Source organism: Gobio gobio (assembly GCF_949357685.1).
Source record: "Gobio gobio genome assembly, chromosome: 2".
Lineage (NCBI taxonomy): Eukaryota > Metazoa > Chordata > Actinopteri > Cypriniformes > Gobionidae > Gobio > Gobio gobio.
Genome location: NC_137098.1, coordinates 68,485,953 through 68,538,423, shown reverse-complemented (window position 1 = coordinate 68,538,423; position 52,471 = coordinate 68,485,953). Strand labels below are relative to the sequence as shown.

At 39.9% G+C, this 52,471-nt stretch overlaps 3 protein-coding genes across 3 annotated transcripts; all 3 read right to left on the bottom strand.

Moving 5' to 3' along the window:
- Nucleotides 1–2,951: 2,951 nt before the first annotated feature.
- On the bottom strand, nucleotides 2,952–11,295 carry LOC307139386 (GTPase IMAP family member 7-like; the record flags this gene model as incomplete). Its single annotated transcript, XM_079838337.1, has 2 exons — nucleotides 2,952–4,138; nucleotides 11,289–11,295. The coding sequence occupies 2 exons, from the start codon at nucleotides 11,293–11,295 to the stop codon at nucleotides 2,952–2,954; spliced, it is 1,194 nt and encodes a 397-aa protein (XP_079694463.1).
- Nucleotides 11,296–23,093: 11,798 nt separating this feature from the next.
- On the bottom strand, nucleotides 23,094–27,411 carry LOC307120269 (GTPase IMAP family member 7-like). Its single transcript, XM_079807212.1, has 2 exons — nucleotides 27,245–27,411; nucleotides 23,094–24,245 (listed from the first exon to the last, which is right to left on the bottom strand). Exons 1-2 carry the CDS (start codon nucleotides 27,249–27,251, stop codon nucleotides 23,215–23,217), a joined length of 1,038 nt encoding a protein of 345 aa, XP_079663338.1. The 5' UTR covers nucleotides 27,252–27,411; the 3' UTR covers nucleotides 23,094–23,214.
- Nucleotides 27,412–29,800: 2,389 nt separating this feature from the next.
- LOC307120236 (C-type mannose receptor 2-like) lies at nucleotides 29,801–35,286 on the bottom strand. Its single transcript, XM_079807133.1, has 5 exons — nucleotides 35,207–35,286; nucleotides 35,094–35,132; nucleotides 34,636–35,001; nucleotides 31,100–31,444; nucleotides 29,801–30,935 (listed from the first exon to the last, which is right to left on the bottom strand). Exons 2-5 carry the CDS (start codon nucleotides 35,128–35,130, stop codon nucleotides 30,571–30,573), a joined length of 1,113 nt encoding a protein of 370 aa, XP_079663259.1. The 5' UTR covers nucleotides 35,131–35,132; nucleotides 35,207–35,286; the 3' UTR covers nucleotides 29,801–30,570.
- Nucleotides 35,287–52,471: the final 17,185 nt, after the last annotated feature.

Sequence of the window (52,471 nt, the reverse complement as noted above, 5' to 3'; positions counted from 1 at the left end):
ATTATAGCTGTTTTCTTTTCAGGAACAGATGCGACACCACGAGAATGGGGAAAACAACTTGTTCAACCAGAAACACTCGGCAGGCCAGATGAAGCATTCATTTATTGACAGACCAGTCAGTCAAGTCACCTTTATTTATATAGAGCTTTTTACAATGCTGATAGTTTCAAAGCAGCTTCACAGTGGTAACAGGAAAATAAAGCAACAGAATTTAATAGAAAGTAATATAGTTCAATATTTAGTGTCCGCAACTGAGCGAGCCAAAAGCAACTAGGGCGACGGTGGCAAGGAACCCAAACTCCATCAGGTGACGTAATGGAGAAATAAACCTTGGGAGAAACAGGCTCAGTCGGGGTGCCAGTTCTCCTCTGGCCAATTAACAAACAGCGTATGATTATTATTCAGGCAACATTACAAATCAGAAGACATATTAGATCCAAACACTGTATTATCAACACAAGGAAGACACAAGTGTAATAAAAGGATTTTATTAACAAAACGACAGACAAGAGTAACTAACAACTACTGAATGGATAAAGTGAGTGAGTTGGATGCTATTATGGCAGTTACAAGTTATCTTATGGAAAGATAAACAGTAATAAGCTAAACCTTCTTATGGATTATTTATACATATGTGTATAAACTCAGTGATAAAAGATGCCAGTATCTTTTGACATGGAAGTGGCTTTACAGCCTGAAGATCCAGATGCTGTTGCAAGTGGGGGAGTGCGGGCCACAACATAACAAGCATGTTTTAACCCTTCCACACATGCCAGAATGACAAAACTTAGAATATTTACTAGTTGCCATATCAACATTATTAGAGAAAAAATAGCGCCAACATTAAAAAATCTCTGGAAGATATTACTGAACATTTATTTAACCATAGCAAAAGTAAATTTCTTACTTAAGTTTATTTTTCATCTCTGTTTATTGTGTTTATTTAAAACAAGACAAATCTGATATTATTTTAATCTTACATCTGATATTTAACAGCTGAGATCGTTTTTTAATGCTGATCTAACCAGCTGAAGATACGAGGAGCGATTTACATCCCAGTTGTGCAGGTGGGGTGCGTTGTAGCACTGCGTTACAATGAGATCCTATTAGAAATATGATATTATATTCTATACTTTTATGAATTATTTTGAAAAACCATGAGAAAAGGGTGAATAATGTCTGAGAGTTAATGTTCAGAAATTATTCATTATTAATATGCTTTAACTATGCTGTATAGCTGTATTTAGCGATGTGTTTGTTGTCAAACTCAAAAATGAGTATATTTTTAATGATTAAAAAATGTAATTATTTTATTTTAAAATGTTAATAATTGTATTTTGTTGAAAAAAATTTTTAGTTCGTCTTTTTTATTATATCAGGTAACATTTTAAGCTGTCATTTGGTCATGTTACAATGTACCCCACCTATGGGGCATGTTGTCACATTTCACTTCCATTCTTTCGGGGTAAATCAAGAAAAAAGTATACACTGTATTAATGAAACAAAACCACATGATTGTACTAGACATGTGTGAAATGAATGTGGGAAACAATAAATACTCTGAACCCCAAGTGGATTTACACAAACTGAGACAGTCAAAAAGCGTTAAGTTGTGCCCCGCTCTCCCCTATTGGTTTTCAGTTTTATTGGCAGGATGTGGGTTGAAAAAGTCACAGCTTTTAATGTAGTACATGTGTATAAAGCACAGAAGAGACAATATAATGCAATACAAAGTCAATGGAGAGCTTTGGATTGTTTTCCTCCCCGGTGTGGGCGTGGCCTAAATGCACCCTGTCTCTATTGGCCAATGCCCGTCTGAGAGAACGTTTGACTGACATCTAACGCAACCAATCACAGTTTGTTTTGTTCCTTTTGTCATGTTTAGGGGTGTGAAACTGTAAAGTCAATGTCCCAACAATAACAGACCAGCGCGCATCTATAAATGATAAATTCAAGAACGAAGTTTACTGCAACAAGCCGCAAACTTCACATACTTTTGAAAATCCAGCGTTTAATAGATCCTGACAAGGATCTGTTACTGTTTTCACTCGATATGTAACGGAAATTCAAGCTCTTTTCGAGCAAGACGGAAAATTTTTAGATGATCAAAGAAAATGTTTCCTTATGTTTGCACAACCAATAATTTCAGGAACGTTGACACGGCTTTATCCATTTCAACGTTTCTGTTACGGCATCTGTTAAAGTAACGGTTTCTATTCAGATTTTCGGTCAAAATTACAGTTCATCATTCCAGATAATTTCCCTCCCTCAAGCATTTTGCTTTGAAGTTCTGTGAGGAATAAGACACGCACTGATGGAGAAGCATTTAGCTAATCACAAAAGTCGGCATTGCGTAGCCAATATCACAGAATATCCCGCTACGTTTTTATTATTATATATTACACTACGTTTATGTGGCTATTATATTGTAGACTATTGAGTGGATAAAATCTAAAAATCCTTGTAAAGGTTCAATGGTGTATAAAGACCTTACATAATGAACCGTTATGTTTTTATTACCTTAGAATGAGACATTTCTTTCTCCACACACCGCAGATCCCCTTCCAGTGAAGCTACCATTTTGCGCCGCCATGTTTCTAGAGTGGCCCTAAACGGACAAACTTCTCTACAGAGCGCTAGTCACTCTCTGCTCTCTCCGACAACAACATTTTTGTCCTGTGCCGGCCCCCGTAGCTTCTCTATGGGGGGTGAGCTTTGGGTGATGCAATTTACAACCTCACCGCTAGATGCCGCTAAAATTACACCCCCCTCCCACACCCCAGTTGTTTTTCAACTGGAACACCACCCTCCGTCATAATTCACTCCCCGGACCTCCCTTTCCACCCGTGAGAATTAAAAAGAATTACCCATGCATTGTCTAGACAAACATGATAAAGCACATACAACAATGATAATATAATCTATGCCATAAATCACTAAAACCTGCTCTGTTAATCGGTACTTGTGTCCAACCCAAGCAGTTTGTGTTGATAGTTCTTTGCCTGTTTCACTGCACCTTTGGCATTCTCATAGTTGAGTTTGGCTGTGTTCTTTATTGCGTCACACACCGAATCGACCTCATCTGTTGCTTTGTATCCAGTAATTCCTCCTCCGATCGCTCCAGCAAGAGCTGCAGCTCCAACAGCAACACCTGCAGCTGCAATGAGACCTGGACCAGCCAATCCAGCACCAGCTCCTGCGGCGACCATTCCTGCCTCCACCGCTGCTGCTCCTGCTGCGATTCCCGCGGCTCCGGTGGCTCCTGCGGCTCCTGCTACAGCTCCTGCTTTCACCACTCCGGGAATGTTAGTGTTTTTCAGTAAAGTCACAACGGATGCCACTGCCACACCGATGCCCAGAAAAGCACCGGTCAGAATCCCTGTGGTCACTCCCGCAAGCCGAATGAGAAGTCTTTTGTGCACAATCTTTTTTGCTACTTCTCGCTTCTCTTCTGGCAGCAAATTGACCTCGTCTACGTTCTTCATCTCCTCTTGAATCTCTTTCTCCACTATCTGAAACAGCTCATTGGTGTAGCAGCCGTTCTTACTGTCCTTCAGCTTCTGCTCGATGGTTTCCAGCAGATTTTTTACCTGAACCGTGTTGCTCCTGTATCCCATTTGCCACTTATCCCAGTATTTACTGTCGATGACGTGACAGCGGCCTCCACATTTATCAACAAGCTCCTGTAGCTTTGGACTCATCTTCACAAATTCCTCGATTGTTTGACCTTCTAGCTCTTCGCCATGAGTGAATAAAACCACTGAATGATTAAAGACGTCTGCTCCACAACACTCCACGATTTTATCCACAATCTCCATTTCTTGTCCCGTGTATCTCCCGACCTTCAGGACGATGGTGAACATGTCTGGACCCGGAGAGCTCTCGATCACGGATCTAGTGATCTCAGATTTGATGGTCTCCTCATCCAATCCGGTGTCAAAGAGTCCAGGCGTGTCAATAATGGTGATCTTTCTGCCATCAATGTTCCGATCTCCACTGACACATTCAGCCGTCACAGACTCCGGTGAAGCTTTACTCTTGAAAACTTGCTGTTTGAGAATCGTGTTCCCGGCGCTGCTCTTGCCATCTCCGGTTTTCCCAATAAGCACGATCCTTTTCTCAGGTTGAGATTCAGAAGCTGTTTGAGAAATATGCTGTTGTTAGTAAAGGTCTACAGATCTATATGATTTATTGACCATAAAACCACAATATGAAAGCCCATTTCCACCGCATAAGGAAGTAAATCCATGCTTTTGATTATACTGATAATTATGAAAATAAAACGCATAGAAATTGAGATAAAAACTAAAAAGTAAATTATAACATACTAGGCTATATTGATGACATGAAAAGGTTAAATTAGGCCATACTAAATCATAATTATGCCATAAAAAGTAAAAAATTATGAAATACTAAGTCATAATGATGAGATAAAGTCAAAATTATGCCTTACTAAGTCATTATTGTAACAAACAGTCATAATTATGCTGTAAAATATCTAAAATATGCTGCTGCTGATGATGATAATAAAAATATTATGCCATAATAAAGATAAAAAGTCAAAATTACAGTGAAAGGGACTGACATGCTAATCATAAATAAATGACATAAAAAGTCATAATTGTGTCATAAAATCCAAATGATGACATCTCATATCTCATAAAAAGTTAAATGTATGACATACTAACCATACTTATGAGGCAATAAGTCCTAATTATGACAAAAAGTCAAAATGATTACAATATTTGACATTCAAAAAAGTTGAAATTATGCCATAAGAAGCCATAGTTATGATGATAATAATAATAATAATAATAATAATAATAATAATAATAAATTTAATTTAATACGTTTAATTTATATAGCACCTTTCCAAGATCAAGGACACTTTACAAGCAGTAACAGAATAGACAGTCGATTCGCATAATCATAAACAGTCATTTCATATGGAATTCCAAACCTGCCATTATTAAAAATAAATAAATACATAAATAAATATACAAATAAATTTAAAAAGAATAAATACATAAATAAATATTTAAATAAATATACATAGAAAAGCAAAAAAACGAAAATAAATAATTATTTATACATTTATTTCCTTATTTATGTATATATTTATTTTTGTCCAAATTTATTTTTTTATTTATTTCCACATGTATTCATTTCTACATTTATTTATTTCTACATTTATTTATTTCTACATTTATGTATTTCTACATTTATTTATTTCTTCCTACATTTCTTCCTGCGTAGGGTAATGAGGAGGGCGTGGTTTACCTCAGACATAGCAATCGAGCTCAGAGTAGGCGAGGGCGAAGGGTTGAGGTCACAGTGACACCCTGTGGTCAACATACAACAAGTATAGCTTACTGATGTTCATACTGTCTATGACTTCGATAGGTCAAAATCTTAAACCTTAAATCTTAAATCTCAATCTCTACTCTTTATTCAGGACATGGCTGTAGAACATCGTCTGGTCTGGATATGTAAAATGTCCTGGGCTAACAAACATGATCAGCAACATCTTCAACAGACAAGGACTCTGAAATGAAAGCGCTTATATTTTCCATAGTGGTCAGAACACTCAGAACGGAAGCTGCACATATATATAGGCTACAGTCGACACAAGCTTATTGATCAATGCATTTGAAGCGAGACCACATAGGCTTCACATTCATATTTCCTATTTGAGAAACACATTAGAGCTTAGATTTGGCTCAAAAAATCAAGCCTGTCCCTACCCGAGCCCGTGTCTGAGCCCGGCCCGACACACAATGAGGCCGAAACCTGAAAGCGGACCGGTGTGACGCTCAGCTCAATAATCCGCTCTATGCCAGCGCTCCTGAAACCTCACCGGTAAAACAGCTCGCTCAAATCCTGCTCAGACATGACATTTATCTGTACTGTTGCCTACTTGTAGCCATTAAACAATGTATTTTTAATTCATATTTATGTTAAAATATTAGGTTATAATTTATACATTTATTTTTTAATTTCATCTGATTATGAAAAGTGAAAGATGCGAGCGGGTCAGAAAGAGTTTTGGTGGTTATTAGGCATATTTTGTTTACCATTTCTAGAAAGCCTTTCTGTAAAGTGAATTTTGTTTTGTATAAATTGTATCTTAATTTTAATCAAGGTTTCGTCAGACAATTGCCTGGATTTAATAAATAAAAAGCAAATGTGACAAAAATCGTGACATGAGGCATGGGAGCGATCACTTTCATTGCACATGAACTGGAGAGAGTCTCAAATAAACCGAAATTCAGCAGGCTACTTGCCTCACAGTCAAAGACATGAGAAATAGCCTATGTAGAAAGCTTGAAATGTCCACTTTCAAATGAAACAATTAGAAACAAAAATAAATAGTAGGCTAGTTAAGCAATGCGCAGTGTTGCCGCGAGCAGCTCATGGCTGGGATCTCAGCGACTCTGCTCCGAATGCTGCGCTTCATCAATGCGTGCAGTGCCGCCGCTCCCGCACCACGCGCTGCGCATAGGGGAGCGGCGCGCAAGTTCTGAGGAGGGCACTGTCAAATTATTTGTGAATAAATACATTAGGCATATTGCTTGATTTATAGGTTAAGACTTTGTGTTCAGTTCCGTCTAGAATGTTTCAGTCGTTAAGCGGCTTAAATAATAAGACCACTCTAAGAAAACCCCATTATATTCAGTGATGCTGTTACTGTCCACACGTGAAGTGACGCGACAACTAAATGTTCTATTGTAACCGACGCCTTGTTCTATTTTGGATCTTTGCAATAGCCTGTTGTAGTTTGTCACGTGTTGTGCATGTACAAATAGGAAATATGAATGTGCAGTGAATGTGGTCTCGTTTCAAATGCATTGATCAATAAGCTTGTGTCGACTGTAGCCTATATATATGTGCAGCTTCCGTTCTGAGTGTTCTGACCACTATGGAAAATATAAGCGCTTCCATTTCAGAGTCCCTGTCTGTTGAAAATGTTGCTGATCATGTTTGTTAGCCCAGGACATTTTACAAATCCAGACCAGACGATGTTCTACGGCCATGTCCGGAATAAAGAGTAACCTATCCATGTCATTCAGTAAGATTTAACCCTCTGGTATTATATGATATCAATAAGAAAAAAAATATTTCTGGTGTTTTTCCTGCTTAAAATAGGACACTATAACAATAGCAATAAAAAAATTCATTATTATTTTATTTTTTAAAAGTTTGTTGCCTCAAGGCAACATTGTACCACAACGGACAAATTGAAACATTTGACATTTTCATGTAGAAAAAAGAAATATACTTATTGAAAACATCAATGTCTTTAACCAGACACCTGAACAAACACATTTATCCAGTTTATAATGTTTTACAAATTTCATATTTAATAAAAAGTAACATTTGAAATTCAGCTGTTGCTCTCAGGCAACATTGTACCATCGTGGAACACAAGTATTACCAAACCATCACATCAAGTTATCATGTCAAGTTATCATATCCATCTTCATCTTCATCCTCATCTCCATCTTCGATCTCTCCCTGCCGGATTGTCACTATGACCTCGTCTTCCTCATCACATGAAACCTCGTCAGTTATGTTTTATACCTTTTTTAAGTGCTATAGAAAATGTGCAGATCACAATATGTGCAGTTAGAGTATGTGAATTACTAATCTTATACGTGCATTACAAAATCATGCAAAACTGCAAATCAATTTCGAGAATTCTAGCTCTTTTCCTTAAAAATATACTATATTTGTATCCACCCTAGAGTGTCTGGCATGGCCTTATACGATTCCATTATGGTACAATGTTGCCTTGAGGCAACACACAGTTTTTTGTAATTTACTCTAAAACATTTGATGATATATAATGTAAAGTTCTTGAAAATACTTCTTTACTTACCTGTGAATGTGACTCATATTTTTTGTGGGTGATTAACTGACCGGAAATTAGTGAAAAATGCACTTTTCATTGGAGAAAACATGGAGCCATGTGACCTGTGCACATGTGCTGAAACAGGACACAAAATGGACCCCTGTGGGTCATGTGACCAATTTTTATGCACTTTTTATTTATTAGTTTTTGAGTTCGTCTTCCCAGAGATAGGTTTGACCAATAAATTGCTGTTTCATTTTATTAAAAATAATCTTGGTAACACTTTATTTTGATGGTCCCTTTTGAACATTATGTTGACTATAAATAAATTTGCAACTACATGTCAACAAACTCTCATTAGATTATCAGTAGACTGTCTGCTTAATGTCTGCTAACTCTTTATTGTGATGGTCCTCCAACAGACATTCTACTGACTATAAGTAACTTTGCAAGTACATGTCAACTTATTCTAACCCTAACCCTACCAGTCTACTAATACTCTACTAACACTCTAATGAGAATTAGTAGACATGTAGGTGCAATGTTATTTATAGTCAACAGAATGTGTTAAAGGGACCATCAAAATAAAGTGAAACCATAAACTTAAATAGACTATGTTGCCTGGAGGCAACACCATACCATAGAGGGTTAAGATTTTAACCATATACCTAACGAAGTCATAGACAGTATGAACGTCAGTAAGCTATACTTGTTGTATGTTGACCACAGGGTGTCACTGTGGCCTCAACCCTTCGCCCTCGCCTACTCTGAGCTCGATTGCTATGTCTGAGGTAAACCACGCCCTCCTCATTGCCCTACACAGGAATAAATGTAGGAAAAAATAAATGTAGAAATAAACAAATGTGGAAATACATAAATGTAGAAATAAATAAATGTAAAAATAAATAAGTGTAGAAACAAATAAATGTAGAAATCAATAAATAAGGAAATAAATAAAATAATAAATAAATAAATATGAAAAAAATAAATATATACATAAATAAGGAAATAAATGTATAAATAATTATTCATTTAATTTTTTTTGCTTTTCTATGTATATTTATTTAAATATATATATATATATATTTTTACATATATTTGTATATTTATTTATGTATTTATTTATTTTTAATAATTGCAGGTTTGCAATTCCATAATTTCATATATGAATCAGTTAAATGGACATTTGCCCAGTCCGTAGATAGAAATGAGATGCAGTTGCAAAAAACAGAGATACTGCACATAGTTATTAAGTAAACTAAAAAATCAAGTAAAAAAAAAAAAAAAAAAACGAGAATAGTTGATTCAATATCTACTAAATAGTGATATAAATAGTGATAAATAATAGTGATATAATAATAATAATAATAAATACTGATGTATTCTATTTACACCATATAAAGTTAGCAGTTGTGTGAATGTGTAAATAGTAATTACACGCAATTTATACTTTATTTTGAAAGATACATATTATTTGCCCCTCAGTATTGTTGTACATTAACAGGATGCAGTAATAACACACAGTGTAAATGATTATATGTATTAAAATTATTAAATGGATGCCGCCTTAATGGGACAATAAAAGCCCTCCCTAAACCGACCCCTAACCGTTATTAAACAGGTAACACGTTACAATAAGGTTGCATTAGTTAACATGAACTAACCATGAACAACACCTCTGTTCAGCATTAGTTAATCTTTGTTAACGTTAGTTAATAAAAATACAGCTGTTCATGGTTTGTTCATGTAGCCTGGTCTACATTTCATTTGTAAAGAGAGTCTGGCCACTCTCCATTGACAAGTGTTTACTTCCTTGAAGGCGGGAAGTTTAAAACTATTGTATCTGCCCAGTGCCTAGATCTGCCATAACCAATCGCTAACGTTTAGTTGTGATGTATGTCATGCGCTATTTGCCTCTGTTTCTCACATAGAAGTCTGTAAAAATAAATGTACAGCCACCTCAGTAATAAAACCTAAAACTCGTGCATTCGGATTGTGATTTATTCACAGTGGAGGGAGAGTTTTGTCATCGGGAACACGCTGTTCATAACATAGTGTAAATAAAATGTCATATGCTTGGTATGATAAGAATAAATGCTGCCATAAATAACGGCCCAATTCAAATGTTTACGTGCTTTTCTTCTTTTTATTTTTTGAGCGGTGAAGAAATATATTGCTCTTTTAAATACTTGCCAGCATTTAAAGAAATACAAGTCTAGAAATGCATCCAAATTACAGTGAAGCGCAACCGTACGGTGCTCTGCAGTGGTCAAAAAGGATATAAACAGTGATTTTGATGTGATATATTCTTGAAAACTCAGAGATGTGGATTCTGCCAGCAATTAAATGACCACACGACCTGGTGTTTGTCTAAAGCAGTAGGTAATTCGGTCTGGGATTTTTACGCGTGTGGTGGGAGACGGACAGCAATAAAATCACTGACTAGCCCCTGTAAATGATGACAATACCTTCCGAACCCACGAGAAACAATTACAGTCCCAATAGGGCTTCAGCAACTCCTTCACCACTAACGGAGCGAGCTGGAAAGGCTTTTACTTCTGAATATTCAGCAGCTGTGTCACAACGGAATGAATAGCTTCGCTTGCATCTTTCTCCGCCGCCATTACTGAACTAAAACTCAACACAACATCAGCACAACATCAACGTCATCGTTCTCAGTCACTCCCTCTGTTCGCTGATTGGACCGGTAAAAAATTGTTTGGAGAAAACCTAAGAATATATCACAGTCCCAGACGGAGAACTGAAGAAAACATTTTTTTGAGCGGAAGTACGTAGGAGGGCGGAGCCAAGCTATTGTTCATGCTAGTTTAATCCTGTTTTTCCCAGTCAGGCATTTCCCAACCAGCACTTGCCAACAAGGGACACTATTTGCACTTGGTGTGCACACTCTGTTAATGGCAATAGGGGTAATATGAGCAGATCGTTTAGTGCGTGTTTATAATCTCGCGGCATAATTTTGAATGTATTGTAAACAGGAGATGCAATGGTAATCCGGCAAAAAATAGCATTAGAGTAAAGCTATTTGAGAAATATACTGTTGTTATTAAAGGGAATTATTATTTAATTAAAATCTACAGATTTATATTATGTCTTCAAAGCATAAACGACATTGAACCCCACTGATTTTCGTTGTAGGGAAAAACATTTTGGAACATTTGTCAAAATATTATCTTTCATGTTCAACAGCAGAACTAAAGTCATGAATAACAGATCTGTAATTTTTGGGTGAACTTTCCTTTTAAGAGAGGGAGTGCGATCTGAATTTCTAAAGGTTATAAACTCTAGTAGCTTTTCTTGTGAAATACAGAAACACTTGCAGTTGTTCAAATTCAAAGTTCAAAATCATGTTTTAGAATAAATAGAGTTGTTTAAGAATGCGATTAAAGGCATATTTTTTAAAGGTGTAAAATCTTACCTCCCATGTTCTTGTCCTGTCTTCAACGAGGTGCTTTAATGTATAAAATTATGTTGTTTTAATGATGTTTTCATCTAAAATGTTATCCACTCGTGTTCCCCGGTGCTGATCAACAAAATACCAGCGAACAGTTTGAAGAGTTTGGCAGCTCAAACCCCTCTTGAATGAGTCGTTTGACACTACAGATGAGCAACAGGAATTACCAGAGGGACAAGTTCTGTGAGTTTTCCCTCATTCTCACAGCAAATTCCTTCAAAATCAGAGCCATGAAACTCTTCTTGTGAGATAAACACATGATAAACATAAAGTTGGTTCAGTTATTAGCAGTAAAAGAATACAACATATTGAAGTATAAATGTATCACTTTACATTTACTGTGTGTTTTCATTCTTTGGAAGCAGGAATCAAATAGAAGATAGAATGATGTAGTTTCACTGGCACCAACACTAAACTTGTGAAGGTTCGTTCTGAATCATTCACACCAAGAATGATAACTATAATGATAAACGATATAGTTCTTAAAATCATTGTAAATGTAAAAGAATAGCAGAATCCACATCACAACTGGTATGTGAGAGATTTGATAGATTTTCCTTTAAATAAAACATTTGCAATGGGTCTGTAAATGGTGTTTTATGGCCCAAGTTTTTGTTGCATTTGCCTGTTCTGACCAGCATGAGGCATTTCGGATGCCTCGAAACAGTGAATCGTTTTGTGAAGCAATTGGTTTAATTGAGTCGAAGCTTTGAAAAGCTTTGTTTCTCCCATCACTATATGCAAGTATAACACTGATTATAGCTGTTTTCTTTTCAGGAACAGATGCGACACCACGAGAATGGGGAAAACAACTTGTTCAACCAGAAACACTCGGCAGGCCAGATGAAGCATTCATTTATTGACAGACCAGTCAGTCAAGTCACCTTTATTTATATAGAGCTTTTTAAAATGCAGATAGTTTCAAAGCAGCTTCACAGTGGTAACAGGAAAATAAAGCATCAGAATTTGATAGAAAGTAATATAGTTCAATCTTTAGTGTCCCCAACTGAGCAAGCCAAAAGCAACTGGGGCGACGGTGGCAAGGAACCCAAACTCCATCAGGTGATGTAATGGAGAAAAAAACCTTGGGAGAAACAGGCTCAGTCGGGGTGCCAGTTCTCCTCTGGCCAATTAACAAACAGCGTATGATTATGATTCAGGCAACATTATAAATCAGAAGACATATTAGATAAAAACATTCAGAGTAGTTGTCCAAGTACATTCAGAGTAATGTGTATACCAGTAAGTATAATATTAAGAGTTATTTTGCGTAGGCCCCGTCCGTAGCTCATGTCTAGAGGGTAACAGACTCTGCATTTCCTGCATGAAGATGAAGGTAGGGGCGCAACCGAGGTAAATGTTGGCGTCAGCTTCTGCGAGTACCAATCTTTTATACTACCGGTATTAGACCTTGATAGTTGAGATCTTAAGGTAATGAGTGACGTAACATTTGAGTCTTCCTGGCAGAACTCACACAAGAGCTTTCATTTCTTTGTTTATTATTTGTGAACAGCATTCAACCTGGAGCGCATTTAACAGGTAAGGTTAAATTAACCCAAAAACTTCACAACAACTACAACAATAACGGCACAGTTGGAATCACTTCCAGAAAGATTTTTCCCCAGCTGATGAACAATATATAGTTATCATTATAGTTATCTTAACAGTTATCGTCCGTGAACTGCACAGCGAAGTCCATAAAAGAGGTGGTATGATCTAAATGGTTAAAGGTTAAAAACGTATATCTTTTCTTGTTAAATACAGCAACATTTGCTGTTGTTCAAAGGTAGGCTACTTCAAAACATACTTCTATAGCCCAGTTTCCACCGAAATTACCCGGAACAATTTGTACCAGGAACTTTTTTTACAGGAACTTTTTGCGGTCTAAAGTACCGTGAAGATTAGGCAAATTAGTGAAGAAGGACTGTGCGCGACTACTCCTCCCAGTCAGCGACGGACAGTAATGATTTTTGTGCGATACTGTCTGCAACAATAACAACTGGAGGAGATTCAAGCAGTGCTGCTTTTGCTAGTTATGTATTGGTTTACTAAATAGGCTATTAACAAAACGGAGGAAAAGAGACGAGCTCTGATACTAAAGCGTATTCTGAAAGCTCGTAAAGCTAGATTTAAAATGACAACGTATGTTATTATCAGCTATTACGGACATTGACCGTGAGATGGCTGAGACGACGCGCGCCATCGGACAGAAAGAGCAAGACTGATATTTACTGAACGCATAATGAACATCGCAAAAGACTGTGAGCTCAACCAATCAGCATGTTCAGCGGCCAAGTCCCACCCCCGAAAGTTCCTGAACTTTGAAAAAGTACTACCTCGGGAGCAGGGCTGTTCGAAGGGGGAAATATTTACCTTCTTATGGATTTTTTATACATATGTGTATAAACTCAGTGATAAAAGATGCCAGTATCTTTTGACATGGAAGTGGCTTTACAGCCTGAAGATCCAGATGCTGTTGCAAGTATTGGTTCTCAGTTTTATTGGCAGGATGTGGATTGAAAAAGTCACAGCTTTTAATGTAGTACATGTGTATAAAGCACAGAAGAGACAATATAATGCAATACAAAGTCAATGGAGAGGGTTGGATTGTTTTCTTCCCCAGTGTGGGCGTGGCCTAAATGCACCCTGTCTCTATTGGCCAAGTCCCGCCTGAGAGAACGTTTGACTGACATCTAACGCAACCAATCACAGTTTGTTTTGTTCCACGTCATGTTCACACAGCTTTATCCATTTCAACGTTTCTGTTATGGCATCTGTTAAAGTAACGGTTTCTATTCAGATTTTCGGTCAAAATCACAGTTCATCATTCCAGATAATTTCCCTCAAGTGTTCTGCTTTGAAGTTCTGTGAGGAATAAGACACGCACCGATGGAGAAGCATTTGGCCAATCACAAAAGTCGGCATTGCACAGCCAATATCACAGAATATCCCGCTATGTTTTTATTATTTGCCATTTTATAAGTCTGCATCATCCTAAACGGACAAACTTCTCTACAGAGCGCTAGTCACTCTATGCTCTCTCTGATGACGCTAAAATTCACACACTGCAATTTTAATTAACCTCTTAACAAGCGCCCCATTTTTGAGAATTCTTTGAAAACGATATACCCAAATGAAAATGTCTGCAGCTCTTAAACCCTATGGTCTATATTCATAAACCTGGTCTTATTTTAAACTAGATACTTGAAATATTGCTACCCAAGAGTCATAATAACTCAAAGTAATATGGGAACAAAGTAATACACATGTAAATATACATGTAAGTGACTCACGTTTTTTGTTTTGTTTTTCACTTGGGGAAAAAAATATTATAATTTAATGTTAAGAGCCTGAAAATAACTTCAATATAAAACTGAATGTCTAATCATGTCATGATTCAAATATGAGGATGATTCTCTCAGTAATGTGGCTTCTGTGAGCTTTTATGTCAAGAAAAGTCTAGGCGTCATTTCAAAAAGGCCATTTATTTCAGAACATTTGCTATTGTAAAGAGTAGTTTTTCATTCAAATAAATCTGCAATAAACTGCAATAAACTACTAATAATAATGGATAAACAGTTACTGAAAAACTAAAGCAACTATTTACAGAGATTACAAAGTGTAAAAAGCTAATTTAGCTGATAATAAGTGTCAGTAAGAGTCTGCGCGCTCCACTGCAGTTGCGCCATGGAGAACGCGCAGCTGTTGCACCCTTAAAACAGACTCCGTCTTCTCTTTTGCAACTTTATTTTGCCAGTTCTGTTGGAATTATTTTTTTTACACAAAGCAACACAAAATCTTCATGCATCAGTGATATTTTAGACGATCACTTCACTCGTTTCTGTTTTCTCTCTCTTCTCCGCGTGCGCTGGCCGATGACCTCATCATAACTGAACTTTCACCTCTCAGTAACATATACCCGAATAATATCCAGAATATTTATCAAATGAAATTACAATGAAATTATAATACTTTCCCTTACAGAATTCTAAACATATACCCATTATGAAATTATACAATTATAAAACAATACTTCTAGGTCGCAACACCCTCCCCCACTAAAAAAAATGTCTCCAAACATTTTCTTTCCTATCTTCACATTATTAATCAACAATGTCTCTATAACAGAACACATAGTGGAAGGTAAGTAAACAGTTAAGTATTTCTGCACGCATCATACATTACAGGCTGGTCAACATATTATCTCTCAGTATTCTTTTTTTTTTTTTTTTCAAGTCTCTCATGGCACCAATACTAGACTAAGTATCCATAGTCCATTAGTATGAAAGGGTGAATAATCCATTGAAGTATTGGTGGGCCCCCCAATCTTCACAAAAGGGACAAGGAAAATACCATGTACACCCAAACTTATGTGTCTACATATTCAAAAGCCATGCATTTAGTAATCTATACTGTAAGTGTACATACAACTACTGTTCCTGTAACTACTGTTCGTATATTACACTACTGTCTTAATTCCAATATACTAGGATAATAACTCACTTCTGTACTTATTACTTAAATAACTATCCAGATTTCCTGTTCTGTATTACGTGTTAGCTATCACCATGAACTGTAACTTGTGATTGATAAACATTAACTATAAACTAACATACGAAGATTATCTGTTTTATATCTTTGCATGATAGAAAGGATACACAAATGATGATCTGGCAGAGGAGTCACAGGCAGTTCCTGCAGATGTCTTCACACCAACATGGTAAGTCTTCAGCTGTTGAAAGGTTGGCTGGCCTAGCTGGTCATAGGTGTAGACACGCCTAGGCTGCCTAGCTCTCCTTGGCCTGTTCCTCCACATCTCAGTATCACTTTGCTCATCCTCTGATTCAACAGCTGGCACATCAATCTCTCTCTCAGAGCTATGTCTCTCCTCAATAGGCTCTTTTTCAGGCTGTAACTCTGGTACAAGCGCCCTCTCCGGCCTGTCTCTGAGTATCTCTGTTCCTGGACAGAACTCTTCTGCTTCAGCATTCAGAGGTGTCTCAGCATGTCTCTCTGCTGTCCAGAGACAATACTCCTCCTCACTGGAACTGTCGGTGTCTGTTCGGTAAGTATCATGTCTGGCTGTATGATCCTTTCTTGTTGTCTGTTTTGCTTTTCTTCTTTTGCTTTTCTCTTCAAGGTTGGGTTCATGACTTTCTGGCTCGTCAACCAGATAAGGACATGGTAGAAGTAAGTTACGATGTAACACCCGTCTTCTCCCTGTTCCTTGGGATGGTTCAATCACGTATACTGGACTATCAGGGCCTTGTCTTCCCTTGACAACATGAATCATATCTTCCCAGTGGCTACGTAGCTTTCCAGTACCGCCTCTAGGCGTGAGATTTCTCACCAGAACATGATCACCTGGCTCCAGAACAGAACTCCATGTGCGCTGATTGTAATTTTTCTGTCCTCTCCTTGCACTTTTCTTCATGTTTTGCCTCGCAATAGCATAGGCTTCATGCATGACCTCTCTCCACTTCTCTGCATAGTTAGTCTGTGACTGGTTCCTTTCTCCTCCTTTCTTGGGGAACATTAGATCAACTGGTAAAGTTGGCTCACGACCAAAGAGAAGGAAGAATGGAGAGAATCCCGTCGCTTCATGAACAGTTGAGTTATAAGCATGGACCACTTTGTTTAGGTGTTCTTTCCACCTTGACTTCTGAGACTCTTCAAGCGTGCGCAACATACCCAGCAACGTTCTGTTGAAGCGCTCTGCAGGATTAGCTTGAGGGTGATATGGTGAAGTGCGTGAATGGCGGATACCAGAGTAGTCTTGTAGCTTACGAAAGAGAGTATTTTCAAACTCTTTTCCCTGATCATGGTGTATCTTGGATGGGAAACCAAAACGCATAATAAAATCATCAAAGAGTTTTCTGGCTGCGGTCTTCCCAGACTTGTCCTTTGTTGCGTAGGCCTGTGCGTATTTGGTAAAATGATCCACAACTACAAGTATATACTCCTCACCCCCTTTACACTTGTCCAAGTGTACGTAGTCAATGGATATCATTTCAAACGGTGCAGAAGTCTCAATGCTTTGGATAGGTGTCCTGATTATTCTGTTTGGTTTTTTCCTTTTTATGCAGCGACACATCTGGGTAACATAGTGTTCCATTGCCTGTCTCATTTTTGGCCAGAAGAACCGTTCTCTTGCGAGTGCCATCATTCGATCAGCACCTAAGTGTCCCATTTCCACGTGGAGATGTTTGTACACAATAGGCTTCAGGGACTCAGGAATAACTAACTGCTTTCTTGCCGCAGTCTCTCTTTTGAGGATGCCATCCCCATCAATCCTTAGACGGGGCCACTCTCGGAGAAGTTGTCTCACTGCGTCACTTTCTGCCAGCTTGTCTTTATGTTTCAAGGATGCATGTGTTTTTTTCAAAGCCAGAACTCTGCTAATGGCTAAGTCTGCATTTTGAGCAACTCTGATGTCTTCCACTGCAAGGGGCTGGATTGGCTCTAAGATGTTACACCCATCTGGCAGTGCATCAACGTTACATGTGACAGCAGAGATCCAATCAACATCCTCGGTTTTATCTTTTTCTACAGCGTTTCCGATGCATTTGATAGCTTCCTGAGGGCATTCCTCTGTGCACTCTCGCATGATCTCTTCAATGGGCTTTTGTCTTCGTGACAGGAAATCTGCATCCCTGTTGGCTGTTCCGGGTCTGTACTTTAATGTGAATCTATAATCCGCCAGCTCTGCCACCCAGCGATGTCCTGCTGCGTTGAGTTTAGCTGACCTTGTGACATAAGTCAAGGGATTATTGTCACTATATACAACAAAGTCGGGTGCATGGAACAGATAGTCACGAAAACGTTCCGTGATGGCCCATTTTAGTGCCAAGAATTCTAATTTGCCAGAATGTAGCTTGTAATTCTTTTCTGCCGGTGACAGTGTCCGTGAGCCATAGCAATGACCCTAAGAACACCCTCTTGACGCTGGTACAAAACTGCACCTAAGCCCTCTTCTGAGGCATCCACGTGAAGAACAAAGGGCTTCTCCAGGTCTGGATATGCCATCACTGGTGGATTTGTCAGCTGGTCTACCATTCTGTTCAGTATGTCTTGGTGAATTATTGTCCACTGGACAGGATAGGACGGTGGCAACTGAGCAGACTTACGGCTTACATTCCTTCTCTTTTGGCTTTGCGTCTGTTCAGACTTGGGCTTTGCTAACAGTTCGTAAAGAGGCTTGGCTATCCTGGAGAAGTCTGGTATATAGGATCTATAGTAACTGAGGAAACCCATCAGCTTTCTCACCTCTCGCACAGTGGTTGGTGTCTCATGTTTCAGTGCTTGAACTGCTTCCCCCTCTTTGGGATTCATCTTGTATCCCTCTGCAGAGATTACTCGACCCACATAACAGACCTCACTTTTGAAAAAGTCACATTTCTTTGGCCTCAGTTTTATACCACTCTCTCTTTGCCGCTGAAGTACCTGTCTCACGTTTTGGATGTGTTGTTCAAAGCTGGAGCTAAACACTAACACATCATCCAAATAAGGGACACACACCTCATCTCTCAGATCTCCCAGGCATCCCTCCATGTAGCGCTGAAAAGCTGCAGGCGCATTAGTGAGTCCAAACGGGATCCTCACCCATTCATACAGTCCCCATGGTGTTATGAATGCGGTGCAGGGTCTGCTTTTCTCACTCATGAAGCCCTGGTGGTAAGCCTTGCCCTGGTCCAACACTGTGAACCAGGAGTTGCCCCCCAGGTTTTCCAGGATCTCCTGTATTCTCGGGATTGGATGACGATCCGGCTGTGTTTTCCCATTCAGCAGTCTGTAGTCTATGCACAGGCGTAGTCCTCCATCTTTCTTCCTGACATATACCACTGGTGAAGAATATGACGAACAAGACTTCTGGATCCAGCCTCGACTGAGTAAGTCCTGTATGTGAGTTTTCACTTCTTGGTAGAGGTGTCTAGGAATTGCATTGTATGTTCTCTGCACCGGCACATTATCTTTTAATTGTATGTCCATTTGCAAATCTTTGATACACCCTGTGTCCCAATCATCCTTTGCAAAAACATCACATTCCTCTCTGAGCATTTGTTGTACCTGTTGCCGTTGGTCATCCGACAGATGGCTCAGGTCTACAGGTGGATCCCAGGGCTCAGCTTGTGGTATCTGGCTGGGTTGCTGTGCAAATGAGGTGACACTACTGCTATCTTGTGCCTCAGGTCTCTGATCAATCGTAGACATCGTCTGTGACGGGTAAATGGCACCAACACTGTGCAGCCATCCAAGTGTTGTGCGACTACTCAGTATAATGTCATTGTCAGTCAGGTTTTCAACAGTAACATCTATTTTACTGTTATCTTCTGAAGGGAGCTGGATTAACTGCTCTCTAATGACTAAACCTGTCGGCCATGGTGTCTCATGGTTCGGCTCCAACACTACATGTGACGAACTAAACACTCTCTTATTTAGCCGGCCACATGGCACTGCTACCACTTTGTTTTTTGGGATTGTCAATGGTTGTCGGCCTACTCTGGCTATGTGGGGTTGGTTCTCAAGCTTTTGTTTTCTTAAAACAGACAAGACAGCTCTCGCCGTTTTGCGCCCTACCTCCAGAGCTGAGCACAGCTTTTCCACCATGTGACCAGAAGGAGTACAGTCTCCACAGGTGTCGTTTGTCAATGCTAGTTCTTCAATCACATTAAAGCCAATGATGGGGCGTTCAATGTCACTGCTGGCAACCAGGATTGGGACTACAACAGGTTTGTCACTCATACCAGCCACAGCATTCTTAGACAAGGTGAATTCAACTTCCATCCATCCATCATAAGGAATGTCCGTTCCGTTCGCAGCTGAAAGCTCCAATGCTCCCTCCTCAAGCAGCTCCTCCACTGGTCTCACCTTGACATCTGGTAGGTATGTTCTTTTCCAGTTAGTTCCCACTATTGATACTTGTGAACCAGTGTCCCACAGTATTGAAGTGTCAACTCCCCCTAGGGAGGCTCGAACCAGGCATCTTTTCCCTACTAGTTTGGCTGTTTGTCGTTGTTTACCAGTGAGTGGTGCTCTTAAGCTGAACAACTCCACGTTTTCTGCGTTTTCGGCAGGATGAGAGTGAATTTCAATTTTGCTTGTATTGGCTGAGGTATTTCTCATTCTACAACCTGATGCCCAGTGTTCTGCGCTGCCACACTTATAACAGTGATTACATCTTCCATCCGGATTTGACAATTGACACTGCTGGCACTGTTTCCTGTTTACAGTCTTTGGTTGTGGTCGATATTTTCGGTTTGGTGGTTCACTCACTCTCATTGGTTGGGGCTTAGAGGCCTGGTGAAGACTAGCAATTTGAGTGGTGAGGTCCTGAATAGCTTCACATATAGCTTTATTACCTTGGTCAACCTTTTCCATCAGTGTATCACGTTTGTTTGTCTCACAGTGTTTATTCTTATTGTTTGGTTTGTGAATGTAGCTTTCCTTTCCACATTCTTCGCTTTCCTCACCAACCGCTGCTATTTTTATTGTCTTTGTTTTTGATGTAGTTGACAACTTATTCTTTCTTTCCATTTCCAGCGTGTATGCAGCTGTCATTTTCTCCAAGAGAACTTCATCTTTAACTTTTGAATCCTGTAAGTATGGCTTTATGTCTGCACGGATGGCATCATCATGGAGGCCAGTGAGTATTGTTTGGAGAAACTGATTTTGGATTAGCTCAGTACTGTACTTCAAACCAGATTTAGCTCTTTCTGAAGCAAAGACAATTTGTTGTCTCAGATCCATTGCTCGCACTAGAAACTGAATGGGTGTTTCTTTTGAATCTTGAACAGCACGCGTGAGAGAGTGGTACAAGTCTGTAGCATCCCTCTCAATGTAATGAGTCCGTAATATCTGTCTGAGCGCTTGCAATGACAGATCAACTCTACTTTCAAGATAACTTTTCAGTTTTGTTCCTGGAGCTATAGCTTGAATGACAGCTTCTACGACTTCTCCCTCATCATATCCTTTTTTTAGTGCTCTTTGGATTTGTCTTTCTAAACTAGTGTATGCTAATTTATCCTTTTGATTTGGTTCTCCAATTTGTCCAATTATTTTTAATTCTCTTCTGTACAGTGGATGGACAAAAGAAACATTTTGAGAAGCTGCTCCTGTTGCATTTGGGCCAGAAACATTTTCTCCTTGTTCATTTGGACTGTCGGGTGCAATAACATTTTTGACCACCGGGCGGCGCTCTTCCGCGATTTGTTGTGGCTCGAATACTGTATTAGCGTCACTTTTCCTTTTAATTGCCTCGATTTTGTCATTTACTTGCAGCAATAGAGACATTCCTTCATCCTCTTGTGAAATAACATCTTCCCCTTCCAAATACTGGAGGATATTTCTCCTTAGCTTACGAGGTAGGTCTTTTTCACTTGTTTCCACTGTTAGACTGAGTGCCCAGCATACATCGTTCAAATCTGATGCTGTCAGTGTCAGTAACTTTTCTTCTATCTCAGCTACAAGCGTTTCCCACTCAGACGACATCTGTTGCACTTTTGACATGATAGAAAGTTTTTACCTTCACTGTTTCTGGAGCACTGCAGTTTTTGAGGATGTTGAATCACTCGTGGCTCATCTTGCTTGCTTCGTGATTAACTCCAACTGGGTGGAAACACCAAGTTTATGTTGCACCCTTAAAACAGACTCCGTCTTCTCTTTTGCAACTTTATTTTGCCAGTTCTGTTGGAATTATTTTTTTTACACAAAGCAACACAAAATCTTCATGCATCAGTGATATTTTAGACGATCACTTCACTCGTTTCTGTTTTCTCTCTCTTCTCCGCGTGCGCTGGCCGATGACCTCATCATAACTGAACTTTCACCTCTCAGTAACATATACCCGAATAATATCCAGAATATTTATCAAATGAAATTACAATGAAATTATAATACTTTCCCTTACAGAATTCTAAACATATACCCATTATGAAATTATACAATTATAAAACAATACTTCTAGGTCGCAACACAGCCAGCGCACAAACAGTATTCACCAAAGCCTACTTACGTAAACTGCGCAAGATAATGCCTTTTGATTGGTTACTAAGTCCATCAATCAAACCTTTGTTGGAAAGGCATTGGCTGGGCACCGAGTGCCTTTATCCAACGAAAACCATGGGCGCAATGATTGACAGCTCACCAAGCCTGTAAGGCGCTTCCTCTATATGATGCATCCCAGGAGAGTCTCTGATTGAAGGAGAGAGACGAGGGAGGTTTCATTTCACGTGGGAGAAGCTATTCTAGCAGGGGGAGTTTGCCAGACACGGATTACAATCGATATTTCATTGAAAATGGACATGATTGATTACGCTAACTCAAAACTCTCTTGCAAACAACGGAGGATTTTTAGTTTTTTCCCTATTTTTTCGTTGTTTTGGATTAAAAAGTGGGATGCATTTTGAAGAGTGGACTCTTACACAGAGATGTATGCGGGTGTTTATTGGATTCGTCCGATCTGATCTGAACGACAGGAGATGAAAGATGAGTATCGCTAATATTTTGCTAATGTTTACATGGACGGTCCTTTAGCGTTTCATTTAACCCTTTCCTCTCTGGTGTATTTATTGCAAAAACAAGTTCAGAACATGAATCTTGAGTGTTTTAGCTTTCAAATGATGCATAGTTTGTGATAGTTGATTGAAAATTTTGTATAAAACAAAAGTAAATAAAAGTACACACACGCCCACTTCCGTCAACCCCCCCGCCCACGATCCGATGCGGGTTAACTTTATTTTTTTATTTTTATTTATGTATTTATTTATTTTTATGATGAGGTTAGGTGCTCACGGAAGAGATGAGTTTTCAGCTGTCTATGCCATAATCTATGCCATAAATCACTAAAACCTGCTCTGTTCCCTAATCAGTACTTTTGTCCAACACAAGCAGTTTATGTAATTAGTTCCACTGCACCTTTGGCATTCTCATAGTTGAGTTTGGCTGTGTTCTTTATTGCGCCACGCACTGAATTGCCCACATATGTTGCTTTGTATCCAGTAATTCCTCCTCCGATTGCTCCGGCAAGAACTGCAGCTCCAACAGCAACACCTGCAGCTGCAGCGAGACCTGGACCAGCCAATCCAGCACCAGTCCCAGCATTCAGTAAATTCACAACGGATGTCACTGCCACACCGATGCCCAGAAAAGCACCGGTCAGCATCCCTGTGGTCACTCCCGCAAGCCGAATGAGAAGTCTTTTGTGCACAATCTTTTTCGCTTCTTCTCGCTTCTCTTCTGGCAGCAAATTGAACTGTTCTACTTTCTTCATCTCCCCTTGAATCTCTTTCTCCACTATCTGAAACAGCTCATTGGTGTAGCAGCCGTTCTTACTGTCCTTCAGCTTCTGCTCGATGGTCTCCAGCAGATTTTTCACCTGAACCGTGTTGCTCCTGTATCCCATGTGCCGCTTATCCCAGTATTTACTGTCGATGACGTGACAGCGGCCTCCACATTTATAAACAAGCTCCTGTAGCTTTGGACTCATCTTCACAAATTCCTCAATGGTTTGACCGTCTAGCTGTTCGCCGTGAGTGAATAAAACCACTGAATGATTAAAGAGGTCTGCTCCACAACACTCCACGATTTTATCCACAGTGTCCATTTCTTGTCCCGTGTATCTCCCGACCTTCAGGACGATGGTGAACATGTCTGGACCCGGAGAGCTCTCGATCACGGATCTAATGATCTTGGATTTGATGGTCTCCTCATCCAATCCGGTGTCAAAGAGTCCAGGCGTGTCAATAATGGTGATCTTTCTGCCATTGATCTTCCGAGCTCCACTGACACATTCAGCCGTCACAGACTCCGGTGAAGCTTTACTCTTGAAGACTTGCTGTTTGAGAATCGTGTTCCCGGCGCTGCTCTTGCCATCTCCGGTTTTCCCAATAAGCACGATCCTTTTCTCAGGTTGAGATTCAGAAGCTGTTTGAGAAATATGCTGTTGTTAGTAAAGGTCTACAGATCTATATGATTTATTGACCATAAAACCACAATATGAAAGCCCATTTCCACCGCATAAGGAAGTAAATCCATGCTTTTGATTATACTGATAATTATGAAAATAAAACACATAGAAATAATGAGTAAAAAGGAAAAAGGAAATTATAACATACTAAGCTATATTGATGACATGAAAAGGTGAAAAAATGCCATACTAAATCATAATTATGCCATAAAAAGTAAAGATTATGAAATACTAAGTCATAATGATGACATGAAAAGGTGAAATGATGCCTTACTAAGCCATTATTGTAACAAACAGTCAAGATTATGCTGTACACTGTAAAAAAATGTCAGGTCTCCAATTTCAAATTATATAGTGACCAGTCACTAGAAAATGTTAAATTGGAGAGGTCTGAATTTTTTTACAGTGTAAAATATCAATGCCATAATAAAGATAAAAAAGTCAGCATTTCGGTGAAAGCGACTGACATGCTAAATCATAAATAAATTGCATAAAAAGTCATAATTATACCATAAAATCCAAATGATGACATCTCATGATGACATCTCATGTCACAATTAAACTTTTCTCATCAAAAGTTTAATTTATGACATACTAAGTCATGCTTATGAGACAAAAAGTCCTAATTATGACAAAAAGTCAAAATGATAATATTAGACTGTCAAAAAAAGTTTAAATTATGCCATAAAAAGCCATAGTTATAATAATAATAATAATAATAATTATAATAATAATAATAATAATGTTTAATTTATGTAGCGCCTTTCCAAGCTCAAGAACACTTTACAAGCAGTAACAGAATAGACAGTTGATTCGCATAATCATAAACAGTCATTTCATATATTAATCAGTTAAATGGACGTTTGCCCAGTCCGGAGATAGAAATGAGATGCAGTAAAAATCGAATCAAAAAGAAGAAGAAAAAAAACGAGAATAGTTGATTCAACATCGGAACACAGAACATAAATATTCAGAGAAAAACAGCTGGTAGCATAGGGTTAGGAGTATATTTGAGCCGTGATTTGAACACAGAGAGTGAGGTTACAGTCCTTAGTGCCAGTGGTAGAGAGTTCCAGAGTTTAGGTGCAATGACGGAAAAGGACCTCGAGGCGGAACATTAAGAGACAGCAGATCAGAGAGATAAGGAGGAGCGAGACCACTGAGTGATTTAAAGGCAAGCTGAAGAATTGTGAAAGTAATGCGAGATGACACAGGAAGCCAAAGGGAAGTTAACATGAACTAACCATGAACAACAGCTCTGTTCACCATTAGTTAATCTTTTGCTAACGTTAGTTCATACAAATACATCTGTTCATGGTTTGTTCATGTTAGTTCACAGTGCATTAACTAATGTTAACAATATTTTAATAATGCATTAGTATATGTTGAAATTAACATTAACAAAGATTAGTGCAGTTTATTATTAGTTCATGTTAACTAATGTAGTTAACCTTATTGTAAAGTGTTACCATTAAACATTTCATTAGGCACTTTATTTACAATGTTATAACATTTTCTTAATTTTTATTGAAAGTAAATGCATGGGCGTCGGAACCATTGTATGTAGGTGGGACAAGACCCACCCACTTTTTACGATCAATGATATTGGACCCACTCACTTTTATCGTCTCTAACATTCAGCACATGTCTGTTTACCTAACCCTAATCGATAAACACTTATTATTAAACACATATTAGACACTTTATTTCCACTTTTCTAATATTTTCTTAATTTGTATTGAAAATAAATGCCTTTCCGATTTGATATGTGATGGGAAAACGGAGAAGATTGATTTCGGCGAAAGCGGGACTCGAACCGCGGGTCGATTTGTGTCAAAGCTAGATGCCGTGCGTCTTACCCCTACACTACTGTCGCTCTCAATGAAATGGTGATTGATTTACGTAATTTTGTCTTTCCGACCTATACGTTTACCAAGTAAAGCGGTATATTTGTACTTAATGTAATTGGCATCTACACCAGTAAAAAATGTCTGAGGACCCACCCACATTTTTTTTGCTTCCGACGCCCATGAGTAAATGCCTTTCCAATGTGATCTGTGATGAGAAAAGGGAGAAGAGCGATATGCAAATGTTGGATTTGAACCCGGGGCGATCGCTTCAAAACCATAAGCCTTACGCTTTACTAACTGCGACACTGAAGACATTGGAATGTGAGTGTTTTTTTGTTAATCTTGCTTTGCCCAACTAGGAATTGTAAGGCGGAGCTAGTGTGAATAGCACTTGCAAACAACGCACGCTATTTGCACCTGGTGTGAATAGACACTCCGTAAATGGCAATAGGGGTAATATGAAGATCGTTTAGTGCATGTTTATAATCTCGTGGCAGAATTTTGAATGTATTGTAAACTGCAATGGTAATCCGGCAAAAAGAGCATTAGAGTAGTCGAGGAGTGATGTAACAAAAGCATGCAATAGTGATTCAGCAACTTTTGGGCAAACATAAGAACAAAGTTGGGTTAAACGGAGAAGCTGGAAAAATGCAGCTTTGGAAAGTTTACTAATGTAAAAACCGAGTCCAGTGATCCAGTGAAGGATCAAGTGTAAGTTATGAGTAGCATAATATGAGACTCAGAAGATATTTGAGAAATATACTGTTGTTATTAAAGGGAATTATTATTTAATTAAAATCTACATATTTATATTATGTCTTCGAAGCATAAACGACATTGATTTCCATTGTAGGGAAAAACATTTTGGAATATTTGTCAAAATATTATCTTTCATGTTCAACAGCAGAACTACTTTTTGTGTAATCTGTCCCTTTAAGAGAGGGAGTGCGATCTGAATTTCTAAAGGTTATAAACTCTAGTAGCTTTTCTTGTGAAATACAGAAACACTTGCAATTGTTCAAAGTCAAAGTTCAAATGTTTTAGAATAAATAGAGTTGTTTTAGATTGCAATTAAAGGCATATTTTTTAAAGGTGTGATTTCTTACCTCCCATGTTCTTGTCCCGTCTTCAACCGAGGTGCTTTAATGTATAAAATTATGTTGTTTTAATGATGTTTTCATCTAAAATGTTATCCACTCGTGTTCCCCGGTGCTGATCAACAAAATACCAGCGAACATATTGAAGAGTTTGGCAGCTCAAACCCCTCTTGAATGAGTCGTTTGACACTACAGATGAGCTACAGGAATTACCAGAGGGACAAGTTCTGTGAGTTTTCCCTCATTCTCACAGCAAATTCCTTCAAAACATAACTTCCTGTAAACATAAAGTTGGTTCAGTTATGAGCTGTAAATTAATACAAAATACTAGTGGTACATAATACTATTTGGCATTCAGACGAATAGCATTAGCACTGGACATTACAGCTAGCTAGCCAGTCAGTCTTAATAGGTTTTTTTTTTTTTTGGATCAGATTTTGGTTTTTAATCAACTAGCTAGTCAAATGTGTTCATTAAACTTGAAGCATTACTGCTTGCTATGGCTCAGTGATATGACAATAAGTATATGTTGGTGATGATATAAAGTGTACATTGATTGAACTTTTTCTGTATCGTTTATATATCGTGGTATGCAAATATATCTGTGGAGTTATTGACATGTTAGAGCAATAAAGAAACGTGCGTCGGACTACTTAACTGTAGTCTGAAACTGTAAGATCATGGTAGTCACAGGTAAAACCATGCTCCTCATCACCATGGGTTTCTAAAATAAATAAATAATAAACTATTTAATTTGTAAAAAATATAGTAAACACATGTAGAAAATACGAAAACAGCCTCTATAAAAGTGATTTATATTCTGCAGTATTTAATGTAAGTAATAATAGCAACATTTTTAATCAACACATTTGTCAAAACACCATTTCTTCACTGTAAGTAGCTGCAAGGTAAATTATTATAAAGGTGTGGTGGTGCTAGATTGACAAGTTTGTAGTTGTGTGTACTGGAGTTTTTCCAATTTACCTCGCGGCTGTTTTCAGCTGATTCACCTCAAGAACCTGTAATGTTCCCATATCACATGACTGTATAAAACAACATTCAGAGTCAAAGTGCCATTCACCACTTCATAGAGCAGCAGAAACGCAGCGAGCGCACATTCGTCAGCGGCAGCTGTGCGGATATTACATTTTTGCAGTTTCCCATGCGCTCAAAAAAGAAGAAGAAAAAAAAAAACGGCGCCTGTCGATTTAAGCGCCTGCTTTGGCAACCAAAGACAAAACAATGGGCCGCTGTCCCTGCATGATGGACCAGTCTGTGGCAAAAAAAATATAAATAACCTTGTAGGCTATCGGGCCCAAAGTGCGTCGGCCCACCGGGAAAATGCCCGGTATGCCAGATTACCAGTCCAGCCCTGGCCCGAAAGGGAGAGAGGGCCTTTGAAGAGTCTGGAAAATATTTAAACCTGGACCATGAGGGGACTGCCTATGTATAGGGCCCGGGATCTTGTGCTACGTCCCTGTAAAGAAACATGGAAAAATGAGTAATAAAGAGTGAGATGTGCCAGAGTATAAAAGTGCAGTATGCCGTGAAAGAACTCAAATTCATTAGGCCTACTTGCTCGCTAACAGGCTGCTTTCTGTGTGTGCACCCCGAGACTAAGATAACCATAACGATGATAATAATAAAGATATTCTGGGGCATGCTCACACTAGGCATGGTTGCCTTTACTAAGCCCGCGCGCGATTGTCCTTTCACTAACAGAGTGATTTATATGAAAATAGATGTATCATTTATTCCGTGCAGAAATTTTGACTTGCCCATATCATAGGATTATTACAGAGGCAGCTAACGTTAATGCTGGAATTTGCGGCTGTAATTGCAAACTACAATTCCTGTTCATTAAGGTGAGAACCAGACCCATTATAAAGTTAAATGTACTCAAATGAAATGAATTGAAAAGTGTAATATCCAAGTAGTATAGAGATATTTGCTGTCATAATGATAACAGTAGCACATACAAAAATAGTAAAATAACTGTTCCGTGCTCCAGCACAGCTAGCGATCACATGTGTACCACAGGCCAGGGCATGAACCAGACCCAGGGGACAGTACAGGGCAATCACACTGGTCAAGTGAACCAGACTTGGGGGGTCAATCGTGCTCAAACACGATCTTGAGCATTTAAAGAGACATGACATAACTGCATCGTATACTTAGAATACACTAATATATTTTCTTTTTAATTATCGTTCTTAGTGTGAACAGGCCTTAATCGTGTTACTTCACTGGATGGCAGATTTCATGTGTATTTTGAGTTTTTTCAAAATACTGTATTTGTATTTAAATGCATTTTTCCACACAGTATTTTGTATTTTAAATACATTTTGATGTGCTCATCTCTTCATCCAGCAATGTTTGTGACTATCCGATAATCTTAAAAATAATATGAAACCATATTGTGAGCAGGACGTTTTTAACTACACTGTTATGTAGAGACTCACAGACATCAAAAATCAGCAACTCAACAATGCTGACAGCATTTTGGAAGATCACACACAGATCTCTTCGTCTTTCAGTGTTAATGCAATACAATGATCTGTCACAACGGCTGAAGTTGTTTATTACATTTTCTTCATATTTATTTATGCTTCATTTTCATAATTCAGTTTACAGCTTTGCTTTCATGTATTCATTGTCTTGCTGAGAATATTTCATTTACAGAACATTTGGAAGTGACACAAAGCTGACGCTTACATGATAGAGCACATGCTAAACACACACACAAACATGCTCCTTGAGTTAATTCGGCACAGGTTGCAAGATATTTTGTACACAACATTCACTTTTTTTTTCTTTAAGAATAAACTATATTAAATGTAATTGAGACACATGCTATATAGATGCTCACAATCACTTTTTTAAACAGATATTGTTTAATGATATGATTAGTGCACAACACAGGAGAGAGGAGAAGAAAGTATCCACACCACCAGAACAACAAGATCCTATGAAATCAACCGTGGCTGTGCTGTGCTTATTGAAACATGATCTTCTACTTTCTATTTAACTGCAAGTATGTTTGATTGAACAGTCTGTGTTGAAGAGTTGTTTTTTCGGAAGAGAATTAGTAAATTTGAAATGGAAATGTATCTTAAAGCCACAGATCTAAAAAAAAATTTGATTTCATGGGGTCTTTGAAACATGTAGTGCACATTAGCATTTTAAATGCCCAAAGTAGCCTATGTTATATTGATATTAAAAAGGTTCATATGGTACTCTTCAGTTACAGAAATGATCAGTGTACTTTGATACATTATCAGATGAAAACAGTACAAAAAGATTTGGCAGTTATTAAAGAACAACACAAACATCTTTCACTCATAATTTGTGCAGAGGAAGTTGAGTGTGTGAGTCTCAGGAAGGCTGATCCATCGCTGATCTCCTCCAGACTGAACTGCTCCAGATCTCACTGTATTCTCACAGTCCTCGTCTCCTGTGCCGTTCCCTGGAGCCCAGTTCTGATAGCACACGGTGTCTCCGCTCACCCAGAACCAGATGCCCAAAATGCGGGAGTGACGTAAACCCAACCACACCTCCGCAGTAGACGCCCCTTTAACCACATTCATCACACGACGCTGCATCTCGACTGAATGAACCGAGACCAGATCCACATGATTCTGTCTGCAGTATCTCAGAGCTTCAGACCACGTCCGGTTCTCTTTGATCAGAATCAGTTTATCTGGACACAAAACAAACCACAAGCAAAAACTAGAGAGAGACTGATCAAAAACAACATGCAGAACAAACACTGTGGAGGAATCTGTCATGTCAGACATGTAGCGTGAACTTTAAGATATCTGGAGCTGATGATGGACTGTGTGTGTTTTGAGAGGATCTGCTCACCTTCATGACACACAAAAGGAAAATGGTAGTTGCAAATGTAGTCACCCCATTGTCCCAGAGCCTTCGGTTCCATCACTGCACAGTTTTGAACACCTCCAGCATTACTAGGTTGACTAGATATCCAGTCTCTGAATGAGGAGTTCCTCTGATCTGACCACTGCCATGAGTCTCTGAACAGGCCGATCCAGACATCATTAGATATGTGACTATCACTGATGAACTTCTGAATCTGTTGATTCTCATTCTGGTTCCTCACACTGACCAGATCAATGTGATTCTGTCTGCAGTAACTCTGAGCGTCTCTCCAGTTCTTCTCCTGTTTGACAAAGACGAGTCCTGTGCTCACTTTAAGAAAAACACATGGAAACAGATTCAGAGTCAGTTTGTTCATTATTCTTACACTGATTTATGGTTTGGATGTGAATAAGAGCAGTGGTGGAGCATCAGAAACACGTGTCATTCAGAAACTGATTCCACAGCTGATGATATTTTAAAATTATTTTGCTGATATAACATGAAATATAATTTGTGAATTTTCTTGATAATTGTATTGCAACCTTATATTTCTCCATTATGTTTTGTTCCATGTTTCTCTGGAATACTGGAATTTGGAATATGTTCGTTAAAGGGTTAATTCACCCAAAAATGAAAATCAGCCCATTATTTACTCTCCCTCAAGTCATCCTAGGTGTGTATGACATTCTTATTTCAGACAAACACAATCAGAGTTATATTAAATATGTCATGGCTCTTCAAAGCTTTATAATGGCAGTTAATGGCTGTTTCTGTTTTGAAGTTCATAAAAGTGCATCCATCCATCATAAAAGTGCATCCATCCATCATAAAAGTGCATCTGTCCATCATAAAAGTGCATCTATTCATCATTAAAGTGCATCCATCCATCATATAACTGCTCCACACAGTTCTGGAAGTTGATAAAGGCCTTGTGAAGCGATGCGTTTGTGTAAGAAAAATATCCATATTTGAAACTTTACAAACTGTAATCTCTAACTTCTGCTAGCTGTCGTCCGCGCATTCAGAAGAGATTAGCGTTCCACCGTAGGGCGTAGGACAAGGCGTAGTGTAAGGTCCGAGTGACAAATGCGGAAGCGCAGAGGATAGAGCAAAACACAACTTGGTTCTTGTGAGAACTAGCGTATTCTCACCAGAGCGTCCAACGCCATACGCTGGAACGCCGGTCTCTCATGAATATGCATACGACAGTTAAGGGAAGATTACAGTTTGTACATTTTTTAATATGGATATTTTTCTTACACAAACGCATGGCTTCGCTTCAGAAGGCCTTTATTAACCCCCGGAGCAGTTATATGATGGATAGATGCATTTTAATGGACTTAAAAACAGAAACAGCCATTCACTACCATTATAAAGCTTAGAAAAAACAGGACATTTTTAATATAACTTTAATTGTATTTGTCTGAAAGAATAATGTCATATACACACTGTAAAAAAAAAAAAACCTGTAAAATGTACGGTAAAAAAACGGCAGCTGTGGTTGCCAGAACTTTACCGTAAAAAATACGGTAGCAACCTTTTAGGTTTTTACGGGACAGCACTTAGGGTTTTATGTTACATCTAATGTTGTTAAATTAATGTTTATATATTAGTATTGTTCTCCTAAAAGCTGCTTGTGGTGAGCTTTGATTCATCATGTGATTCTCAACACCACTGTGATTGGTGGTTGTCAGTATATATCAAAGGTACATAATACATATTATTATTTCAATAGGTTGGTAATTTAACATTATTTCAATTAATGAAATATGTTTTTTTACTGAAATTTTACTTAAATCTGTAAAACCTAAAATTAAAAAAGCTGTCAATTTTTTACCGTAAATGTAACAGATTTGCACAGTGTGCAGAAGTCGGCAACTTTCTGCAGAGTCAAGAGCTCCAGACCTCCGACTTTCTGTGGCCTTCAGATGAGCAAGAACAGTGTGTAGAGCTTCATGGAATGGGTTTCCATGGCCGAGCAGCTCATCCAAGCCTTACATCACCAAGTGCAATGCCGAGCGTGGGACGCAGTGGGGTAAAGTGCGCCGCCACTGGACTCTAGAGCAGTGGAGACGTGTTCTTTGGAGTGACCAATCACGCTTCTCTGTCTGCCAATCCCATGGACGAGTCTGGGTTTGGCGGTTGCCAGGAGAACGGGACTTGCCTGACTGCATTGTGCCAAGTGTAAAGTTTGGTGGAGGGGGATTATGGTGTGGGGGTTGTTTTTCAGGGGTTGGGCTTGGCCCCTTAGTTCCAGTGAAAGGAACTCTTAATGCTTCACCAAGACATGTTGGACAATTTCATGCTCCCAACTTTGTGGGAACAGTTTGGGGACGGCCCCTTCCTGTCCCAACATGACTGACCAGTGCACAAAGACCTGCACAGAGGCCTGACCTCAACCCGATAGAACAGCTTTGGGATGAATTAGAGCGGAGACTGAGAGCCAGGCCTTCACGTCCAACATCAGTGTCTGACCTCACAAATGCACTTCTAGAAGAATCCCCATAAACACACTCCTAAACCTTGAGGAAAGCCTTCCCAGAAGAACTGAAGCTGTTAGAGCAGCAAAATAACGCCATATTAAACCCTACTGATTAAGAATGGGATGTCATTAAAGTTCATGTGCATGTAAAGGCAGGCGTCCCAAAACTTTTGTTAATATAGTGTATTTAAATACATTATAAATATTAAGCATTATGAAATCTCTAGGTTTAAAAATTTATTTTGTCAAGGTGACGTATGAAGTACTCTCCTATCCTAGTTCTCTTTTCCTTTTTCCTTTTCCTGCGTATAAATTACACTGAAAGCGAGCACCCTTTTTAATCACAGAAGTTATCTGTCTGTCAGTGCAGCGCAAGCTCACTGATTTTGGCACATTTGTGAAAACTCCCATTTTGTCCGATGACTATATTTTGATAATAACTAAGGTTTACACTATTGATGCTGTTAAAGCTACCTCAGGACTTTGACGTTACTGACACATATCATTGCAGAAGTTCTTAAGAACGTTCCATACATATGGTCAATTTGGCTGTAGAAAGTGGTTGTCACTGAACCCAGAACAAGATTAAGCACTAAAAGGTGAATTGACAACCAAATTTATCTGCAGTGACTAGACGAGAACTGAACTTTTTTCTCAGGACAAGAGTTTTGTTCATAAATATCAAGATGGAGCAAGTTGTTGTAGGCCTATAGTCTATTATATTTTGTAATTTTATGCATTCCTTAATTCATTACAATTTATGCTGGTCAAAACAATGGTTGGATATTTTTTAATTTATAATTTACAGTAGCCTATAATTTAGCTGAGAACATAATTCTCTAGGCTGTCTAATGGCAGATTCCCAAAGTTATCAACAACAAAAAAGATCAACATGCATTCAATATCAGTTTGTTTTCTATATAGAAGTGTGACAAATATCCACAGTCTCCTCTATATGACCACATTAAAAAGTAGAAGTTGTATTGCATTAAAATGTATATTTTTATAAATGAATGTCATTGTATGAAGCTGCACTTACTGTTGTTAGATGAATTGCAGATGAAAGTCAGGCTGTTACTACATGGCCAATCTTCCCATTGTCCATTTCTCATAAAAGCACACTCGTCTCTGCCATCAGGTTGTCCAGATCCCCAGTTCAGATCGAGCGCAGGATCACCTGAAGACCACTGCCATTTAGCAACACCCGTCTTCTCCAGCCCAATCCAGACAAACTGAACACCTCCATCCTTCACACTCTTCTTCAGCTCGTTCATGTCGTTCATGTTGTCAACGGTGGCCAGATCTGTGTAATTCTCTCTGCAGTATCTCTGAGCTTCAGTCCAGTTCTTGTTCACGTTTATAAAGTGATACTGACGCTGAACACATTCAGATACGGAGCAGAGTGCTGTGAAAGAGAGGGTTTGATTTAATGCTTTTCATAACAGGGTCAAACCTGATGAAACTATAAACCATAAATAAAACAACAAACACACTCACCAATGAGAAAAAGAACGACATATAGAGTTTGGTCCATTTCTGAGGAAGAAACACAATATTAACATCTCAAAGTCTAATTGTGTCTGAAGAATGAACATGTGAGTTGTTCTTACTTTAGAGGTTGTGTGTTTCTGTCCTGATTCTGATGTTTCTGTCTGCAGCTTTAAACTACGTGATTATTATATCTGCTCTCATCCCTCAGTGCATCACATCATTTGTTTATTTCTCTAGAAAGCCACATGTCATATTTTACTTCCTCCTTATTTGTGTATTTTTCCAACTCTGTCCCCTTATTTGCATCTTGACGTCTGTGTCAGTATCAGTCAATATGAATTTGGACCATGATCAAAAACAAATGTACATGTTAACATTAAAAAATATTTATATTTTAACATTCACAACTAAACAGCTGCTCTAATGTTACTGCTGGACTGTGTAACTCTTGTTAAATCCCTGCTCAATATGACATCTATGTTTGTATTTCAGTCTGGACCACTTTTGTTAAATGTAGGCGTGCGTCAAAACCAGAAGAGGACACACACAGGATCGAGGAAACTGGTGTTTATTGAACCGATCGAATCACAACACAGTAGAGCCGAATGTCAGAGTGAAGGTGGAAGTCACCACTTAAAGGTGCTGTATGTACATTTTTGACTATACTAAAGCATAAAAATACCATAATATGTTTGCAGATATTGTAAACATGCTGAGATCACATACTCGTTTCTCTGAAAGACAATGTCAATGCTATGCCAGTTATTCTGCATTGAAATCTGCATTCCGTGTCAGAATGTCTGTTTTTGTTTTGGTCTGTGATATAACGCACGCCGCCAGTTTACCCAATAGTATTTCGCCACCACAGGTTTACAGAAAACAGCGTATTGCTGCCATGGAAGCCAGTGAACAAACCATGTCAGAGATCACAGAGTCTACCCGACCTAAAAAGCCTCAGAATCCATCTAAAATCTCTATAAACGGAAGCACATTCAAATACAGATAAATCAACTCATTAACTTACAGTGTAAGTCTCCTCACCTTCCATTGTCAGTTCTGGCTCATTCCTGTTGCGTGAACTCAAACTGGCAACCCGTGTGAGTGAGGAGGAGGGGCGGGGCAAACAATATTTTGAATTTGGAGTGCAGTGCCCATTTCAACCACTAGCTGCCATTCCTACATACAGCACCTTTAACTAAATAGAGTCTGTCTTGCAGGCAGAAGAAGATCAATACTGAACCGGAGGAACACAGATGAAGAAGATGATTGCAGAAGATGAAGTCTACAAAGGGAAGTATTGTCTTGGCAGGTAGAGAGCTCACGCTGTGGTAAGGATGAAATAATACAGAGTTTACACTGCCCGATTTTAGGCCCGATTTTGACTCACCGACAGGTTTTGGGAAAAATCGCAGACAAATGCCCGAAATCATAGGCAAATCAGTGCTTGTGCACGTGAGTGACAATCACGCAGTGTGAATTATCAAAGACGCGATCTGAGAGAATCGCAGACGAGTCGCTGATGCCCGTGAGATATTTAGCATGCTACATATCCGGACCTGTCGGTGATTCAAAATCCTGCTGTGTGAAACGAGTTCTGACTGAAAATCACATCAGCGATGACCGACAGCCAATGAAAGAGCAAGATACAGGGCAGCTGGAGGCTCGGGGAGGAGTTATAGACCAGAATATCAGTATTTAATAGATATAGATTTTTCCTATTGTAGTCATGCAGTGTGAAAACTCCTGTCGCCGATCCATCGGTCAGTTTGAACACAGCAGTGACTGAATGCTGGCCCAGATAGTCATGCAGTGTGAAAGAGCAGTGATCCCACGAGTTTGATAATTGTGCAGTCTGAACTCAGCGTAAGGCTGAGTGGACTCTTATATGAGAGTAGGGATCTGGTGCTGTAGGTGTTGCTGAATCCGTGACAGTAACCAGTTTCCTGTTACAAATGGTTCAGAGCTGGAACGTTGGACAGCTCACCGGCTTTTTATGTGAGATTTCTTCAATAACGAGATGCCTGACGTTATGGTATGGGCAGGCGTATGTTATGGACAACGAACACAGGTGCATTTTATTGATGGCATTTTGAATGCACAAGATACTGTGACGAGATCCTAAGGCCCATTGTTGTGCCATTCATCCACAACCATCACCTCATGTTGCAGCATGATAATGCACGGCCCTATGTTGCAAGGATCTGTACACAACTCCTGGAAGCTAAAAATATCCTGCATGGCCAGCATAGTCACCCACTGAGCATGTTTGGGCCTATACGACAGCATGTTCCAGTTCCTGCCAATATCCAGCAACTTCACACAGCCATTGAAGAGGAGTGGACCAACATCCCACAGGCCACAATCAACAACCCGATCAACTCTATGCGGAGGAGATGTGTTTCACTGCGTGAGCAAACGGTGGTCACACCAGAGGCCCGTTGCACAAAAGTCGAATTAAGACATCCAGGATAAATGACTGGGCTGAGCTCAATGAAGCCAAAACAAGTGCGTCCAGGCTTAATTGGTTGCACAAAGACCAAGCCAGGTTAGACCAATCCTGGATAGGTGCGCACTCACGGCTCACTCAAATAGACCCGCCACCGATCACAGATTCACTGATTCACCATGGCAACTATAGAGCGGCGTACTTTTCCCCATCGGAGGCACAAATCCTCATGGAGGCATACGAGGAGGTAAAATACATAATTAAGAAGAAAGGCAACACCGCCACAGTGATAAAGGAAAGAGAAAAAGCGTGGCAAAGTATTGCAGACCGCCTAAATGCGTATGTAGTGCACAATTACACACTCACCGCTCCTCTGAAACATCACAATTAGAATCCAAATAGTTAATTCACATAATCAACACTCTGATAATGAAACAGTTGATTTTTTAATTGAAATAGACTGCAGATATGAGTGAAATGGTGTAAAGTAACTCCATCACACTGTATAAGGCTTTGATAAATTATTATCAAAGCCTTACATTATTACTACGCTCAGTAGTACGGTTTAATCTTAGCCGTTGTACTCTGCTTCTTATGTTGTCCACCGATTTTTCTGTGTTCTCCTGCTTTTATTAATGTAAAGCTGCTTTGAAACAATGAAACAATTGTGAAAAGCGCTATATAAATGCAATAAAACAAAATCCAATTGAATTGAATAAATAGATGAGCTAATAATAATAATCACTTTAATTTATATAGCGCCTTTCAAAGGACCCCCAGGAAGCACAGCAGGCCTACAACCATGCCCATGCCAGGACCAGGGCCAGAGTTGAAATGACCTTTGGCCTCCTGAAGGCACGCTTTCACTGCCTTCACAAATTAAGGGTCAGCCCTGTGAGGGCATGTGACATTACTGTGGCTTGTGCTGTCCTCCACAATGTGGCCTGGCTGAGAAAGGAGAGGGCCCCAGAGGGCCACCAGCCATGGACTGGGACAATCCGGCAATCTTCCCAGATGACGACAGTGGTTGGCTGCTGAGGGACCAATATGTGTTGAATTATTTTTGTTAGTATGTGTGCATTAAATTTTGGTTAAATATGTCCTGCGGTTGCAGAGGAATTTGGGCCTCTTATGATTTATGATGTTTGTGCTGAATACTGTGCATAATACAAGCTTGCCGGGAGGCTACTGCATCCATTCATTCATTTGTCTGTTCAGTTGATGTGTTTGGATGTGTGCAGACATGCGGGGTGTGTTATACAGGCCTTTGAATGTGTATTTATCCTTTTGTTGTATAAGATGCTTTGATTCTGTGCTTTCCATCTTGTAGAGTCACTGCATGACTTCAGTTTTGAAAGGAGCTGATGGTTTACCTGCTTTGTTTTATCCTTATTCAATAAAGGAACATAATGTTACACTTTGTGTTTTTATATTTATATGGAATGTGTATTTTATACGACAGAGTATTAGGGCCACACTGAGGAAGAAGGAAAAAGTCATACATTTATGAGGCTGGTTCTTTCTGCGGAAAAGATGCATATTCTTTTTACAGTCCTGATACTTATGACAATGTGACGCTGATGTCCCAAAAGATTAAGTATGTCCTTGTTTGTGAAACAATACAATTCCACGAAATGCCCCACAGCTGTCATTTTAACAACTGTCCTCCTCTAAAACAACAGGTTACAATATTATGACTTCATTCTCGAAGTCTGTGAATTTTCTTTTTTTTCCTATGTGGCCCTAATATTCTATCATTTTATATATAGCCTTATAGTCTATGGGAAACTGTAAATTATCTAATAGCAACATCATCTAAAAATCATAATTTATCCAAAATGATAGAAATTAATTATCACAAACGTTTAAATATATGAACTAGTTATATGTGATAACAATGTATAGTGGGCAGTGGAATAACTATTGGTTTCCGTTTGTGGTGACTGCTGACTGACAAAAGGGATGAGATTAAATAGATCCTGGAATTTAGCCTGGTCTGGAGCAGGCTAGCTCCACAGAATAAATCTCCATGGTAATTTATACCATAACATCCAACTGCCCCCTTATCCAGCTTTAGTGTAACCGGATCACGGATAAATTGAGCCAGGATCACCAAGATATCCCGGCTTAATCCCTTATCCTAGTTTTGTGCAATAGGCCCCAGATACTGACTGCTTTCTGACCTTATTTTGAGGAATTGAAAAAAAGACAAGACGAACAGAAAGGAGACCCTGGTGTTGTTTATTATAATGGACAAGACCACGGCAGACGTTCAGAGATGAAGACATTAAAGTGCTCATATCGTGCATTCAGTTCATTTATAATGTTAGTAAAGGTTGATGAACTCTCATTATCCACTGAAATAATAACATCATCTTCTGCTGCTTCAGAATAAACGTGTCTATTTCCTCTGAATACTTGATTGTGATTGGCTGGAATGCAGACATTAAAACATTGTTACATGTTTTTAGAATGAATATCTTTGTGGGAGTTCTTATTTTGTTTTGTTTGCAAAGTGTCTGTTTCTTTCTTTATAAAAACATGAACACATTTACATGTAAACACATCCTCGTCATTCATTTGTTTATGTCCATGCCACATTTAGACATTCAGGGTGGACAATATTTACATCTCTGACGTGAAACAGGAGAAACGCCTTTAAAAAGATGCAATCAAATCTTGTTCACATGAAATAAGAGTCAAAAAGGCAACTTTTAACCCCTTTAATAAGCCATCAAAACTTGATGTCTTTTTTAGACATGCCATCTAAACAAACAAAAAAATGAACTTCATTCAATGAGTCTAAGAGTCAAAAGCTGAGGAGGGATAACAATAAAAGGTAAAGGAGGGTTAAGCGTATATTTTCTAAAACATGTTCAATGTTTACATGTGTGACTGATGATTTATGGTCTGAATGAACGCCTCTTTATAAGTGTCTGAATAAAAGTTGGTTATCTCCTAATATTGAACATATGACATAATTTATTCTATATAAATACTATATCAATTAAACCCATAACTCATATTTAATTTTGGAAATTAAATATCAGAAAATTAATTTGTCTTATTGTGAATTTTTTTATTTAGCTTTGTGTCATACTCCTGCTGTTTACTGTTTGTTTGTTGTTTATAAAATATGAACACATTTGCATGTAAACACATCCTCATCACTCATTTGTTTATGCCCATGCCACATTTAGATGTTCAGGGTGGACAATATTTACATCTCTGACGTGGAACAGAAGGAGAAACAGTGTGTTATTGTTCTAGTCATATTTCATTTTATTTCATTGAGTTTTATTAATCTGTTAGTTTTACTGTAACAACAGGAAAGTTACACCATAACTGTGTCCCAATTCAGAGTTTCATCCTTCGAAGTCCTTGAAGGTCAAAGCGAATGTTCTAGCCTACAGCGGATAAGCAAGTATTATATTAATCAATATTAATATTAACTCATATTAATAACGTCTGGCTCCATGTAATGTATTGATGACATGTGGTTGAATTGAACTGGCTTTTACTCGTGTCTGTCAATAATGAAGATGGTGACGCAATAGAGCCTATCAGCGTTCATTATTACATTACATGCATTAACCAAAGTTCTGAGAACTCTGTATATGTGTGTGTGTGTGTGTGTGTGTGTGTGTGTGTGTGTGTGTGTGTGTGTGTGTGTGTGTGTGTGTGTTTGTGTGTGTGTGTGTGTGTGTGTGTGTGTGTGTGTGTGTGTGTTTTAAAAATGTCAGGACACAAGAATTCTGTCTGTAAATGAGTTTATTTGAGCTGGTGCTCCTCTGAAAGTTCAACAACATGTACAGGTTGCCAGATATTTTATACCCAACTTCAAGAACCATATTTCATTGAGACACATATAGATGCTCACAATCACTTTGTAATGATATGACTATTGTAAAAACAGAGGAGTGAGTAGAAGAAAGTATCCACACCACCAGAATGACAAGATCCCATGAAATCAACTGACGTGGCTTGTGCTTTACTTTTTGCCAATATGCTTTACTCCACATTCTTGAGCCATGATCTTCTACTTTCTAGTTAACTGCAAGCACATTTGATTAAACAGACTGTGTCAGAAATATTGAGTTAAGTTTACAGTTTAAAGTGAATGACTTTACATTTGAAATGTAAGTAAAGCGACAGATTAAAACTCATTTTGATTTCTTGAGGTCTTTAGAACATATATATTGCACATTAGTATTTTAAAATGTGATATTAAAAAGTCTCATATGATACTATTCAGTTACAGAAATTATCATTATACTTTGATATAGACTTGGTCTGCATTACTGGGAGCGCCCACGAAAATGTCATATCTGTTTATGCCGTGGGGGAAACCAAACTATTCGAATGAAGGCCGGAAAGTTGCTGTGCGTTCTGCACCTCTAATAAGTAAAAAAAACCCTGATCTGAACAAACAGAGCCGTTCTTTAATTCCGAAAGCCTGTGAAATACATCAATCACAATTAAACATTTGCATTACATGATGCTGGTATTATTGTAGAGATGAAAAAATAAGAGACTTCATTAATTGCAGTGACCAATTTTGGGCTAATTTTTAAAACTTAAAAAAGTTTGTTTACAAAAACACCAATAAAGTTACACTTGTCACGGGACTCAAAGAGCATCTTATCTCTATGAGCTGTCACATAGCGACAGAATGCGTGAGGTTACTGATGTATTGAGCTTTTTTGTTTGAATATGAGAAGGGCTGGGCTCATGTTAACTTGTGCCTCCCGCTCACAAGCTAATATATATATAGTCCCATTACACTGTTAGACACTTGAATGACATTTTCTTGTGAAAATGCCTGCTGGTTCCCCAAATATTACATTGGAACCGACTTTCATTTTTAACCAAAATCCAACGTCTGACCGAGATCTCAAACATCTAAGACTTTTTCTATGTGCACAAAAGGCCTATTTCTCTCAAATATTGTTCACAAATCTGTCTAAATCTGTGTTAGTGAGCACTTCTCCTTTTATAGCCTACATAAATCACTCAGTCTATTGCCCAAACAAACGTATACATAAACAAATGCTCTTTGCATTGCACACGGCATATTCAGAAAATATCTATTTCATAGCACAAGACAAGTTTTATGATAATTTTAAAAAGTCAAATGTATGTAATACATATTCTAAGGCCTGGTTTCAGAGACAGGGCTTAAATTAAGCCAGGAAGCCTTACTTCAGTTAGGACATTTAAGTAGCGTTTATAAATGTGCCTTAGAAAAAAACATCACTGGTGTGCATCTTGAGACAAAACAATGGCACAGACATATTTTAAGATATGCCAGTGCAAGTTGCTTTCAGTTAAAACAGCTTAAACATGCATTTTAGCCTGGCACTAGCTTAAGCCTTGTCTGAGAAACCGGGGCTAAATCCATTACATTCAGGAACACTGAATAAACGTCCTAATTGAAAGTCTGGGTGATTTATGATGTATAGGCTATTATGTTGTTTAATATTTGTAGGAGCATCATGCATTTTGATTCTGGCCATTATGTTTGGTTGTTTGTCCAGTAACAGATACTGTACGGAAAATTCAACCCAATACGGCTCAGCTTTTATATGTATCTTGTTCTGTTGAGCGGCAGAAGGGATTCTACATAGACCATACCGGGATAAAGGATTGTTTTCCCCCATGTCACGCCCCTATGACACGACACTGACCAAGTCAAAAAGCACATTATCTGATGAAAACAGTATAAGAAGTGTTTACTAGTATAAAAAAGGCAATTATGAAAAAATCCTTGTCCCTTAATATCTGCTGCAGAGGAAGTTGAGTGTGTGAGTCTCAGGACGGCTGATCCAGCGCTGATCTCCTCCAGACTGAACTGCTCCAGATCTCACTGTAATCTCACAGTCCTCGTCTCCTGTCTCGTTCCCTCTCCGCTCACCGTAAAGTGACGTAAACCCAACCACACCTCCGCAGCAGACACCCGTTTAACCACATTCATCAGCTCACACTGCATCTCGTCTGAATGCATCTCTTCTGCATCTCAACCAGATCTATGAGTGGCCGTATGGGCCATAGTTATTGAAAAGGCTCTTACAAACACTGGTGAAAATATTGATCAACGTTTGTGAAATTCATTCACACAGACACGCATAACTGAAAAAAAAGCATCTGACACAAACCCTGCCCACAGCTGATTCTGAGCATTCCATTGGTCGGGAATGTTGTTCTCTGACTAAATCAGGGGTTCTCAACCCTGGTCCTCGATGGCCACTGTCCTACAGAGTTTAGGTCCAACCTTGATCAAACTCACCTGCCTGTAGCTTTCCAGTAATCCTGAAGAAATTAATCAGCTGGTTCAGGAGTGTTTGATTAGGGTTGTACCTAAACTCTGCAGGACAGTGGCCCTCGAGGACCCGAGTTAAGAATGCCTGGACTAAATGCTTTCGAGTGTCCGGAAACTGAAAATGAAAATCACAAAACTGTCTTTAAGATTTCGATATTTCAAAATGTCCCCATGGAAACTATTTTTGGTTTTTTTGGACATTTAAAGAGCTGTTGATGGCATGAACATGGAGAGCCTGCCCAGAGTAGGCCTACTTGAGGACCATACAAGAACCATCCATTCATTGTTGCAAGCTGTAAGAGCTGTGGATGAGGACGATTCCTGTTTACGGGAACCGGAGTCCTTGCACAGATGCTTGTCTTCACTGGAGCAGAGATATGGTTCCACGCAAAGACCAACTGAAGACATAGTTACTCCAACAACTAAAAAGAGATGTGTTAAAAAACAACACACAGAGTGTGACATGTTGTGTAGATTCTGTACCTCTGGATTATTATGCAGGAATGAGAGTACAGTTCCCAGCCTTATCAGCGTAGAAAATAAAAAAATTCCGTCAGTCTTAGTACACGATGTAACTACAGAAGAGTCAAGTTTTAAATAGCAAACATATCAAAAGTCTTTGGTCATTTTTTGAGCATGATGCGTACAGTCTAATCAGATTCAATGATCTATGCTAAGCTATGCTAAAAATGCTACAGCCAGATCCGGAGATCGGCTGAATGGATTCGAAAACGGTAAAACTCAACTGTTTAACTCTAGAATCGGAAAATGAGCCTATTTTCAAAAATAGTGGAGTGTTCCTTTAAAAACTTCTTTGAACCTCGTAAAAACTTACTGTACATTAGACATGTTCTTCACGTGCTTGCAGGGACGCACAGAATGATAAATGGACTGCATTTATATAGCGCTTTTAACAGACCTAAGGCCATCAAAAGCGCTTTACATTTGCCTCACATTCACCCATTCATACACTCATGGCGGTGTCAGCCATGCAAGGCGCTATCCAGCTCGTCGGGAGCAGCTAAGGTTAGGTGTCTTGCTCATGGACACCTTGGCACTTGGTCAGGTGGAACCGGGGATTGAACCACCAACCTTCCAGTTTGTAGCCAACCTACATGAACCACTGAGCCACTGTCGAAACGATTGACGCTTATATCACAGACCTGAAAAATAAAGCAAAAGACTGTGAGTTTGGGGATCTGCACGACTTAATTCGTGATAGAATTATATTTGGCATAAAAGACAATCAATTAAGAGGCAGACCTCTCACCTGAAAAAGCCCTCAACATCTGTAGGGCCAATGAGATCACATCAAGTCAGATGAAAGCGCTGAACAATGAGATGGAGGTACACACAATCTAGTCAATGCAGTGAAGCCAAAGAAACGAGATGGTAAATCGGACCAGAGTGTGCAGCAAATGCGGCAACAAGCATGAATATAGAAATCTTCCTGCCTTTGGGAAAACATGTAACTGTCAAAAGAAATCACTTTGACTCATTATGGCTCTTGGTAATGCACATTTTGGCAGAGTAAAAGGATACACGCGTGAAGACAACATGAGCAGGTCAATGACATCAAATCTATTCACTCTCAAAATACAAATGAAAACAATTGGACTGAAACTCTCAAAATAAACAAGATAAATGTCACAGTTAAACTTGACACTGGTGCTGAATGCAGTGTTTTGTCGGAGAGTTTTTATAAAGCACTAAACATCACAGGAAGGCTGCAAAAATTAGGCTGCAAGCTAGTTGCTTACTCAGGCCACAAGATGGAGACATTAGGCAAGAAAGCGGACAAAAGGACAAGATTGTATTAGAAATCCTACAGAGATACTCCAGCCATTCTTGGACAAGCTTTCTGCCAAAAGTTAGGCATGGTATTAAGTTGAGAAAAATAATGACTAGGAAAATAAAAAAGGACTAGGCTGTTTCCTTTCATAGGTTCTCTCGACACTGCGAGACCGTCGCTATGGGAACGCCTTCGGTGTGACCAATGTCTGAAGCCCTTAAACCATCACGCCAATTGATTGGCTAGTGACGCTTAGCGCCGCCTTAGAAATACGTCATGTATGCTTATATGCGCGCGCTAGGCGTCATATCGTCAGATTTCATTCCTTCAGGAAGCTAATTTTCTGTTGCCCGTTGGAAAGCGAATTTTCGTGTTCATAGCTACCCTTTTCAGAGCCGTTTTTCCTCCTCTAAGCAGACATGATGAGCTGCAAGAGATGTATCAACAGGTTCATCGCAGGGGGACACACAGTACAGGTGCGTACTATGCTTAAGCATGCTGAGACCACGCTTACTGTATCTCTGTTGACACTGCAATCGCCTGCGCTGAAAGTTTACGTCTAACCCCCGCCTCTCCGTTTCTGCGGCTGCCGAGGCGCCGCACGAGATGGACGATTGGGGTGATGTCGGCAATCCGGAGCACATGGAGAGTGAGCAGACGGATATCTCCTTTCTCTCTCTCTTCCCCGGTCGCGTCCGCGCATTTGAAACCGCGACAGCGGAAAATGTCTATTCGTCCATGACGAAACACTGACCACGGCAGAAGCTTGTGATTCGTTTCTTTGTCCGTGGTTTTTGAGATCATAAGATAGGCCGCGTCTAACCCCCGCCTCTCCATTACTACGGCGCCCGAGGCGCCGCATGAGATGGACGCTTGGGGTGACGTCAGTGAGCCGAGCACATAGAGAGTGAGCAGATGGATATCTCCTTTCTCTCTCTCTTCCCCGGTCGCACCCGCGCTTTGAAAGAGCGACAACTGTCTATTCGTCCATGACGAAATGCTGACCACACCAGAAGCTCGTGATTCGATTCTTTGTCCGTGGTTTTTGAGATCGTAAGATAGGCCGCGTCTAATCCTCGCCTCTCCATTACTACGGCTGCAGAGGCGCCGCATGAGATGGACGCTTGGGGTGACATCAGCGAGCCGAGCACACAGAGAGTGAGCAGACAGATATCTCCTTTCTCTCTCTCTCTCTTCCCCGGTCGCACCCGCGCTTTGAAACCGCGACAGTGAAACTGTCTATTCGTCCATGACAAAACGCTGACCACACCAGAAGCTCATGATTCGATCCTTTGTCCGTGGTTTTTGAGATCGCAAGATAGGCCGCGTCTAATCCCCGCCTCTCCATTACTACGGCTGCAGAGGCGCCGCATGAGATGGATGCTTGGGGTGACGTCAGCGAGCCGAGCACACGGAGAGTGAGCAGACGGATATCTTCCTTTCTCTCTCTCTCCTCCGGTCGCGTCCGCGCTTTCGAAAACCGCGACAGCAACGACCCTGTTTATTTGTCCATGACGGTATGCACTCGCGCTGAGATAAGCTTGAGCTGGAACGGGACTGTGAGGCAGCGCAAAACCGTCCCAGCCGAAGCTGGGCGATTGATTTATTCACACAGTCGCGCCCCACCCAGTCCCGGAGGCTTCATTCTTCTTTCAAGACCTCCACCACAAGGTTTCGAGGTCTTGCAAGCAGCCATTTCTGGCGTGCATTACATAAGAGGCATGGATTTCACCACTGGTTTTGATATGGTCAGGCATTAGCCTCCTTGTTAGAGCGTTCGACTCCCATGCAGAAAGACCCGGGTTTGTGCCTCGCTTGGAGCGTGATGTGCAACCCGGAGAGATTACAACAACAGTTGTTCAATATCAATTTTTCCTTGTTATGCTATGATGCCAGCTGTTGAAGGGACTCTTACGGCCCATCTCGTGCCTACTTTGGCTACATTGTGGAAGCCATGCCCCCTGCTGCCTTCCAAATCGTATAGGATCATTAAAAGGCATACTCCTGAGGCTGTAAGAAGCTCAGACGGGCTACTAACTTGGCGCTGAGAGCTACCAAGCACATCACCCGCGCATTAGGCAGGCCATGGCGAGAATGGTGTCAGTAGAGCGCCACCTTTGGCTTATCTCACTGACATCACCAAGAAATATGAGTCTTCTTTGTTAGAGCGCCCCATTTCTATACAGAAAGTCTATCTGGAGGGTCTGTGACTACTGTGGTAAAATAGTCTGCTTTGTTTTGCTAACTCTTCCCACATAGGTCCAGAGAGGTTGAACAGATAATCACCTCCAGCTCATTCGCACTCTTCCTCTCAGTGCTCCTGTGAGATACAGCGAGGCGAGCTATCACTTATGGAACTCCCTCTCAGAGACTGGGTCCTAGGACTCACCCACCAGTTCGACTGTGACAATGCAGGCGATTGATCTGAACTCGACGGCCAAGGCCTCTCGTTCTCAGGGCCCCAAGCATAATGCCAGAGAGTTGAACAAACCGCGCAAGCACATTCACCTCTCACTATGTCCCCCTGACTCCTGCCTTAACTGTTCAGCCGATAAGTATGTCAGGCGGTTTAAGGTTGGGCCCCAGTGATGAACACCATCTCAGATACTCCGCATCCTAGCCTTCAGAGTTCAGACGAAAACCCTGGGGTCACATTGCCTGGCCCATTAGTGATGCCGTTCAGAAACCCCAATGCTGGGGGTCAGCCCGGCCAGGCAGTCGAACAGTTTCCTGTATTAGAGTTCTCCGCCACACTTGTGCCTCTGGGTTCTATGCAGGTACCTTATGGCAGAGAGCTCATTAGCTCAACATGTGCTTCCTGTTTCCACAGACGCCAGAGGTTTTTCTGTGGTTAGGAAATGTATTGGCGCCCACAGTATACTAGGTGCCAAAAACAGAGCAGTTAATACTGTTAGCAGAGTGCTGGGCCGCGTAGGGACACCTGCCCGAAGTCTTGAAAGTGGTTTTATGTACTATACACCACGACTAAACCATCCAATTCTGCAAGGCACACTTCTTTCCAGCGGTGCTCTTCCCATGACGGTGCGTCCTTGGGAGGCCCCGGCTGTGAGACTGAAAATTGTCTCTCTCGGAGAAAGGGGCTATGGAAGAGATACCACCGACCCACCCCCCCTCTCAGGAAGAGTCAGGCTTCTATAGCCGGTATTGTGGTGCTCAGAGGGAGCAAATTCGAAATGCGGATGTTAAAGTCCATTCTGTCTCCGATTCGAACCGGGATTGGTTTGTAACCATTGATCTAAGGATGCGTATTTCCACATCCAGATCGTCAAGAGACACAGGAGGTTCCTCAGGTTTACTTTCAAAGGTAAAGCTTACCAGTACCGTGTCCTTCCATTTGGACTAGCCTTAGCTCTTCAGACTTTCACAAATGGTATATGGATGCTGCTCTGGCCCCATTGTGGCTCCAGGGCGTCCGGATTTTGAACTACCTGGACGTTTGACTGATATTAGCTCAATCCCAGGAATTGGCGGTAGTTCATCGAGACTGAGTTTTCGCCATTTGAGGAGCTTAGGTTTATGCATAACAATCAGAAGTGATTTGCTGCCAAGCCAGTGGACAACTTCCTGGGTATGGATCTTGATTCTGGTGTGATGTGGGCACGTTAGTCTCCTGCATGCTTTCAGTCGCTAAAAGACTGTAATTTCAAGGCAGGTTTAAGTCATTTCAGGCAGGCTGCTTAGTCCACGTTGGCCTTTGCCATAGGCTGATGGACTTTATGGCAACAGCGTCCCCTGTAGTCAGTCGGACCTGCTCCACGTGAGACCATTCCAATGATGGACCAAGAGTAAGGAGATCTCGTCCCATTGCCAACCTTTTGCAAAGTCCTGGTTACACGCAGGGGCTTCATGCTCTGCATCCATGGACGAAGCTCCCGCTAATCCGCAGAGGAGTCGTGTTAGGGGCATGTTGTCATCACAGGACGATCACGACGGACGCTTCCCTTACAGGGGCAGTCTGTCAGGGACTACCTTTGGTGTATGAGCAAAATGCATTGTGGTTGGCACATACATCGTTTGGAGTTGCTAGCAGTGTTCCTGGTGCTCAAACGGTTCTTATGTTGTCACGTATTGTCATGCCACCTCTCGCTGGCCCTCTCACAATTGGATTTTAGACCTGGTCAGTCTGTTACTTGACCCTGAGTGGGGTGCATTAAGGTGTTCTCCTCTCTCGGCTAAGAGATTACAGATACTTAACTCTAGAGCCTCCTCCACGAGGTGTCTTATGCCTTTTAGTGGAAGTCGTTTACTCCTGCGTAGATAACGCAACCTAGATCCAATACTGGGGTTTTTACAAAGTTGTTTTTTTTGCAGGGACGCCTCCGACCTTTCCGTAGATCTATGTCTACCGTACATCTCAGTGGCATAGATTGGCACAATTATTTGCATTTTGCATGTCTCATTGGGTGATTGAGGCTATTCTGTGGTCTATGAGGCGCGTGGCTCACTTCACCTCTAGATATCACGTTCACTCAACTAGAGAAATGGTATCGTCATAGGCTCTTTTTTTTTAAAAGGCTATTATTTTAGAGGAAGTTTGTGTTGCGGCAGGCTGGTCCTTCCGCGTGAAGACTGCTCCTGCTCCTGGCTCCCAGGTTTTTATCTGCTTGAGCGGACGCTTTCCACAGTCTCCCAGCTACTCTCAGGTACGAGAAGGCGTTATGGTATATCGTTCCCATAGCAACGGTCTTGCAGTGTCGAGAGAAGCTATGAAAGGGAACGTCTCGGTTACGTATGTAACCTTGGTTCCCTGAGTAGGGAACGAGAAACTGCGATTCCGGCCATTCCCTTTCTTCGAGTAGTAGCTTCCTTCGTCTTTGAAATCTGACAATATGACGCCTAGCGGGCGCATATAAGCATATATGACGTATTTCTAAGGCGGCGCTAAGCGTCACTAGCCAATCAATTGGCGTGATGGTATAAGGGCTTCAGACATTGGTCACACCGAAGGCGTTCCCATAGCGACGGTCTCGCAGTGTTTCGTTTCCTACTCAGGGAACCAAGGTTACATACGTAACCGAGACATTTCCCAGGTGAACACCACATACAAGTAAACACAGACATCACACCAGTTGTGCTTTCTCCAAAGGAGGAACTCTCAGAGAAAGACTCATCGAAGAACTACAAAGAATGGAACAGATGGGAGTTACTGAAAAGCAAACTGAGAGGGTCAACAGCATGGTGACTGTGGTCACATCAGACAAAATTCACAAATGCATGGACCCCAGAGATCTAAATAAAGTGATAAAAAGAGAGCACTATCCAATGATAACTGTAGAAGAGGTGGTCTCAAGAGTACCAAACGCAAAGTAGATAAAGATATCACAACTGAAAGTGACACAAACCATTAGAAAGCATTTTCAGGAAGCCGTTACATCAAGCTCTGATGAGACTTCAGAGAACGCTTCAACATCTGCAGAGGTATATATCTAAATGTAATGTACAAACCTAGGAAAGAACTACAAATTGCTGATACTCTGAGCCGTGCTGATCTGACAGAAAGAGGATCTGTTGGGAGAAGAGCTTGATGTGAATTGGGTGACATCACAACTTCCCATTTTTGAGAAAAAGCTGGAAGTTTTCAAGAGAGCCTCAGCGGATGATGCTGAGATGCAAGCATTAAAGAACACTGTCAGTGATGGCTGGGCAAAAGAGAGATCAGCACTACCGAGATCCCTACTGGACGTTCAGAGAGGAAATCAGCTATGTTGATGGTCTCCCAGTTAGCAAGCCACCATTGAAACAATGTTAAATCAATGTTAATGTGTCAACGTTAACTGCATTGAATCGACATCAAGTTTGCACCCGCAATTAATGTTGAATTTTTTTTTAAAATTTCACCCAAAAATCAATGGTAATGGCATTGAATCAATGACTATGTTTACATGCTCCCTCATAATGCGATTATAATAGGATTTTGACAATATAGCGATTAAACTTTACCTCATCTTCTATAATTATAGATATATAATTATATTGTTCACACAACTTCATGAATTATTTTTGTGACATTATTCTGAAGTTAATCCCTTCTCCAAATCACTAACCTCTGTCAACACAACTTGCTGCACAATTTCTGCTCTGTCTTCATCTAGACATGAAGAACACGACGGCAACAGGCAAACCTGGCATAATAATATCCAGTAAGCTACGTCCATAAAAATGTATTGTGAATTTGATGCGAGTAGATTAAAACAACATTTGGCCAGTAACATGCATACTGTATGCCTATCTGAGTGTGGTATAACCATACTTATTAGCAAATAATCAGAATAATAAAAATTGCATGTAAACTGCGTGAAGAGTTCCGCTCATGTCATGTAAAGATCTCACTGCGATTAAGACCTTACTCTGATTATTATAAATAGTCGCATTATTGGTGCACATGTAAAAGTAATGTTACAATGTGATGATGGTTCAAAGTCATGCTTGCACTCTCACAACAATAAAACAATAAAACACAACAACTACAACTGACTTAAAGCCACACAGCCTGAAATCAACTTAAGATAAAAGGAGACAATACATCTCTCAAGATCTCAGCAGAAGCTCTTTTTGAGAATGAACAGGTTTAGATGTTGATGTTTTATTGAAAATGTTTACCATTATGGAGATAAGTGTTTTCTTTAGTTGGATATAATACTTATTAGCGAATAATCAGAATAATGAAAATGTGTTTTGTTAAACACTGTTACAAAAACCACAAACGCCGATAAAAAGCCAAGAGTCAAACTACCCAACTAAAGAAACGCTGATCACCATTTGACCATATTTTCAAACATCAACATCTAAACCTCTGTTAATTCTCA

Bases quoted from the DNA above. Each gene is read 5' to 3' on its own strand.
- LOC307120236 (XM_079807133.1), bottom strand. From the start codon at position 35,130: ATGGACCAAACTCTATATGTCGTTCTTTTTCTCATTG. The intron at 31,445-34,635 runs GTAAGTGCAGCT...TTTTTCTTAAAG, and splicing joins CTGCAATTCATCTAACAACA to TGAGCACAGGACTCGTCTTT. The intron at 30,936-31,099 runs GTGAGCAGATCC...TTTTGTGTCCAG, and splicing joins TCCTTTTGTGTGTCATGAAG to ATAAACTGATTCTGATCAAA.